The sequence below is a fragment of the Miscanthus floridulus genome, chromosome 10, assembly GCF_019320115.1.
Source record: "Miscanthus floridulus cultivar M001 chromosome 10, ASM1932011v1, whole genome shotgun sequence".
NCBI classification, from domain to species: domain Eukaryota; kingdom Viridiplantae; phylum Streptophyta; class Magnoliopsida; order Poales; family Poaceae; genus Miscanthus; species Miscanthus floridulus.
This window is the reverse complement of record NC_089589.1, coordinates 4,637,780-4,698,727: the sequence shown is the minus strand read 5'-3', so window position 1 is coordinate 4,698,727 and position 60,948 is coordinate 4,637,780. Positions and strand designations below refer to the sequence as shown.

General features: G+C 45.0%; 1 protein-coding gene and 2 long non-coding RNA genes across 7 annotated transcripts; 2 read left to right on the top strand and 1 right to left on the bottom strand.

Moving 5' to 3' along the window:
• Positions 1-15,282: 15,282 nt before the first annotated feature.
• LOC136484989 (26S proteasome non-ATPase regulatory subunit 2 homolog A-like) lies at positions 15,283-17,564 on the bottom strand. 5 transcript variants are annotated; one of them, XR_010766288.1, is made up of 5 exons: positions 17,368-17,564; positions 17,030-17,154; positions 16,699-16,944; positions 16,335-16,424; positions 15,283-15,592 (listed from the first exon to the last, which is right to left on the bottom strand). XR_010766288.1 is itself a non-coding variant. In XM_066481941.1 (5 exons), exons 1-5 carry the CDS (start codon positions 17,424-17,426, stop codon positions 15,671-15,673), a joined length of 405 nt encoding a protein of 134 aa, XP_066338038.1. In that variant the 5' UTR covers positions 17,427-17,564; the 3' UTR covers positions 15,283-15,670. The 5 variants fall into 5 exon arrangements, 2 of the variants coding, with proteins under 2 accessions (XP_066338038.1, XP_066338037.1); XM_066481941.1 differs by having other exon boundaries at positions 15,283-15,704; positions 16,699-16,766; positions 17,001-17,154; XM_066481940.1 differs by having other exon boundaries at positions 16,699-16,766; positions 17,001-17,154.
• Positions 17,565-19,591: 2,027 nt separating this feature from the next.
• LOC136485949 (uncharacterized) lies at positions 19,592-20,427 on the top strand. The gene is made up of 2 exons (XR_010766616.1): positions 19,592-19,728; positions 20,156-20,427. It is a non-coding gene; the product is annotated as an uncharacterized lncRNA (long non-coding RNA).
• Positions 20,428-20,867: 440 nt separating this feature from the next.
• Positions 20,868-21,349, top strand: LOC136487551 (uncharacterized). Its single transcript, XR_010767296.1, has 3 exons — positions 20,868-20,936; positions 21,099-21,167; positions 21,295-21,349. It is a non-coding gene; the product is annotated as an uncharacterized lncRNA (long non-coding RNA).
• Positions 21,350-60,948: the final 39,599 nt, after the last annotated feature.

The following is a 60,948-nucleotide window of genomic DNA, read 5'->3' as shown; positions in this document are numbered from 1 at the left end:
TGGTATGATGTCCATCATCGTGCTGGTTTACGAAACAATGAGTTTGGATTGCCACTTGTGAATTTTTTCAAAGAAAATACACACTGGGGAAAAACTGGAGCATGATCCCTGTGTCTTTTCTTCACAAGTGGAGCAAGTCTTTTATGTTGAACACCCAAAAGCTAAAGGATGGAATTCTGTGGTAAGATTTAAGCCACGAGATACTTTTGACATGGGTGATGATGAACTGCCACCGGATGAAGCAAATTAGACTAACTGGCTTTCAGGTATTATCAGGCTTTTTTTTAGAGTATGTGGACAATTGAGTGCCACTAATTTTGACATACATAAATATAATAATAATTATTCAGGTTGCACTTATTACAAGGCATATTTGTTTTAGGTTACTCTTGTCTATGCAGGAGGGTGTGTGTTGCTCTGTTTCTCCCAGGTGATGGATGTGTTCCTGCATGATGGATCGAAGAGCATCTTAGTTTCTGTAGGCTGCTAGCATGTGTATTCTTTGTAATATGTTTTTTAAGAAGTTTCATTTACAATTGGTGGTCTAAGTGAGAAATCAATGCCACTCACATGTAATGCTTGAATTATTGAGAAATTGAGTCCAGTAATTTATAGATTGGTCGTATGATTGAGAAATTGAGGTTAGTCATATGATTGAAAAAGCAGCATGTGTTTTCTTTTGCTTGAATCTTTGAGTGAAAATTATGAAATTGTTGAGCGTGTGAAAATTTTGGAAAAATATGGGGAAAAACATGTATTTTATTTGGCTTGAATTGTTGCGAGAAAATTATGGAATGTTGAGTGTGAGAACATTTTTTTATGAATAATATGGAAAAAATACAGGCAAGGAAGTTTTGACCTCTTGACCACGGGTAGAGAATTAGGGAAAGGTTACCACAACACTACATGTTCAAAAAAAGCATTTTTAGATAGTTATTGACGGTAAGCTGATACACTTTATCACGTATCTACAAGCATGTAACGGTCAAATAGAGTCTCTAATTTTGTGTTAGCTTGATATGTTTTTATTATCGTATCAAAAGGTGTCTTTACGTGCCTATAAACAATTGTTTGATACGTTCTGTGACGTGTCTAGATGGTACAAACGATATGAAGCATCTCTATATCTGTAACGTTTTGTGGCGTTTTTAGTATCGTGTCAATTAGTGTGTTTAGATATATATGGACGGTGTTATGACACACTTTATAACGTGTCTAGACGCTATTGACGATTAAAAGCATGTCTAACACCGTGTCATTTTGATACATTTCCAAAATCATCTCGAGAAGTGTCTTTACATGTCTTGTAACAGTGAAAGCGTGTCAAATGTCGTATCCAGTTGACATGTTTCCAAAGTCGTGCTTAGAAGCGTCGTTACGTGCCCATGTACATACGCTTTCAACCAGCGTCATAAAGAAAACGTGACCATTGCTGGAACTTCCGACCGTCGGAACTCCCGACATACGTCGGAACTCCCGACGAACCAACCCGAGAACAATAATTTTATAGTTGCTGGGCAAATACCGGACACATCCAGTATTGCCAGACCAGCAAGAAATCAGTTAGCTCTTTTGTATCTCAAACACTCAAAACTCACATGGGTTGGCTTGAGCACTTATGAAACATTATCTATCAACATGATGCATCCCTCTCAATAGTACGGCATTCCTATTAACTCAAATTTAAAAGTATAACGGATTTAAACCTTTTGAGTTGATCTTTTTGAACCGAAGCCGTGTATTCCAATCTTCATCAAGTGAGGGTGCCAACATGTTGATATTGATCTTTTCACTTGAGCATAGCCATCTTGAGCACGTGACTTGATTCCATTCATCAAATTTGAATAATCCCAAATGTATCAAGTCACTTCCATCAAATACTTCATTATAGATTTGATCCTCCACATCAATATGACCAACTTAGCTTGATTAGTACTTCAACTAAATGCAAGTACTTTCTTCTTCACCCTAGCTAGGTTCTTCGGCCGCCAAGCCATCGCTTGCCCTTCACCCTTGCTTAGTACCTCGAAGCCTTTCCTTGCTATCTTCACCATCTCAAGCCATCAAGTCACATCTTGTGTTGAATCAACCATTCATTTGAATTGTTATCTTTTTTATTTCAATTTAGCAAGCTTCAAATATGAGACCATTCCATATGCAATCCCTCATGTATCATTAATTAATTTTTACTAGATTGCTTTCACATAATACATGGAAATCCCACAATAAATAAGCCTTTGCATGAATTTCATTTGCATTGTTGTCTTATGCTTGAACTAGATTGTTTATACAACAACACATCATTTTGACTTTTCATTAAGTACCTGTGAGATAACCTATTACCTGTTCACACTTAGCAAACGGGTTAGACCTTTAATCACGTTGTCATTCAATCATCCAAAACCCACTAAAGGGCTAGATGCACTTTCATGGACCCGTAGAGGCAGCCACACTTGGCGGATATTGGAATCCAACCTCTGCACGTTGGTCTCCTCCAGCCTGAGCCCCTACCATCCCTGCAGCTGCTACATTGCACCCTGCCCTTCGCCTCTTGGAGCTTGCGGCTCGCCTGCTTTGCTTGTCGCCGCACACAGCAGTCAGCACTCATCACCGGCGCAGCACCTCCCCCCAACCCACAACCTGCTCCTTCGCCGGGTGCCGATTCAACCCTGCTAGTTGCCCCTGCCCCAGCCAGTTGCCCCTACCCCTGCCCCTGCCGATTCGCCGCTGCCCCTACCGTCTGCCGGGCTGCCGCTGCCCTTGCCCTATTGTAGACTTTGCAGGTTTCGCGAAACCCGTCGGATTTCGAGGATCTAGCGGGTTCGGGGGCGGGGGCTGATCTTCCCCACAGATGCTCCACCCGCCTCGTTGCCATCTCTACTTCCATCCGCTTTTTTACTTCCCAAACTGCACTCCCTCAATTGCTCGTATAAGACTTGGACTAGTGACCTTACGTATCTCTCGTATGTAACTTGGATTCATGACCCACGCTCATATGGGTTAGGACAACTCGCGTCTACCAACATCATATCTGTTCTTCGTCCATCATTAACGTTGATCAAAAGCTCGGATTAGATGCCCATATCCAGATTCACAAGGTACAAAAAATTTGTTTTTCTCGGTTGGTGGGCCGTGTTTACTAGGGGGTTGTTGTATCGATCGCGACAAAATGCAGTTCACGATCAATCAGGACAAGTGCATTTACAGAGTGAGTCGCAGCCCCCATGTCGCCCTCCCGCACGGGCAAGCCGGGCGGCAACCCTAGCCTCCACCGCGGTCGATCACCCCTCCCATCCCTCTCCCTCGCCGCTGCCAGAGGAAGCTGCCGAGAGTCCCGCATGGTTCCCAAGGACGGCGACGGCGGGGACCTCGCCCTACATTCGTGAGCCCTTCTGTGCGGGATCAGCTCCAGGCAGCGGGGGCTGCGTGGCGCTGGTGCTCCGGGGCGTTGTCTCACCGGCGACTGGATCCACATGGTGTGGCCGTGCGGCGGCGGCCGGCGCCCCCAACCCTGTCTTCATCTTCTCCGACGGATCCGGTGAACGCCCCTACTCCTCATCCCCTGCTACTTCAGATAGCCGGTGGGGCAGATGGAAGGCGCTGTACTAGTCCTTCCGCGGTCGAATCTAGTGGCCTTGTGCTCGGATCTGACGCTTCTACTGCTGGCTCCCTCCCTCCTGCTCATGCCCCGACGTGGGGCGTCGTCGGGACGTCGGGGCTCCGGTCCAGGCTCTGCGCCAGCAAGTTGGTGCTAGCTGAACATGCTACGGCTGCTCGGCTGGCGTCGGCGAGGCAGCGGGTAGGGGCGCCGCCTTCGGCGCGTTGCCGGCTGTTGCCGAGGCGGACGTGCTACGGTGATATCGTCTTGGGACTGTTTGGGGTGGCTCTGCATCGACGTGGGGCGTGCAGTTTGGCCACGAGCGTGATGGCGGTGGGGCAGCATGCCTGTGTTCTTCGTGTGCAGGGGCCTCACAGCGACGCAGTGCGCAAGGTTTGGCAGCGGGCTTGCCGACGGCGGGGCTGCATGACCGTGGACGTCCTCCCTTTTGTGCTGCTCTCTGGCCGACTTCCGGCCGTTGAGGGCCTTCTCTGCCAATCATTGGGAGGGCAGAGTGCTGTTTGGGTGAAGCGATGGCGTCAGCCATTACGGTGTCTAAGGTGGCTGCGGGTCTCCCACTGTTGCGTGCGAGTCCGAATGGTTCTGTGCAGTGTGGAGGCGGCTGGCACCCCCCTTCGTCTAGGCAATGATGATTGCCGGTGCATGCCTCCCACCATCGCGGGCAAGTCTGAGAACGGCTCCACCTGCTGTGGCGGCGGCGGCTGCGCCACCCCCCCCCCCCCCCCCGACGCTTGCCTTCTTCCAGGTGTGGAATCTTGCCGGTGCACGCCTCCCACTTTCGCGGGCGAGTCCGGGAACGGCTCAGCGTAGTGTGGCGGCAGTCGGCACCCGGGAGGGTCTACGGGAGCACCGTCAAAGGTTCTGGGCGAAAGCTTAGCTCAGATCAGTCTGAGCCAGTGACGAGGATTTTCTTCTTGAAGGCGTCGCTGAAGAATCTATTGCTGCTGCTTCTTCATGCTTCTCCTGGATTGGCCCGATCAATGCAGTTACCCTCGGCACAGGACTTGGGCAAAGCCTTGTCAAGCTCTTGCTTGGCCGACGATGATTACGTTTTGGCGTCATTCACCTCCTCGTCGAACAGCTCCTGTGAGTTGGTGTGGTAGTCTTTGCATTCGCTGTGTCTTACTGTTGCTGTTTTTCCCTCTAAACATTTGTAAAACATACATCATGCCCATTTGGGCTATATCAATATGTATTCACGTGGAGAGTAATCCCCCGGTGACATTAAAAAAATGCAGTTCACAATATTCGAATTGCAATTTTGATTGCGGAAGGCGGAGACATTGTTACTTGATAGCACTAGATTAGGCATGGTAGTCACCACAACCGTGTTGTGCATCTCCGGCGAGTAGCTGAAGTACTGAAGTGCCGCGCAGGTAAAAGGATGCATGAATCAGTCAACGTGCAATGGTCGATGGACATGCATGCTGTGCCGTGTGCATTCGTGCCCCCAAAGCCGTTTTTCCAGTAACGGACATAATGCAGGTCTTGGTCTTTGTAGTTCGCCTCCATGTCCCACATAGCCTATCCAGCGTGCTACTGTATGTCGCTGTCGCGCCCACCTCCATGGTAGTGGCCACCATAAGTGTCGACGTCTGCCCTCAAAGCCATGCGGACAAGAATTCTATGATAACACAGAAAGAAGAAATAACCTTAGATTCTAAAAATCTGAATCTGCAAGTTTCAGAATGGGAAGACCAATCAGTCTTTAGATATGTGAAAAAGCCATAAAAGAAAATCCCCTACCTTTTCATTAGATATATCAGACAAACATATTTTTAAATTGTTTTAGTAGACTATATACTTTCACAACCAGAATTTTAAATTTCTCCTAGTGTTTTAGCATTCAGAATTTAGTATAATTTTTTCCTACCAAATGCCTCCTAATGCGATTCCCATGTGCTATGACTAGGGGTGAAAACAGTACAGATATTTTCCGACCGTATTCGAGACCGAATTCGTTTAGAGGGGTTCAAATCTGTCCGTATCCGAATCTAGATATTCAACATCCGATACCGTATCCGTATCCGAATACTCAAATCGTATATTTATGATGTCGATACCCAATCGTATCCTATCCGGCATGGCTGACACTATCCGTATTCGGATCCGAATCCGAACAGAAATATGAAAACAAATGTAATATCAGTGATATCCGTCTGTATCCGATCCGTTTTCATCCCTAGCTATGACTAGTGGCAGTGTTTTATTACTATTTTAAAACACTAGGGGAATTCCACCATTTTGGTAGTGTTTCATTTAGGATACCAAACGGGAGGATGCCCACATCGAGATTCATCAAGATGTCCCGAGACAATGCCCTGGCCGCCCTTATATATAGTTAGGGTCCAGGGCACATACAGAGAGGTTCCTAGCTAACCTGGCTTGCAAGTAACGCCATCCTGTGGTGCTCATCTCGGCGTGGCTGTCATCATGGTCTTACGCCCATGTTGCATTATGGTGTGGTGTGGCCTACAGTGAAGATCATGGCAACACTGTTGGCACGATGGTAGTCTGCCAGCAGTCCTTCGCAGCGTGGTCTTCGTCATCGTCTTCAGGTCCTCCGGGGGTATCGTACAAGAGTTGGTAGCCGCCCCCAATCTTGCCGATCGCCTTGCATCTTGTGGAGACTATGGCTACGATCTCTTGCACTGGGGTCGTGGCCTCTATTGGTTCAGGAGGCCTCAAGGCCTCCATCGTGGTTCCCATCCCATAGTGGGTGGAAACATACAGGTGTCTTGTCGAACCGTATGTGGACGGTGGGCCATCGTACCGACCGTTACCGCTTGGGCGGTGTCGTCTTTTCCCTGCGACATGGCGGGGATGGCGTCTGACCAGACCGAGGTGACCGCTCTTCCCTCGGTCCTTATGAGGTCAGTGCGACGTACCTATCCCTGTCAGAGCGGGCACGCTTGGCGGGACTTGGTCCCTTTACCATCATTCCTAGAGGTCGTGGTGGAGAGGTCGTGAGCCGCTGCCTCGGTGCATGACTAAGGCAAGGGGAGAGGTCGGGGCAGGCTGTTTACACCAAAATTTTGGAAGGAGAGCGCGGGGACTCGAAGCTTCCGAGATTGTATCATCAAGGAATCGGTTGCGTAACGATCGACATTAGCTGATTCAGATACGGTACTAGAATCGGATCTTTTTGGATAACGTCAACAGACGACGTTGATGGACTACAGGGAAAGATATGACAGACTCTATAGAAAGGGAAATATTAGGGTCCATTTTATTTTAAGTTAGGAATGTTTTCTTTTACTCCAAGAATTGTAATAAGTCGTATTTGAGTAGGATTCATGTTTATGTTCCGGGTATAAATATTGGACCCCAGTTATTGTACAAGGACACGAACAATCAATTAACACAATCTTTCCAGCTTTCGCCATCGCATTAGGAGTAGGAGTACCGTAGAAATTCGGCGAGTTCTTCAACAAGCAGGGTTGCATCGACTGATCGACCTCCGGCTTGTCTGTGAGCACCATCACGACTTATATTATGCTTGTAAAGCTGCATCAGCTGATTGACCTTTTATGAGTTATAATATAAGTTAGTTATCGATTCATATTGTTGTTTCTAAGGTTGCATCTGCTGATTGATCTCTTATGAACCATTATATAGATCAAAGTTGTCGATCTTGTGTTAAATAACTTGTTGTTTAACATAATATCACTAGTTATCGAATCTACTAAGATTAGTAAGATTTTTCTGGCTGTTTTTGGTTGATTCACCAGTTATCAATTTTGTTATAATTAATGTTTTATTAATTATAATAAATCACCTGATTGAGATAGAGATAGAATCGACATCAAATCAACTTAATTGGTCGTCTTCTAGTATGGTTACACTTTGAATCTTATAATTGATGGCTTAATTCTGCTAGATCGACTATTTTATCTCTATTCCAATCAAACATAGTATGCATTCAATGACATGTTCTAATCTTGAGTAAGTTCACTAGTTAATAAGATCTAATCTAATAACACAACTATAGCTGCATCGACCCGGTCGAACCTCACCGGTAAGACTTTGGATTAGAGATTATTGAATAGTAGTTTTGTTCATGATCAAGATATGTACTCGGTTTATTTGCTATGCATGCATAGGCTATTTTAGCCAATTCGCTTGTGCTTTCACGCATATAGCATGTTTTTTATGAACCTGTCGATATATAGATGGTTCTATACATTATTTAGCTTCAGTTTGTTATTATTATCATAGTTGTATCGATCCGATCGAACCTCACTATTGAGGGTAACAGATTAGATACAGAGCGTTTGTAGATTCATTTATACTAGACAGTCGATTTGTTCACGTATTATATCCTTTCTCATTAAACTTATCGGCTCAATGCTTTATGTCTGGATTAATCAATCATAATAAAATCGCTGTAACCCATGGGTATCGGTTATTTTGAATCCGTACCATCATCATTGATAATAGCCGGTAATCTTCAATTCAACTATCCTTACTTTACTGATATGTTGAATATCGACTATTTAGTCGATAGCCCCATCGAATCGGTTGTTTAGCTGCATATTTGAAACTGTCTGGAGCAGCACCGACATGTTCCGCCTTAAACTACTGATAAGATTTTCCCTCCTTGTTAATTACAGGTCAAATTGACTGTCACGCCGCTGGGTTTTCAAAATCGACAGGTCAAATTTTTATTATTCTCCCAATATATTTTTGCCAATGTTGTTAAATGTGGTGCTTTATTCTATATACGCATAATCACTACCGCAAAAAAAAAAAGGCATCCCAAAATTAGTATCGGAGGGGGTCGCTAAAAATACTAAAACACACGATGGGTCGTCTAAGATTTACAGTCGGTCACAATAAAAAATGTTTGCATGAGTTGTTGGGGTGTTTGGCACGGCCTGAGGCGTTCCTCCGGAGGAGCCAGAGCCGTTTTGGAGGTGCCACAATTTGTGGCTCCTCCAAAATGGCTCCGGCTCCTCTGCTTTTTACCGAAAAAAGACTCCTTCATGAAAACGTTTGGCAGGGCTCCTTTGAAGGAGCCAGAGTAGGAGCCGGGGAGGAGCTTACCAAACAGGCCCAATAAAATAATAAATAAAGAAACATTGAGTGGTTTTTTTTATCTTGTCTGAGTTGTTTGATTCTAAACTCAATAGGTTTGTGATGTGAGGAGGACATGTAGAGAAGGGAAGTCGAATGACGAAAATTAAAAGATTTAAACATTGACATGTATATTAAAAAATGAAGAAAATAAAATAAATAGAAAACAAATAAAAAACACCACACGCCACCCAAAAATAACGTCTAGCCAAAAATAAAAAATATATATATACGAAGCTAGTAAAATAAATATTATTTTTAGTATGCATCTAAACATAGTAATCTCAGTACATTGCAAAATAATAGAGCTAGAAAATCCAAAATATCCTTTAATTTATAATGGAGGAAGTACTTCTTAAATGTGCCCTCCCATACAACTCTCGGTCCGTCCATGATATTTCCTCACAACACATGATTAAATGAGTAACAACACACACGTCTAGCCTAGGTATCGAGTCTATTCAGAATGTACTCATGTTGATGACCTGGAACAGATCGAGTCCAATTGCAAGACATTAGAACATGTGACATAAAAAATACCAGTGACTTAAGTCATCATCCAAGTGGTCGCACAATAAGTTATATGTTCCGTTGCAACATACGGGCATGTCACAAGTATAAAATCAATTTTCGCTGATGGTTGCTATTCTTTTAACTGGCGGTTCATAATGTATGGGCATCACTAGAAATGAAACTGTGGGCCTAGGCTATAAACCACCGGTGTAATTTTACCTTTTCTGGTTGTTTTCTTAAGTCTATCGCCGGTAGAAATACATGATTTCTACTGGCGGTAGTCTTAAGAATATAGCCAGTAAAAATGAATTTGTATTGGTGGTTTGCTTAACCTAGCGCCACAGTAACTAATTTGACATTAAGTTTTGGAGCTTTTCAAATGATCTTGGATGGAGAAATATTCTGAACAAAAGTTGTAGTACTCAAAGAGATACATAACTTTGTAGTTGACAACTTTTTTTATTTAAAATCATTTATGATGTAGAAATTATGTTTTATGATTAATGATTTCAAAATTCATATTTTTTAAATTTCTCAAAGGTCATTGGATGGGAAAACGATCAAAAGCAAAGTTGTAGATTTTGACAAGATCTAAAGCTTTGCAGTTGAAACTTTTTCATTTGAATCTGTTTATAGCTTTAAATCTCCATATCATATTTTTCTGTTAGCAGTAGCTTTATCTTTCCTTGTGATAGAAAATCTTTGTAATCACTTGAGCTTTAACTGACTATGTAATCAAGATAACTGTGTGTACTGTGAACCACATTTGTTGTTATGCATTTTGATGGTGATAAGTCTTATATAAAGTCTTATGTATTTTGATGGTGGTCTTATATAAGGTCCATTTTTCTAGACGTTTTTACTGCCTTTGTAACTCCATTGCAGAAATGTACTTTTTTGCGAAGCATAAGCTTCACAAATGTACACCTTGGGGGAAAGATTTTTCTTTTTTTTGTTTTTCTAAATCATTATCACATACGCGTGTTGGCTATGCGCGTCCGTGCTAAGGGGTTATCACATACACGTGTACCCTTATCGTAGATGCGGTTTGGTAACCCACGTCTATAGTAAAGCTTATTACAGACGCGTTTTTGCTCCCACAAGTCTGTCTTAAACTTAATCATAGACGCGTGTTTGCATACCACAGACGTGTGTTTGCAACACACGTCTATAGTATGAGCTTATTACAGACGCGCTTTTGGCGCTTCTAAATAAAACCTTATTACCGACACGTTATGGCAGACGTGCGGAAACGCGTCTGTGATGTCTCTAAAGGCGCGTCTATAATGTCGTTTTTTTACATAGTGTGTGTGTCGCTGCCTCGTGCAAGACTCCCCGAATAAGACCACCCCTCTATATAAACGAGAGAGAACATATGGCCAAATGAGGATCCCAACTCACAATCGTCGAAATTCAACACGTACAAACCCTCTCTTTGCCCTATCTCTTTCCAACCCCATGCTGTTCATCGCTTGATTTGACGGCCAAGGATGGTGTCCCTAGGCTTGCCGGCCAACCTAGGGCAACACGGCGACATCCTTGCCTCCCGAGCGAGAGCTTCGGACGGTTCCTTTGCAAGTTTGCCTGGAACTAGCCGTTCTTCGTCACGCAAGCACAGGGGATTTGGTTAACCTTTTGTGGTTTGCTCATAAACCTCTATCTCCGTTCTTCACCGTACCATGTATGTAAGTGTGATCTTTGCTGCGTTCTTCGGTCTGTGGTGACCCGGGCGATCTTTCCCTAGCTGGTGTGCATGTGAGAATTTTAATTCGGCGTCGACAGAGTATGCATGGTAGCCATGGCAAATACGAAAAGCGGGCGGGGCAAAGTACGTACACGGAAATAAAACGGAACGGGCCGGGATGGGAATTAATATTGTTGCATCTGTTTTCATGCCAAAATAAAAACCGTGGTAGCTGGATGCATGCAATGCATGGTTTGCCCGGCCTGCCCCGCGCGCCTAATGTGATAGATTCCAATAAAACTGATCAGCCATATATATGATTGCAAGAATTGAATTAACCGAACCATTGTCGGGCACCCTGCATCGTCTCGATCGTGCCAAGGTATGTAAGGCAGTGGCTTAATTAAATTAGCATGGCAATAGGAGTTGTAGGCCGGCTGGCATGCATGGCAATACCCACCAATATAGGAGCTGAGCGTGCCTACTAGCTTTACTTTGTTCATTGGTTGGCAAGTTACTTTTGTGTGTGTAGTCCGGAGCAAGCACGCAGAGATGTATATATTGCATGCATTGCATTGGTTCAGCGAACGAATTGAATGTGGGGGAGGCGACTGGGCCGGCTACGTACGTGTAGATTATTATTGATTGATTGAATGAATGAATCTCTAAGATAGGGTGGATAGAAGATAGATGTCATCCGCCACTACTGCAGAATTGGACATCACTGCCAGCCTCATCACTGCCGAATTTTAAAAAACCGACAGCGATAGCCCATCACTGTCGGTTTTTGACTAAAACCGGCAATGATAGGACCAACCGACACTGATATTCGTGTATTCACTGTCGGTTTTAGGCAAGAACCGACAGTGATATTGGGTCATCACTACCGGTTTTAGCCAAGAACGGACACTGATACTATCACTGTCGGTTCGTGGCTTGAACCGACAGTCATATGGTGCAAGAAAACATCATAAGTTTCTCATATGATGGCCGATGAAGACGAACTTTATATCAAAGTTGTAGTACTCGACGAGATCTACATCTTTATGGTACAAATATTTTTAATTTGAGATCGTTTAGATGTCCAAATATTTTGATATGAAATAATCTATCTAACGAAAATTACGTTTGATTTCTAAAATTTAAAATTGAAAATTTTCAAACGGCCTCAGATGGAGAAACGTCTAAAACAAAAATTGTAGATCTCGAAAAGCTATGCAACTTTGTAGTTGAAAACTTTTTCATTTGAGATAATTTACTACTTGAAATGCTGTTTGAAATTAAAATTTGAAATTGTTAAAAAACTCTGATTTCTCTTTTTAATCTCTGGATAAAACTTGCAACTAGTCATTCTCGCTCATACTAACTTCAAATTTGATGATTTTTTTTTTCTAAAAAATTCTAAAATCATGCTGTATCAATTTATTGTGTTCTTACCGGTATTATTTTATCCATCTTTTCATGTGACTGTGTTTTATCTATTTGAATTTTGAATTTCAAAAAATGACAACTTCAAACGTCATTTTGGAACACTAAATGATTTCAGCTGAAAAAATCATGAACATAGAAGTTGTAGAACTTATCAAGATTCACAACTTTTATTTTGGTCATTTCTTCATCCGATAAAGTGGTAAAAAAAGTATTCACAAATTTTACATATCTCTCTTATAGTTTCATAAACAATAAGAGGGATATGTAACATTTGTGAACAATGTTACTACCACTTTGTCGGATGAATAAATGATCAAATGACCAATATAGAAGTTGTAGATCTCAAAAAAGTTATGAAACTCTGTTGTTGATAACTTTTTGATTTAAAATCATCTTGTTAAGGAAAATTACGTTTGCAATTTCTAAAATTTGAAATTTAAATTTTGTAAACGACCTCGGATGGAGAAACTACCAAAATAAAAGTTGTAGATCCCAAAAAGTTATGAAACTTTGTAGTTGACAACTTTTTGATTTGAAACCATCTTCTCAAGGAAAACTATGTTTGAATTTCAAAAAAATTGAAATTTGAATTTTTAAACGATCTCGGATGGACAAACAGCAAAAACAAAATTTGTAGATCTCAAAAAGTTATGAAACTTTGTAGTTGATAATTTTTTGATTTGAAATCATTTTGTCATGGAAAACTACGTTTGAATTTCTCAAATTTGAAATTTAAATTTTGTAAACGACATCGGATGAAGAAACTATCAAAATGAAAGTTGTAGATCTCGAAAAGTTATAGAACTTTGTAGTTGACAACCTTTTCATTTGAATTCGTTTAGGGTCCCAAATACTTATTTCAAAATTAGATAAACATAAAATGGCTAGGACCAAAATTTCATTTGGACACAAACAACTTGCGGGTGGAGTGGTTAGCGGCTGAAGACGCGAAGCAAGACGACAGGGGTTCGAGCGCCGGTGGCTGCGAAGCATGTGTTTTCCGGGTGAAAAATCGCTTGACATGTGACTTGCAACGCGCGACCGTGTGGCTGTCTAGTGGGGCCTCTCCTGGTATTAAAAAAAATTCCCTCTTTTTTCAATGAATTTTTTTTGGCTTTCCCAGAAACCACATCACTGCCGATTCACATCACTGTCGGTTCATAAGAACTGGCAATGATGTCAATCCCACATCACTGCCGGTATACCACTACGGGTTCAAAATCCGGCAGTGAAGGGGGTTTTTGAACCGGCAGTGATGTCAAGATTTGGGGTAGTGCGTGTTAAGGGTTTTAATATATGTTTAGTCAATTAAGCTAGTGACAGGAATTGAAGTGGCCCAATGCACGATCAAAAGAGGAGGGGCCATGCATGTTAGCTGGCTGCTGGCACATGCACTGGGATTGTGCATTTGGAAGACCCGACCTTGCGTTGTGATAGTCACATGCAACAACATACATGGCGCGATCGACTCGGTTGTGTATTGTATATATAGAGAGTCTGCCCCTGCACCTGCATGCCACACACACAGAATATAATTAACACATCGACCACCGATTGATCGAGCATGGCGTCTACCACTGACGTGACGACGTCGTTCCTCGTCGGGGTCGTACTGATCCTGGTGGTTTCTCGCCCGGTCCCGGGATCAGCAGCAGGAAGCAGCGCCACCAGCAGCCACAGCGAGCCGCAGGGGATGACGACTTTCCGCCTGCCCCCGCCTGCTGCTACGTCGGCGTTATTGCTAGAGGACGATCTGTCCCTGCTGGACCTTGGGAGCTGCAAGACCAACTGCCGTGAGTGCCTCGTCGAGGGCTTTACCTCCTGCTTGGGTTCTTGGTGGACTCCTTCCAGCTTCGCTACCTGCTTCGTGAAGAGGGTCATCGGCAAGGGCTGCTTCAGCAAGATAAACTAAGTTGTGCTGGTTAATTGGTTCACTTGCAATAATGCATGCTGCATGCACCCATACATCATATCCTACATCATCTTTAATTTCCTACCGCATGCTTGCCGGCCGCAGTGTGTATATATATATATATATATACACACACACACACACGGTAAGACTATTCTACAGCTGGCCACAGAATAACTTATTCTATGGCCACCTTGATTTACGATAATATTTGTACCAATTTACGATAATGACAATACATATTTACGATACATGTGTTACTATAATTTAAGATGATACTTACCATAATACTATAGTAAATCACTTATGAGGGATTTACTATAACCTCGTAAATTAGTATAGTAATTATCGTAACTCAAAGTGGCCACAGAATAACTTATTCTGCGGCCAGCATATATATATATATATAATTATTATTGTATTGTAACGTACGAGTAACTACCCCATGCATGGGATGGATATGCATATGCTGCCTGATAATGCTTAGCTTGATGTATGTATGTATGTATGTATTGTATTTGTATTGTATTTGTACGGCCGATGGATCCATCGTATGTATGGCCGGGCAAGCGCACTACTGGTTCGTTTGACCTTGGTTGACTTGTTGCATATATAAAAATAATAATTACATATATATATTTTCTACCGTGTCCTCTAGTGCTACATGCAATGTGATCCGATCCTTCTGTAAGACCACTCTCCTTCACCGTACATCCATCTGGCGACCAATAAACTGAGCTAGCATGCATGGGTGCTAAACATGCATTATCCATGTGCTATCCACCGCCACCACCCCTCCTCCTCCTCCTCATCCTCCTCCTCCTCTAATATAAATATATTTAAATACCATATACTATTTTAATCTGTATCCCCTTTATTAATTACGACGTTACATAACACTAGTATATTGCCCGTGCTAACGCTACGGCGACATCTAGGGTAAGTGGATAACACACATTATAGAGGCATTCATCAAACTTGGTAAATCTAAAGCAATCTATTATACTTGATCAATGGTTATTACAGATGTGTCAGCATGTCGCTACAGCTTCGGTAATCCCCAAACTGTTTTAAGATAAGAAGGGCCGCCTCCGCCTGGCCATCCTGCTGCTTCCTCCTCCTCCCCTCCCAGGCCCCATCCCGGACCTCAAGCGAGCGCTCCCGAACCTCAAGCTGCCCTACCTGGCGGACAATCGCCTAGACGGCCGCGTCCCGCCTAGCCTGGGCCTGCTACATCGTGCCACCGTCCTCGTCCTCTCCAGCAACCACCTAACGGGCAGATCCCCGGGTCCCTGCTGCCCCACCTCACATCGCTACCACCTTGACAACAATTCTACGTACAAGCCAGTGGCTGCATCTACAAGGGATTAGCAATGAATGAGGTGTAAGTTGGCCCAAAAGTTGAGTACACCTTGCCCTTCTGTTTGTAGAACTTCTAGTTCCTCAAGAAGCAATGGGAAACAATGTACCTGACATAATTCACCATCCCACAATAACTTGCGCTTATCATGTAGAACAGTCTTTGAGTGGATCAGGCATTGAAGCTTCATGTTGAACATTGGTTTAGCTAAGGATATATCAAAGTCTACTTGTGCTATGTGATCTTGCATGTCTAAACGATGTCAGAAGTCAAAGATCAATATTTGGTTTAGGTAAAGGATATGTCAAAGTTTGTATGTGTAAAATAAAAATAATCCTATGTTCCAGAAATCCCAAATTGACAAGACAACACAGAGAATCATAAACCATTTCAAAAACACATCCAAATCCAAAGATTCAAAATAAGCAAAAAAAATGAGCCTCTTTATCATTCGCAGGTTCACCAAAAGCATTGGTTAGTACTACTTCCAAAATGAAGTTTCTCCAGCAAGATGCCTGCTCAATAAATTTCCATAATTAGGGTAGCCCTTGGTTATTTTGATTTAATCCATGATATGATACAAGTTATTATTTGCTACTAATTATTTTCTCCAACTCAAGTGCAATTTCTCAGGTTGCTTTTTACATGCCATATTTTACTGAAATTATCCTCTAAAAAAAACTGAAACACAGAATTCTACCATTACGTATGAGTTATGACATGACGACATCTTGTTTACCTTCCCACCAACGATGCTCCAAATGCCGTCATCACCCTCTTCGGTTCCATCAGAGCATGAATAGTAAATAGACAACTAAAATGGTGGGTTCTGCAATTCAATGAGAATATCACAAAGTCTGCACTTACACAGGCACAAAATCCGCCATGCCATTAGCTTAGATGAATCACCTTTGCGTATTGTTCTTTTATAGTTCCTACTTCCTAGTCTACTTGAACATTACCAGCGCATTTGTATTCCTTAGATACTGAAAAATTTATTCCTAGTCTACTTGAATATTACCAGCGCATTTTTATTCCTTAGAAAAATTTAGACTTCGCTGATTGAAGGAGCCAGTAAACATATCATTCCAGTTCAGCCATACCTTACATATTCATGTTCCCATGAACCCATATCACCTTCAGAGCCCAACAAACGGTATTTCAGGCTCTCCTGAAACAAGAAGATGTCTCAGTTCCAGATTCACAGGAACAGCTGAAGATGTCATTTTTTGTCAAACAAAAAATCTTGTAAATGACAGTAGGAAGAGAACTATTGCGAAAACACATTCGCTTTCTCCTTCAATGGACATTGTCAAAGCTAACACTGACAGTATGTCAGCCATGTACTTCTGCAAAACAATAAAATGGTGTCATCAGCACTGCACCAAACCTATCTACAACATACCGAAGCTGGGTGATCCAAAGTGTTCACACATTTCTTGAGGTCGTACTCTGGTATTGTTTCAAAATAGGACTGGAGAGTTCCAAAGTGCGAGAAGAGGAATTTCAGCGGCTTTAGGACTGAAGTCATTGAGCTCGTGGCAGAGCGAATCTCCTGCCTGAAACAGATCAGTTTTAGTGGCAGCGAAAGGGTTAAGAAACAAGCTGTTGGTTGCACAAAACTACAGGACTGCAGCTGGAGCACTCAATTATCCTTGTCAGACACAAGAAAAATCATCTTAATTTTACACATTATATAGGCAATAAGAAGCATACAGCACCACGACGTAGACCTGAACCGGGCTCGGGCAGATTTGCGAAGCGAGCAGTACCTCATGCGAAGCGAGCACAGACAGGTACACTTCAGGAATTTCCATCTCGGCAAGCACATCGCTGTTAATCGCTATGGCCAACTTCAGTATCTAGTCTGCACAATCCTTGCTTTGCTACAGCTTCCTCCTCGCATCCACGGATAGACCCTTGGGCGGCATCCGTGGGCAGGGCAATGACCACTTCGTCGGAGGACGAAGGCCCGATGCGCGGCATCGACAGAGGGGTCGGGGTTGGCGGCGGTGTCGAACTCCCTCCCAGACCTGGCGGCTGGCGTGGGCGTTCTTCATGCTGAGGCAGGGGTCTACGCCCTCCTCCGCGATCCGCAGGCGCCACATCCTCCGATCTTGAAATGCACACAGTGGGCTCCGGGGCGGGCAAGGGAGATCCTTATCCGCGGCGGACGACCCTCCCTCCCTCCATCGCCTCTCCTCTCTTACCTCTCGCTCCCGCTGCCCACGGAGTGGGGTGGGGTGCACGACGGGGTGGGCTACGCGCGGTGCAGGCTGGGGCGCACGACAGGGTGGGCTACGCACGGTGCGGGCTAGGGTTGCGCCGGCTCGAGCAGATCCCACGGAGAAGGCCCTTACGTGGAGGGAGCTCGCGCCGGCCATGGAGGAGAGGAGGTCGCACGAGCGCAATGGCGCGGCCCCTGGCCCCTTGTGGGCTCACATGCTAGGACTGGCGGTGCGTGCGGCCCTGGCAGGCGCTCGCAGAGGCGGCGGTGTGTGCGGGAGGAGAGAGGAGAGGACGATGTTTCAATTTTTTTTGGGGAAAAAAATGCCAACCGCGGAATCGAACTGTGGCCGATAGGCGTGGGCGTGGGGGCTGGATGCAGAGGGAGGAAACGCAGGAGGTTGACACACGCGATTGAGGGCAGACACACTAAACATTAGTCGTCGAATTTGGATGAGTAATGAGAGAGAATGGCTAAGAGATAATCTGGTGCATCCGTTTTGATGGTGTTATATTTTCTGGGTGCATTCATGGGTGTGGATGTAGCATAGGTCATGACTATGGAGCATGCATTTGTTGTATGACTGTAGATTTATTCTAACTGGTGTATTACAGGGTAGGGTAGATCCATCGATCACCCCTATTATGACAAATTAAAATATAAATAGTAGTTCAGGAAATTAAAAGGAAAAAGTGGGTAGTTTAGATTGTTGATCTGTTCACCCGGCTGCAGCACATGCCCAACTTTACTTTGCGTGCCGATTTCCGTTGCTCGCTAATAACGCAGCAGTGACAAAACGTCTGTCCATGTGCGATTTAGTGGTCCCTTTCATTCTTTCCAAGATGCATGCGGCTAGCACAGTTCAGTTTCGTAGCTTGGGATTAACAGTGGCATAACATATACAATATACAGAATGAATCTAGCTAGCTAGCTTATATATTATGTATCCATTCATGTGATCGATGATTGTGCATCCATGCATATAGCCGGCCGGCCGGCAGCAAGCACAAGCTTAAAGTTGCTAGTTACACATACACTACACCATGACACACAATTGCCTACAGTTATGTGTTGGCAAAAGGTGGTTTCAACTACACATTATCTGTTGGTAATTGTACAACCTTTTAATGTCATATAATCTGTCGGCAATGATGTTGTATGGCTACAAATCAACTGTCGGCATTGCTCTGGGGACACTAAAACTGTCGGCAAACATTTGTAGACACAATAAGTGTCGGCGTAGCCTAACCGAGCCAACAACTCAAGTGTCGACGAAAGTGTGTAATCCAAAGCGCGGACTGGCCGGTGAAACGAAAAAAACCCTCAGAATATACTCCCCCTCTCCCCCTCTCGCCTACGGCACGAAAAGGAAAAAGCCCCGCGGCCCATACACGCGCGACCCGCGAGTGCGCCCGCCGCCGCTGCCTCCCACGGACGCCAAGCCTCGCCGCCTCCCACACCGAGCCTCGCCGCCGCAGCCTACCATGCCAGCACCCGCCGCCGCCCTCCTGCACAGCGCCACCGCCCGCCGGAACCCTAACCACGGATGCCCCATCGCCTGCAATTCCGCGCCGACGCAAGATGTGGCCCATCCTCGCTCCCATCGGTTGCAGCTCTGGATCTGCGTGTACGATTCGTTAGGGTTTGGAGTTCCAGCGGCTGGCACCAAATCCTCCCGCCGCTGCTCGTGCGCTGGGCTCCACTCCGGGTTCTCTCCTTTGTTCCAGGTAAGAGCCCCCTTGCTCCTAGAGGCTGCACTCTCCTCGATTCGGCCCCTTTCACCCGATTCTAGGATTTACAATATCCCTGGATCTGAATAGTTAGGGTGGCTGTTTGGTGCATCGGTGAATATGGAGAAATGCTGGTCAACAATCTTAGTATGTTGGACATGGAGGAACCGATCACGGTGAGTTAAAAATTCTTGGCAGCCATCCCCTCTTGGTTATACACTTTCTACTGAGAAGACTCTGCACCGATGATTCCATCATATATTGTTATGTAGTCTTGTTACTTTCTTCATGCAAATAATTTGTAGGCTATGTTCAAACTGCTCCAAATCAGTGTATATACAATTTTGACAGCCTCCCATGTGATCACCTTGCGAATTGTGGTTACCTATGTTATCTGTAATGGCTGTCATTGGGAGAAATTATGTGACCATTCGTTTACTCATATGGCTGCATTTATGATTGATTGCAGAATTTCTGCCTGTATATAGTTTATAACTCTTGCATCTTCCCTCATTGGCCTTCTCTTTATGTATTTCATTTAGGAGTATTGCTCCTAAAATTTATTAGTGTCAAACGGCTTGGTCAATTCCTGATCTTGTTCAGGTAACAGAATCTGATGCTGTGGATGCCGTAGAGGCTGCTCTTCAGCGCTACTCTGCAGATGTTACTACTAGGGCTATGTGTCTTGTCTCTCTTTTGAAGCTTTCCTCCCGGTTTCCACCAACATCAGAGTAAGTTATTGTTGAACTGGAGCTTGTGTCATAGTTAAATACTTTGTACCATAGTGGGACAACCTAACAAATGTTTCAAATACAGTGTCTTTTTGTGTGAAGTAGCAGAGTTTATGTATGTTGACTCACATGGAGTTTGTTTTATACTGGCTATGGCTTTTTTTAAAAAAATGTTCTATTTTTCTTCTGTATATTTGTCCATGAACCGTATGCGCTTGCCAATCATTAAACAAGTATACACTAGGTTCACAATTGTCGCAATAACAGAACAACAGTCCACAGTTTCCAACTTGGTTTGGTAATTGTGGTCTGTGGATCACATAATTTCTTGTGAACTATATCATTTTGATCTTAGTCAGCAATAAGAATTGTATATCGTTGACTTTATAGTGTAACAATCTTTGTTTCTCTTCATGTCTTTAGCTTTGTTTACATGCAGTGTCAGCTTAGTTTCAAGTCTTGTAATGCATGCCTTGAAACAAGTTCATTAGATTCATGTGATCTATCGTAAAGTGGCTGCACTCTTTTTTTCATGCAGCGTTTATTACAGTTTATATTAATCTAATTGATACTGTCACCATCAGGAGTTTGAGGAACTGCAGCTTGGAAGGATCTGTTCCTAAAGTCAGTGGAATACCCCAACTTGGCTACTTGTATGTGTAAAGTTCTATACTGCATAATCACCTTTTAGGAAAAGAAATTACCCTTTTTTGTTATTAGGAGAAAAGGTATTAGTTTTTTGGCTTTTTGCACATGGTGTTTATGAGAATTTGGCAAGTTATCTTTTGTTCTCATCTTTGTCCAATGTGTTTCAGGGATCTTAGCTGGAATCAGTTGAGAGGTGCAATACCAGCCAGCCAATTTGCGAGCAACATAACTACAATGTATAAAACAGAACCCTTGCAGCCAAATCATAGTATTTTATTTATTATACTAAACATTTGACAATCTATCATTTATTGATCATTCTAATTGCATAGACAGTGATTCTCACATATTCATATTGTGCAGTGATCTTTCCCACAATTATCTTAATGGTTCCATTCCAGGAATTTTCTCTGGCCTTACTGATCTCCAAAGATTGTAAGTATGACCTAACCCTTTTTGCACTATTTATGTGTTAGTGTGTGCAACAACTGTTAAGATATTTGTATCATTTGTAAAATACTTTGCATAGAGGATAGGTTTCTAGATATCGAGGGTAATAACATTTGTGGTGGAAGCCTTTACACAATTCTTTCTTAATAGTAACAGTTACAATATGCTTCCTTATAGAGGGCTCTCCTTTTATATAAATTTAATCTAATAGATATAGAGTGTTAACCACAAGATAAAATCAATGTGTTCTCAGTACCTTCTGCTGGCCCGTCCCATGCTTTCAAAAAATAATATTCTTTCACTGAGGATAGTTTGTTTATCTCAAACAGTCAGATGGTAGCTATACTCTAAAATGATTAGTCATATTAGGTTGAACTGAAACTAAATTGTCTTTGCTCAGGTCACTTGACTACAACAACCTGGCTGGTTCTGTTCCATCTAATATCTGGCAAAATATTGATCTAAGTGGAAATAGAAGTCTTATACTGTAAGACCTTCAAATCTTCAATCCTTGTATAAAATTTCCGGTTCTGTTATTTAACTTTAGAGTTTTGGTTAATGCTGTAAGACAGTACGTGTTGTATACCATACCATCTTGCCTCCGAGATCGGCAGGATTCTGATTATTTCAAATGCCCGAATATGACCATGAAGTTGATAGGTTAGCTATAAATAAATGCAGTACTAATGACAATTGTTTTATGTATCCAAAATCATGTATGTTATGTAGTGTTTAAGATTACTAATGGTGTTCTTTTATGTCATTATGAGATATGCAACCTGATTTGATTTGTCCCAGTTAATAATACTTTGCTTATGCAGGACTTACAAGTTACAAGTGCTTCACTACAAGGGTGCCGGAGCCTCTCACTTCCATAACAGCATGCTAAGACAAGGACACCTATTTCTGAACATATTCACTTTTTTTTCTTGAATTTATTCCAGTTGCATCTATGTTGCTGGGATGTAGAATTAGAGTGGGCTGCTCATGCATTGATGACATAAAGGGTTGGCTCTTAACGTGTGTAAGATCATGCTTTGTTGACTCAAAAGTTCATGTCTTTATGTATTTGTTTTGTTTGTTCAGATATATTAGTGCTGAGAGATGTACATGGATTTGCAGTGATTTGCAGTTAAGACATTGATGCATGTATGGAAGATCTAATATATCATTTATACAAAAATCAAGTGAATTTGTTCAATGTGATGCCTTCTATATGAGCAAAAGTGGATTTGTCAAATTATTTTAATTGTAATTATATCTATGCAGTTTTGCCGACAGTTTTTTTGGGCAGGGTATGGTTTGTAAAATACCTTGGAAATGGTTTGACCAACATACAAACTGTCGGGAAAGGTCTTAACTGTCGGCGTAGGTCTTAACTGTCGGCAAAGGGTTCACTATCGGCAAAGGTTTCAACTGTCGGCGTAGGTGGACCGTTTGCCTACACATGAAGTGTCGGGGATTCAGTTACCTGTCGGCAAAAGTTTCGCCGACGGCTTCTAGCGCGACTGTTTCTAAACTGTTGGCAAAACTTTTCGCAGGAGGTTATCTGTCGGCAAAGGTGCCCTTTGCCTATGATAGAAAGTGTCGGCAAAAGTATGTTGTGTTATAGTGATACTTCTTCCAAACACAAGGAGCGAGTGACTCTACATCCTTTAGTGCGAATTGAAGAGGCAATCAAGTTCCTTTATTTCAACCTCAAGTTGGACAATAAACTTCACTAACAATATAATTTCCAGCATCATATGTATATATATACACATTTTGAATCCTCAGTCAGACAACATCGATCTTGCTGCTTGTCAACATAATAACAATAGATTCTAGTTCAACATATATACTTTGGGGACTTGTAATAAATCCACCAATCGATGATAGAGTCTCACTACTACCGGATTAATGATTTTCAAAGGCGGTCATGCATTTTGTATTTACGGAGGCGGCCAACCAACACTGCTAATTGGTCATTTCCGAAGCCGTGTCTTTGAGGAATCGAACCCACAACCTAGCCCTCGGCCATAACGCCTCACGACACACTCATTTGTGACTATATATAAGATGCTATCTTTTTATATCAATATTCAGTAATCTTATATTGAATATTTTTGCTACTAAATGAACTCAAAAGAAAAAAGTTTCAACTACATACAAAGTTTTAAATCTTGTCATGCACTACAACAACTTTGGTACAGGATGTGCCTCCGTCTAAGATTGTTTGAAAAATTCAAAATTTTGAATCCCAAAATATGTGAATTTAAAACAAATAATTGAGACACTGAATAACTTCAAATAAAAATCTCATCAACAGAAAAAATGAAGATCACACCAGCTACTACAACTTTGGTATTAACTATGTGATCCTTCAAGGTATGGTCATCCACGAATACTGAATTTCGAATTTCAAAATCTATGAATTTACGACACATATTTGAACTCTAAATTTTTTTGAATAAAAAACTTTTGAGTACAGACCATTTGAACATCTGAGGCTGTTTGAACATTTTAAATTCCAAATTTCAAACTGTGAACTTAAAACAATATTCTGGGATTCTATATAGTTTCAAATCATTAACTTTTCTACCATAGAGTTGTAGATCGCGTTGAGACCCATAATTTTGATATGAAGTTTGTCTTTATCCGAGTCCATAAGTAAAAATTATGGATTATTTTTGGATGGATCTTGTTGGGGACCTCATACCGGGGTACCCAATGAGGTGGAATTAATAAACCATCGAACGTTGACGCTTCCGGTCAAACAAGAACGCTACTACACTTCTTGCCCGAACGACGGAAGATTGGTTCCACCTCGCCCGACCTCCAAGGGATAAGACTCCGCCTCGCCCGACGGCTGAGGGCTAGCCCCGCCTGGCCCGACGTCCGAGGGCAGGCTCCGCCTCGCCCGACGGCTGAGGGCAGGCCCCGCCTCGCCCGACGTCCGAGGGTTGTCTCCGCCTCGCCCGACGACTGCACCCTGCTCCTTCATGAAGACGAGCGCAGGGTTGTAGGCGCCGACTTTTGTCCCACAGTGTTGTAGGCGCTGCCATCAGCCCTCGGACGCGGATACTAACACAAGCATACGACAACCACTACGATCCAAGACAGAGCTCACATCATCTACAGCAACAGACGTATGGTCACTTCCCCGTCTACTCCCCGCAGGGTCACAGCTCGACTCTCTGGGACGCCGCACCGTCCGCCGGTGTAGTATGGGACGCACCCACATGCTGAAAGATGTCAGGGCATGGCCCTATAAGGATCAGCTAACACACCATCTCTGACACGGTCTGCCATGTTAGCAGGGCAGGTACAGGGGAAAAGGAACACCCGGCTCCTTCGAAGGACCTTCTCTACCTTTGGTTTTTTCCTCTTTCTCCCATCTATAACCCCTGCTCCCCCCTTGGTCTATAAAAGGGAGGGTAGGGCGCCCCACTAAGGGGACCGATCGTTTTGATAGGCAAGACGACGAATCAATTCCACACGCAAGACACAGCCAAGCGGCAACCGATCTCTTGGCGTCCTTTCGACCTTTCCATCAGAGACTTGGGACCTGTCCCTCTCTCGACCGTTTGTACCCCCTACTACAAACCCTTTCCAGTACTAATAACACGAGCAGCAACAAACTGGACATAGGGATATTCTGCCCGAACCAGTATAAACCTTGTGTCCTTTAGTACACCATCCGAGCCTAACGTGCAACAATTATAAATTTACTAGTTGGTGTTTGTTCGAAACACCGACAGATCTATTTATAGAGAAGAGCATCTTAAGATGCCCGTCTCTGAATTTTAATATGCCCGCCTCTGTTAATAGCGATTTTCAGAGACATGCAACTTAAGATGCCCGCCTTTGAAAATCGATTTACGGCGTCCTAAGGTGTCCGCCTCTGTTAATCGATGATTTTCAGAGGTGCTCGCCTTAGGACACCCGCTTCCGTAAATGATTTTCATAGATAGCCATTTTAATAGAAGCGTCCGGAACATTTACAGAGGCAGACAACAGGTGTGTCCTTCTGAATTAACAAGAGGGCATGTCTCCTAAAATTATTTCTCTAGTATAGTATCTCCCTTCTAGCTAGAGTAGATATTTAATTTGATCGGATCCGGTAGCCATAGCACTACCAATTATTTTCTCTTTGAACACAAGGTGGCTTATCTCTATGGTTGTCAAATTTAAGGAGGATAACCCATAGAAATGATTGTCCAAAAAATATAAAACGCCCAGGAAAAAATATCAAAAGTTTTTTTATCCTGAGAGAAGCTTATTCGCAAACACCGTACCATGGTAACGTATGTTCCAAGTCATAAGTCATGCAATTTTTTGCACGCATGCATTCTAAGAGCAACTTGTACATTTGATTACTAAGCTCCCTGATATTTTTTTCTATGGCACGTGCGATTCACATGTCAGTCTGCCTTAGCTTTTTTTTCCCTAAACCTCAAACCAACTCCAAGAACCTCTGTAAATTTATATATCTCTATTTGGAGAGTCATTTAGTGAGTTTTCTATTTTTATATCTCTCATGATGTCTCCAAAAATCTCTCTAATTTTTATTCTTTAAATTCCAGTAGCGGATCATAATTTTGCTTGTACCAAAAAATCATGAGAGGACTATCATATTTTAGAGAGCAATCTAGCCCTTTTAAAATTGGAGAGCAACACTATGCCAGAAACTTTAGTCAGAGATGGGGCTCAGTTTGATCACAGATGTGGAATTTCCACGTCTTTAAGTATGGATTTGTGATGTGACCACATTACAAATAGGCAAAAAGATTAATTGTATGTGAGGATAGTCATCATAGAAGGAGATTTCCATGTCTATGATGAAAGCCGTAATTACAGATGGATCAAGTCAACGTGTGTCTTTGATGAGAGTCATTATAGATGGGTCTAGTCAACGTGCATATCTCAAATAAGGTTGTGGCCTAAGCAGCCAAGGGCGGCGTGCAAAGGTCGCGGCCCCCTCGACCAAGGGTCACACGGCCTAATGAGCAGGCGGCGTTCGTTTATCTTGCAAAGTGGTGGTGGCCCAAAGATGACGGCGAAGAGCTGACAGGACACTAGCTTCTTGGGATCGAACTCGGGGCTCCCTCTCTGTCTTGCGAGTTGTTGGCGATGTTGGATAAAGGTCTCCAATTTGGCCTGCGTGAATTATATTGTAGCCTTTGTAATGTTGGGATGGAACGAGATGGTCTTTTGTTGCCTAGGTTACTGCTGCTTTGCATTCTGAGCTAGAACATAAGTTAAGTGTACGATAGTATTGGTAGCGTTCTGGGGTGGAATTTGGTCATGAATTTGAGCTCCGAGGACAATTAGAGCTTTCAGTTGGCTCCAAAATGGTCAATTTTGCTTACCTGAGTGTATGATGGAGATTTCGAAAATAGGTGTACCTGAATGGGCGTGTTGGTCGTTTGCTGATATAGAACGTGCACCATGTAGCTTCTAGCTTTGTAAATTTACTGTAGAAAAGTATGCATACCTTGGCTGACTAGCTAGGCATACACACAACCGATTGGCTTGTTTTTTCTGGTCCAACAGACCTCATTATATTTACAGTAATGCTATAGGACATTCGGTTGTTATGACAGGTTCCAGAACCCGATTTTTCCCAGGCCGCGGCTCTTCGTCTTCGCTCAACGTCCTTCGGCGTTTTACCCATGACCGCAAGTGCTCCTCCGCCCGTTGTGTTCTCCTGGGCGGTCCCCGCGCCGATGCTCCCTCCCTCGGCCCGGGCGCTCGCCCCTGCGCCGCCGCCGCCGTCCCGTCCGGCCCCGACGCCCGTCCTTCTCCCCTCTGGCGTGGCCGCCCAGGTTGCCCTCACGCTTCCGTCGACATCCCCTTCGGCCCCGACGCCCTGGTGACCAACCGGAGAGCCCCACCCGCGCACGAGCTCGCCGGCCATGGAGGATCTGTCCCTGGCCATGCTGAATCCGCGTGAGGTAGGTCTTCTTCTCCTCCTCCTCGTCCTGCTCTTCCTCCTCCTCTTCCAGGATCTGTGCCGATCGAAGATAAAGACGACGGCAGCGGTGGCTAGGGTTTTGGTGAGCCACCCCCCTAATTTTGTCGTTGTCCTTTGATAGAAAAAAAATTATTTCTTGTGATTTGTGATTTGTGCCGACACAGCCGCGGATCTTTGTTAGTTGTGATTTGTGCCGGGGTGAGTTCTGCAGTGCGTCTGGAGGTAGAAGAAGGCTGGAGGTCAGAGGTAGAAGAAGGCTGGAGTCTGTTTGATCTTCATCCTATGGTTCAAAAAACATGTGTTGAAACTGCATAAAACACATGGTTGTGGAGTAGACAGACTCATTTATTTTACCTCAGCGTCGGTGTCTTTGGTGCTAATTCTGACTAACTAGTGAACACTATTGCATTTTGGATTTATGGAGGCGGGCAAAGCAACCGCCTCTGTCGAAAGGTCTCGGTTAATGCGGATTAACCCAGATGGCCAAATGCTCGCCTGCGAAATAAATTAAAAAATAATAAAAAATAAAAACTCGTCGACCGAGCCTAGATCTGGATCTGGGCTTGCTGGGCCCTGACACGCCGGTGGCGCTGCCGCTGTTCCTGCATGGGCCCACCGCTAGATCTGGTGGTAGAGGCCGCATTGCGGGAGGAGGTAGCGTGCCGTGCCAGAACCATCCTGTCCCGCCATGCCCCCACCGGATATGGTGGTGGTGGCCGCTGCCGGGGGAGGAGGCCGAGCGCCGCCACGGATCCACCCTCTCCCCCATGGCCTACTAGATTTGGTGGTGGAGGTCGCCGCCGAGGGATGAGGTCGCGTGACGTCGCTGGATTCACCGCCGCACCATTGATCTAGACGCTCCACTAGTAGATCCAACCACAGCACCAATGGATCCACCACCGGGAGGAGCGGCGTGCCCAGCGCCTCCGCGCGAGCGCTACCAACAGCGCTTGGGGAGGCTGAGGGTAGGAGCGGGCCACCGCCGCCACGAGCGCAACCAACAGCACTGAGGGAGTGGGCCACTGTCGCTGGGAGGGTCCACCGATAGAGAGAGGTAAGAGAGAAGAGAGAGGCCACCACATAGTGAGGAGAGAGTCGGGCGCAGAGAGTGAGTGGCTCCGAAACCCTAAATCATGCTTTTTTAGCAGAAAACCCAATATCACGCTTATATATGTGGACATAAGCAACGGGCCTACTAGGCCATGGTCCTTTTTACAAAGGGGGGCCTCTTAAGAGGCCCGCCTTCAGAAATGGCCTGATTTTAGAGGCCCACCTCCATAAATTGATTTTAGGTACTGCCTCCATAAATGCATTTTGCGAGATGGTTAATTGTGACCGCCTCCATAAATGAAAACATCTGCCTTCAAAAATCCTTAGGCAGTTTACGAGGCGCTCCGAGGCCCCTCGTCTTAGCCTCCTCGTCATTGGAAGGCTCCTCGTGTGGTTTGCCGGACATGAACGGATGGGGTTGGGGTTTGGGCGATGATGGTTTGACGGACCCTTGTGGGACTGCCCCATTCTGCCCCGTTGGGTCGCCCGCGGGTGGACCAATAGGCTACATGTCGACGTGGTCACTGGTTCCGCCGGCGAAGGTCATGGTCCCTGATGCAGGCGAAGGTGGCTCTCGGAGGTTGCCCCTCCTCGTGGCTGCCATTGTTGGTAATTCTTGGTTCGATCCCCATGGATGGCGCTAGCTGTGGGCTTCACACCTGGCCTCCCGCCCTCGCATGGAGCTTAGAGCGGGAGGACAAGGGTTTACCATAGGAATTGGGTTGGCGGAGCGAGTGCTAAAAATGAACGTGGAGTAAATTCCCATTTATTATCCACAAAAAAGTCCCCCTATGGGGGTGGCGCCTCTCGGTATTTATAGACCATACCGAGAGGCATGGCCAAATTACATTAGGGCTCACCCTCGTATGACGCTGCCTACGGGGTCACCCGGGGGCAATACTGTACATTGCATCTCAAACCCTAACTTCTCTGGGCGGAGTGTCCCTTCGTCACCGCTAGCACGACGAGGCGCCAGTCTTTAGCTTCGAAGGTCACACGAGGGTTCCAAGAAGCCTCGAAGCCCGGCGAAGGTCACCAGGTGTGGCGATTTCGGCTTCCCCATCATCCTGTAGACACAGTGAGATGGAAAACGCTGACGCGGGGTGAGATCATAACTTTCCACGTTTCGGGGCGGGAATGGAGAGCGGAATCTGCACAAAGGCCATGGAGCTAATAGGGGGTTCATGGCGAGGGTGTCTCCCCCCAACAGAAAACAACTACCTCCAAAAATCCTTAGGCATTTTATGAGGTGCACAGTTGGATTTTGTGACCGCCTCCCTTAATGTTTGTGCAGTGTCTCGCAAAATCTTTTTTGTAGTAGTGGAACAAACATTTTGTGAATCACTACGACAGAAACAATTCTCAACAAAAGCTACATGTTATATGTAGTTGCCCTCTTTCCTCTTCCTTGGGAATTTTACTGTAACCCGAGGAGGAAGGAAGGGGACTTTGGGCTACCCCCAAAAAAATCCAAATCTAAGGGGGGAGGTTTTGATTTTTATTCCTTTGGCGATGGAGGCTTTAGGAGGTAAGTATCAGATGATTTAGCTCCAGCAATGCCTAGCAACTACTTCGCGTAACAGGATTCATATAGTAACACATGAGACACAAGATTTACACTGATTCGGGTGATGTGAGGTGCCCTAGTACAGATGGGGGGGGGTGATGATGCTCTTCTCGTATTTGTATGGACGGCTATAGGGGTTGTTGCTCCTAGCTACATAGTAGATGGGATGAAAGGAATGAGATGGATCCCGATTGCGAGGTCCGTACCCTCCCTTATATAGACTGAGGGGGTAGGGTTATAGTGAGGGCGATTGAAAGGTCCTAATATGGCTAGAGGGGGGGGTGAATAGCCTATTTAAAAATCTACAAATCAACTAGAGCAATTTGATTAGTATGACAAATAGCGAAATGCAAACTTGCTCTAGCTCTACAAGGGTTGCAAGCCACCTATTCAACAATTCTAGTTGCAATGATTGCTAGACACACAACTTGCTATGTTACTACTCACTAAGAGCTCTCAATCTTGCTACTCTAAAGAGCTCCACTAAAAGAACTTAAATAACAAGGCAAGCTCTCAATTCTAATTACACTAAAGAGCTTGTCACAACTAGTTTGCAAGAATATAAATAAGTGAGTAGGGTGATTATACCGCCGTGTAGAGGAGTGAACCAATCACAATATGAATATGAAATCAATCACCGGGAGAATACCGAATGGCAAGAGACAACCAATTTTCTCCTGAGGTTCATGTGCTTGCCAACACGCTACGTCCCCGTTGTGTCGACCAACACTTGGTGGTTCGGCGGCTAAGAGGTGTTGCACGAACCTCGTCCACACGATTGGACACCGCAAGAACCTACCCACAAGTGAGGTAACTCAATGACACTAGCAATTTACTAGAGTTACCTTTTGGCGCTCCATCGGGGAAGGTACAAATCCCCTCACAATCACCGGAGATGGCCACGAACAATCTCCAACTCGTGCCAATCCTCCTCCGCTACTCTAAGCCGTCTAGGTGGTGGCAACTACCAAGAGCAACAAGCAAATCCCATAGCAAAACACGAATACCAAGTGCCTCTAGATGCAATCACTCAAGCAATGCACTTAGATTCTCTCCCAATCTCATAATGATGATGAATCAATGATGGAGATGAGTGGGAGGGCTTTGGCTAAGCTCACAAGGTTGCTATGTCAATGCAAATGGCCAAGAGGGTGAGCTTGAACCGGCCATGGGGCTTAAATAGAAGCCCCCACGAAATAGAGCCATTGTACCCCTTCACTGGGCACAACACGGGCTGACCGGATGCTCCAGTCACGTTGACCGGACGCTGGACTCAGCATCCGGTCGCCCGATGACAGCCACGTGTCACACTGCGTTTAACCGGAACCACCGGATCTCAACGGTCGAGACTTGACCGGACGCTCCGGCAAAAGTGACCAAACGCTGAACCCCCAGCGTCCGATCGTTTCCAGTAAGCTCCCAGAGATGGCAAATCTTGACCGGACGCAGCCAGCGTCCGATCAGTCTCCTTGATCTCGGTACTGCCACGTCAGCTCTGACCGGACGCTGCCTTCTAGCATCAGGTCAGTCCGAGACCCAGCGTCCGGTCGAATGACCGACGCCAGGTCTTCGCTGCCATGCCTGACCGGACACGCCTATCCCTCTGAGACCAGCATCCGGTCACTTTGTGAATAGTGAGACTGACCCTCTTTCACCTCTATCTTCTTCACCCTTACACAAATGTGCCAACCACCAAGTATATCACCTTGTGCACATGTGTTAGCATATTTTCACAAATATTTTCAAGGGTGTTAGCACTCCACTAGATCCTAAATGCATATGCAAAGAGTTAGAGCATCTAGTGGCACTTTGACAACCGCATTTCGATATGAACTTTACTCCTCTTAATAGTACCGCTTTCAATCCTAAATGTGATCACACTCACTAAGTGTCTTGATCACTTAAAACAAAATGGCTCCTACCATTTATACCTTTGCCTTGAGTCTTTTGTTTTTCTCGTTCTTCTTTTCCAAGTTCAAGCATTTGATCATCACCAAGCCATCACCATTGTCATGATCTTCACCATTGCTTCATCACTTGGAGTAGTGCTACCTATCTCATAATCACTTTTGATAAACTAGGTTAGCACTTAGGGTTTCATCAATTAACCAGAACCAAACTAGAGCTTTCAGCGATCGGCTAACATATTGGTGTTTACACCAAAATTTGGAAGGAGAGTCGTAGGGACTCGAAAGCTCCCAAGATAATGTCATCAAGGAATCAATTGCGTGCAGATCAAAACTAGCTGATTCGAATGCAAGAACTGGAATCGGCTTTCTTCAGATAGCGCTAGCGGATAATGACAAAGGCTATGATCGGCTCCAGGACGAGACATGTTGGACTCTACAAAAAGGGAAAGATTAGAGTCCAAGTTATCTTAAATTATGAATGTTTTCTCTAGGGTCAAAAATTGTGATAAGTCGGGCTTAGACAGGAGTCATATGCAGGTCCCGGGTATAAATATCAAACCCCGGCTATTGTAACACACACAATCAATCCAATATACAAGTCATTTACTTTTTTTTGGCTCTGGCCACCCCTTAGGAGTAGGAGTAGAGTAGATCTCGGTGAGTTCTTCAGCAAGTATGGCTGCATCGATCCGGTCGACCTCCACTGCTTGTTGTAAGTACCGTCATGGCTTATACCTCTATTCGTACGACTGCATTGATCCGGTCGACCTCCACTGTGACTCTGGTATAGGTTAGTTATCGATTTTTGTCTAGTTCAAGTATGGCTGCATCAATTCGGTCGACCCCCACTGCATGAACTAGATTAAGGTCAAGTTATCGGCTCTACCTTAGAATGGCAGTCTTTGGTAGATTCATTAAGTTACCGATGTTGCTTATTGCTTTCATTATCTATCTGATTACAACAATATCACTCTGCCCGATTGGGATTGATCTAGATTGGCATTATATCTTGTTTAGCTCATCATTTGTTAATCTGAAACCGATCCAACCTACACTTTAAATGATGAGTTATGTTTTATCGGCTATTTTATGTCAATCTTGATCGTGCATAGCGTGCGGTTAAGGCATGTTGCATCTTAAGTAGATCTATTGGCTAGCGAAAACTGTTCCATGGCTTGCTATCACGGCCTATGTGATTCTGCCTCCCACCCCACTGTTAGCACTGTGGAGTGGGGATCATTATCTGGTGGATCTATTCCTGATAAGGCATGACTTTAACTATGCGCTATGCCTGAATCGGCTGTTTTAGCTGATATCGAGTGCTTTCATGAACAGTTCATATCACGAGACCATTGAAGTAAAGATATGTTGAAAGATATGTTAGCCCCATGATCTTATTATTGTATTACGGCCTGCATGATTCTGCCTCATGCCCCACTGATATTAGTAATAAGTTAGGGTCGTCGAGTCTAATGTTGTTTCTACGGCCTCCATGATTCTGCCTCATGCTCCACTGGTCATAGCGATAGATGAGATCTAATATGTTCATTAGATTTATCTTTATTAAATGGTTAAATGGTGTTGAATTGTTTCCTTTATAAAGAAGTTTGGTTACTTGCGGTCATTGGCTTAGCATGAACTAATTACTATTGATATCTTTTTGCCAGTGACCAGTATTTGTATAAAACAATGATATTCATCCAGAATGATAACCGATTCTTCTTATACAACCCCATGAGCTTTAACCGATTCATCCTTACTAATATGCTGGAATTGACTATTTAGTCGATCTCCTTTCATATTGGCTCTCAGAGCCGCACATTCAGGACTGTCTGGCAACACCGGCATGTTCCGCCCCTAATTACTGATGAACTTTCTCTCCTTGTCAATTATAGGGTCAAATTGATTAGCACGTCTTGGGAGGAGTGCGCAGGATCGACCACCCCTGCGCTGAAGCTAGGAGGATCTCCAGCTCCTTCGAGCGGACCCTTCTGGCTTGCTGTGTGTGTCCTCGGCAAGAGACGAAATTCTGTGTCGACACACGTTTCTGGCACGCCCGGTGGGATACCACAATCATCATGGCGGTTCACAACAACAACGGCATCCTTATGCTGCATTATGAAGATCTACCTGATGGGGATAAGGGTATCATCAGCAAAGCTACAGAAGAGTTTCAGAACAAATGTTTGTTGTCCTACACCAAAACACGTGACAACACAATTGTTCAGAAATTTCCACTACCAAGAGTTCTACTACACGGATAGACAGATACAACTGAAGATGAAGACATGCGTTTCTTTAAGGAAGTTGTAGACAAATCTGTCCATGATGCCATATCAAGCCATAATGAAGCCTTCGTGAGCATATTCCACAATGCCATGAGAGAGGTGATTCATGGGTTTCCAGTTGGTCAAGGTGGGCCGACTTATTACAACATTCCAGATCCGTCAACCTAAGGGACTAATCAAGTTGGTACCAGCCATCAAGAAGCAGCACCAACTGGTAGTGGTGATGTCCAGATAGTTCAGGGTTCATCTGAACCGGCTCAAGGAACTACTACGAATCAGATATAGTATAATCCTAGACCGTCGATACAGCATGCGCAACAGTCGACGGGGCAAAGTCAGAACTAGGTGATCAATTTTGGCACATCAGGCCACGTACGGTCGTCGGCTAAAAAATAGCGCCATCAATTCAAAGGATTCATTGAGATATAGATCCTTATGTCTACAATCAAAGACTTCAAGCAGCAAGCCAGCAAAGGACCCAACAGATCGAGATTCCACAAGGGTACCACTTTGGCATAGATTATAACACCCTTCACATGATGCCAAATCTAGGATATCAAGGCACATGGGATTTCAATCCACAAATGGGTCAGTAGGGGCAAAGAAATCCAAATATGAAAGCTGATGAATTACTGCTGAGGATAACCGAGATGATGAAGAATCAGTTCGGTCTAAAGCCAAAAGGGCTGACCTTTTCGTACAAACGTCCATATCCAGAATGGTATGATTTGGTTGCTCCTCCCACAAATTACAGGCTCCCAGAATTTGCTAAGTTCACTGGCCAAGACAGTACAAGCACGATAGAACATATCAGTCGGTATCTTACACAATTGGGCGAAGCATCAGTCGAGGATACCCATCGAGTTCGTTTCTTCTCCTTGTCCTTATCGGGGCCAGCCTTCACTTGGTTTTTGTCACTACTAGTCAATTCCATTGCCAATTGGGCTGACCTAGAGAAGAAGTTTCATACATATTTTTACACTGGGTCTGGAGAAAAGAAGATTACCGATCTGACATCTATAAGACAGAAGACTAATGAATCAGGCACTGAATTTCTTCAGAGGTTCCGAGAAACCAGGAACTTGTGCTTCTCCTTAAGTTTGGCTGATGATCAACTAGCTGCGTTAGTTGTTCAAGGAACGCTGCCAATATGGAAAGAAAAGCTACTGGGACAAGAATTTGACAACTTGGGTCAATTGGCTCAACGAGTGGCAGCGCTCAATAGCCAATTCCAGAGTATGCATAGAGATACCCAGTTCTAGAAGAGTACCACAGTAGCTGAAGCTTATGATCCATACTCAATCAATGACGGCTATGAAGATGAAGAAGAAGAAGAAGAGATTGCTATGGCTGAATGGAATTGGGGCAAGAAGACAGTGATGGTGCCAAATCCTTGGGGAAGAGGAGTCGAGGAGAGCTATGACTTTGATGTCACCAAATCAGATAAGCTCTTTGATTTATTGCTTGAGAAAGGGCAGATCAAGTTGCCCGATGGTCATGTCATGTTGTCCCCTCATCAGTTGAAGAATAAGAAGTTCTACAAGTTCCATAATGCCACTTCTCATTACACTAATGAATGTAGAATCTTCAGGCAGCATATACAGAGAGCTATTCAGCAGGGGAGGCTCAAATTTGATACGCCTCGGAAAATGAGAGTTGATGATAATCCTTTCCTAGGAGATCAAAACATTGTTGATGTTGGGTTACTAAAAGAAAAGACTAAGGTCCTAACATCAACCAAATCAAAAAAAGCTGGAACAATCGATCCCAAGATGCAAATATCGGCTAACGAGTACAGAGAGATTAGGAGACGTCGTGCCGAGCAAAAGAGTTGATACGAGTGGGGCGAGACATCAAAAGCAGGGATGACAAAGTCACGAGTTACATCTCAGATTCTATTGAATAAATGGCAGTGGCAGAAGGAAAAGGATTATCAGCATTGGTTAAAGGATCAAGCATACCAGCATCAACTGAAAGAAGAGAGGTATGAAAGGAAGCAAGCTGAATTACATTGGAATTGTCCTTTCTTCAGACATTGCTGGAATGAAGGTTTGAAGTTGCCTACCAGGCACGACTGTCTAGAATATAGCAATCAATATCGGGAGTATAGACAGTCTCGAACCAACCGCCGGTCTATCCATGCTCAAGATGCATATCATCATAATAACATGGATCGGCGCTTAAAAAATAAAAGTGTTCATGATCAGTTTGGAAAAAGAGTCGTTGACTAGGACTGAGCTGATTATGGAGAAGAAGACAGCGAAAAAGAATATGTTTGGCAGGAAGGCTAGTGGTGCCTAGGAGGTTTAACAAGAAGCCAGAAGAGAAGGGTGCAACGCCTCAGGAATAAAGAGATGGAACAGGCTCAGGCATCCAGTAAACCTCAAGTATGGTGTACCAAGCAAACAGTCGATAGAAAGCAACCATCGCCTAATATCCAAATGGCTTTTCTATTGCCATCAGAATTTAGAGCTCTAGCAGATCAAGAAGTTTATTCGGATTTCGATGAATCGGAGTATGAGGAGATAGTTGCCAAGTTAGCAGTTGTACAACAAGCAATATTTGACAAACCAGTCAAACATCGGCACTTGAAAGCTTTATATATGAAAGGTCTTGTTGATGGGAAACCGATGAACAAGATGTTGGTGGACGGAGGTGCTTCTGTCAATCTCAAACCTTACACCACTTTACGTAAGCTTGGCAAAGTTCTAGGAGATCTAATGGAGACTGACATGATGATTAAGGACTTCGGGGGTAATACATTTAAGACCCGAGGGGCAATAAACATCGAACTAACATTCAGAAGCAAGTCTCTGCTCACCACATTCTTCGTCATCGATGGAAAAGGGTCGTACAGTTTGCTCCTTGGTCATGATTGGATTCATGCGAATTGCTGTGTACCATCGACCATGCATCAGTGTTTGATTCAATGGCATGGAGATGATGTTGAACTGGTTCGCGCTGATGAGTCCGTGAGCATCGCAACAGCCGATCTAGTCTTTTGGGAACTAGGAGACTCCGAATGTTTTTCTGGCAAGTCATGGGAAGGAGGCTTCATTAAGATCAGCATTGAAAGCCAACAGTCGATGCAAGCGATCGACTCTGAGAGTTTGATTTAGTAGAGAAGTCACGGCTTCACGTCGGCCATTGGAATAAAGGAAAACAAGCATTAGTTCTGAGGTTTCGGCCAACGTATGAATGCTAAATGGAATTGTAAGTGCGATTCAGAGTTAATGGACTTGAAGAAGTTCTGTTTCGCTTAATAGGATGCTTGACCTGGGTTGATTAATCGTTTTACCTTTGATATGAGAAGTTCTGCGGAATGTTATCCTAACATCTGGTCAACATTTGATAGCCGATTCGTTCTTGGCTCTAACAGCCAGTACCAGGAGGGTATCACCTCTTGTTCAAAAATGAAAATCTTCAAAGGCAATAAAAGCCGATATGATATGTATCGCCTATAGAGCAAAAACAAAAAAAAGCAAAAACAGTCATACACAAGGATTAGATGCCCATATCTCTCATATGTAACTTGGATTCATGACCCACGCTCATACGAGTTAGAACAACTCGCGTCTACCAACATCATATGTGTTCTTCGTCCATCATTAACGTTGAACAAAATCTCAGATTAGATGCCCATATCCGGACTCACAAGGTACAAAAAATTTGTTTTTCTCGGTTGGTGGGCCGTGTTTACTAGGGGGTTGTTGTATCGATCGTGACAAAATGCAGTTCATGATCAATCAGGACAAGTGCATTTACCGAGTGAGTCGCAGCCCCCGCGTCACCCTCCCGCATGGGCAAGTCGGGCAGCAACCCTAGCCGCCACCGCGGTCGATCACCCCTCCTATCCCTCTCCCTTGCCGCTGCTAGAGGAAGCTGCCGGGAGTCCCGCGCGGTTCCCAAGGACGGCGATGATGGGGAGCTCGCCCTGTATTCGTGAGCCCTTCTGTACTAGTCCTTTCGCGGGCGGATCTAGTGGCCTTGTGCCCAGATCTAGCGCTTCTGCTGCTGGCTCCCTCCCTCCTACTCATGCCCCGGCGTGGGGAGTCGTCGGGGCATCAGGGCTCCGGTCCAGGCTCTGCGCCGGCAAGTTGGTGCTAGCTGAACGTGCTACGGCTACTCGGTGGGCTTCGGCGAGGCAGCGGGCAAGGGCGCCGCCTTCGGCGCATTGCTGGCTGTTGCCGAGGCAGACGTGCTACGGCGATATCATGTACGGCTGTTGAAAATATTGACTTACCCCATGTACGGCTCCACTTCTTCGAGGTTGGTCAGTACATATAGCATGATAGTGTGCCACTCTTCATGACTCATGGTCTTGAGGGTCTTACCACTTGCACTTCCGAGTTGCCCTCGGAAAAGGCTAAGGTTCGATTCATTTTCCCCAGCATTGTAACGAGGGGGTGGATTATGCACGCTAGGAAGGTTGTCACCATAGTATGTTGTTGTGAACTTTGACACCTCCTCCAGAATCGATGCCTCTGCGATGGAAGCTTCAATCTTGCATTTATTTCTACATTTCTTTCGAACAACCTTTAGGGTTCTTTCAATTGAATAGCACCAACGGCCGTGCACAGGCCCCCCATTCATGCCTCATACGGGAGGTGCAAAATCAAATGCTGCATCGGATTGAAGAAGCCTTGTGGAAAGATCTTCTCCAGCTTACAGAGCAACACAGGTGCCATTTTTTCCATGTCTGCAACCATGGCCCGAGATAACTCCTTAGCACAAAGCTGACGGAAGAAATAGCTCAACTCTGCCAGCACTTGCCAGACATGATCTGGGACATAGCCTCGAACCATCACCGGAAGAAGCCGCTCAAGCTATATGTGGTAGTCATGACTCTTGAGCCCATTGATTCGCATAGTAGATAAGTTCACTCCCCTCCTCAGATTCGCTGCATACCCATCAGGGAACATTAACGTTTGGAACCATTCTAGTACTTCCCTCCTTTGGGGCCTGCTTAACGCGAATTCAGCCTTAGGCCTAGTCCATTTCTTGCCATTTCTAGGAGGCTACATCTCTTGCTTTTTTCTGTCGCATAACGTTGCCAGATCCACTCTAGCCTTAACGTTGTCCATTGACTTATCAGTGTCCATAATTGTTTCCCAAAGTGCCTCAGCGATATTCTTTTCAGTGTGCATTACATCAATGTTATGTGGAAGAAGAAGGTCATCAAAATAGGGGAGCCTCTCCAAGCCCGACTTGTGAGTCCATGCATGTTGCTCGCCATATCCCACAAAACCACCTTCTACTTCATTGACCTCGAGAGCATCTATCTGAGCACGGACTGCGGCACCTGTCATCATCACCGGTGGAGGGTCTGTAACTTCGAGGCCTTTCGTAAAGTTCTTGGTGTCTTGTCTGAATGCATGGTCAAGAGGGAGGAATTGTCGATGTTTGTCAAAGGAGCAATACTTGCCACCCTTCTTCAACCAAATAAACTTCAGAGCTGTCTTGCATACTGGGCATGGGAACTTGCCGTGAACACACTTGCCATAGAATATTCCATATGCCAGGAAGTCATGCAGGGAGTAGTGGTACCAAACATGCATCTTGAAGCTTCTCTTTGTAGCTCGGTCGTATGTCCATACCCCTTCGTCCCAAGCATTGAGCAATTCACCAATCACAGGCTCCATGAACACACCCATACTATTCCCCGGGTGTTCAGGAATTATCAACGACAAGAATATGTTCTGCCGTTGAAAGATGACGCCGGGGACGAGATTGAGTGGGATAACGAACACGGGCCAACAAGTGTATGGGGTAGCCATCATTCCATAAGGATTGAACCCATCTGTTGCTAGCGCAACACGGACATTACGGGCCTCTAGAGCTTTCTCACGATGAATGTCATCAAAATGTTTCCATGATTCACCATCGGAAGGATGTACCATCTTATCTGGATTGTATCGACGTCCATTTTTGTGCCATGTCATCTGTTTCACGGACTCCTCGGTCATGTATAGCCGTTGGATCCTCGGTACGAACGGAAGGTACCGTAGGATTTTCACGGGGATGTCAAGCTGCCTCTTGAGACCATCACCATAGTCTACCTCAAGGAACCTAGAGGATTTACACTTTGGACAGTGCTTAGCTTCCACGTGTTCGTTCCTAAATAAGATGCACCCCTTTGGACAAGCATGTATCTGCTCATATGGCATCTTAAGTACACGGAGGAGTCTCCGCAACTCATACTTGTTCCTTGGCAGAATGTGACCTTCCGGAAGCAAAGTGCCAAAAACTGTCAGCATAGCATCTAAGGTGTCTCGACTCAGGTGGCACTTTGACTTGAAAGCCATAAGGCGTCCAATGGCATCTAGTTGAGAGACCTTTGTCTGGCCGTGAAGTGGTTTCTATGCCGCAGACAACATGTCGTAATACGCCTTTGCGGTTGCCTCTGGCTCCTCATCCCTACGTCCTTCACCAAAGTGTGCTTCATGATAGTCACCTAACATGTCTCCTACCCCGCCATCAGCATCAAGATCCTCGATGCGTTGTCTCACGACCTTGTCTCTCCTACGTCCTTCACCATGGAGGGTCCATCGGGTATAGTCTGCCATAAATCCATACTTGCCAAGATGTTTACCCATGTCCACCTTTGTTTGTTTACGCCTGTTCTCACACTCGCTGCAGGGACACCAAACTTTATCCATTTCTTTAGCCTCCCGAAATGCTGCTTCCAAGAAAGCATTGGTCTTCTTCATCCATTCATCAGTCCAGTCTCCATAACCCCTTCGGCCAGTGTACATCCACTCACGGTCATCCATCCTTTACCATATGCGCGAGTAATATAAGAATCCATTGCATCTACACGAGGATCCTACTATCTAATAGGTGAAGATAGGTCCTAATCCCACCCGAGGATGCGTAGGTGAGGTTAGTTTCCATGCTCTACTCCTATCCGAGACAGAATTTCAGCAGCACCTCCCCGCTCTTCTCCAAATACACGTCCCGGCAGGGAGATTGTGTATCCGGAGAAAAACAGGGAGATGATGCCGAAACTCTGTCTCCGATCGGAGTAGACCATGAAAACTAACCCCATCTACGCATCATCGGGCTGTCCAAAAAATGTGGACAATTCGAAACACATACGGTTATAGATATGCAAAGATTTGCATACATCCAACCGTATCCCTTTCGAACGGGAGACACCTAACTTGGTTATGTGATCTAAAACATGACACGGAAAGAGGGGTTATACCTTGGGTGGCGGTGGAGTCAGGCTAGCGGGTCCGTGGCGGGTCGGTGCAGTGGCGAGGCAACGCGGCGCAGGCAGACCCGCATTGGCGAGGAATACGATCGGGGTCGCCGAGGTACTCCAGCTCGGCTCCAACGGGCTCTTCTCTGCAAAAAAAGAACATACGGGCTTAATTGAAAATTTTGACAGAACCTCCCCTACACGGTGTGGTTTCTAAAACCTGCAAAAAAACGTACGGCACGATGGCCGATAACCACATATGCATATGCATTGGATTTTACTACTACTACCACCACCACCGGTCCTACTGCTCCTCCTCCTCCTCCTCCTCCTACTACTACATATATAATCACACAGTTTCATATGAATTACGTTAAGGCTTGGGCGCACGATTTTTTTACCTATGAATTACGTTAAGGTTTGGGCGCACTGGGAATTGAAATAGCTTAGGAGTGATTCCTAAGTACTACCTCTCAGTGCCATTAGCTAGGATGGTCAAACAGCACTACTGAACTGGCAAGGGTAATAAGTAGCTCGCATTGAAACGATATGATACAGCAGGAAAGGCATCAAGTGCAGTTTAATAAGTCCATCCAACCATGAATCATGTAATAATATATATACTCCATCATCAGTGTGCACCAAGTGAATGGCTGGGTCAAGCCAACCGACACAGTGCTGCTGGTTTTGACCAAATGGTCGCAAGCAAGGGTTCAAGCCACCCACCAGCACTTGGGTAGTTCCTTGCTACTGTATCCCACATCGCAGAGTATACGTGAAGCTTCATCTGTTTCAGAAAGTTGAACCAGCTGCCTAGCTAGGATTATTCAGTTCCACCGTGTGTGTTTTATTTGTGGCTGTTTCTTGTTTGAAATCAATCCCAATTCCTTGACAAAAATATTGTGACTACTGCAGCAAAAGGGAAAGGAAAAAGAAAAGAAAATACTGTAGTTTGCAAACAAAGCAGGGATCTGCTTCCTGCGGCATTGCAGCCTTGCAGGTCGGCCATGGTGTTCTTCGCCGGCGTCACCGCGGTGCAGTCCACCCTGATCGCCGACTGCTACATTTCCCACGACCCGGAGCGAGGCGTCGTCAGGAACCGCTCCTACGTCGACGCCGTGCGCCTCTACCTAGGTACGAGGACCTCAGCCACGAGATCCTCCTCCGCGCCGCCAACCAAACCGGTCAGTGACTAGTGAGTGTTCAGGAATAAAGGGGTTTATTTGAAACTAGTAACAGTGAACTGAATGAAAAAACTAGTGCAGTATATGTATATCTGATAGAGCTATGTATGTAAATCGCTCCATGACGACCGGAGGCGGTACCATGACGACGTCTCCATCATCATCATCTCGTTGGAGGGGAAGATTTGGAGCTCATCATTGGTTTCTTAAGAATTATTATTGTCATACTGATCATGGCATTGTAACCGTGGTAGCATGAATTATACTGATTCGCAATGTACACTGTAAAAAAACGAACAGACTAATTCTTTGAGCAGTTTTGGCGGCAGTTTCTTTTTCTTTGTATTTCTTGTAGTTGTAGGTAATAAAGGAGCTCTCTTGTTTCATTTGAAATTGAGTTGGCACAGTACACATCTTTAGTTAAAGCTTATGTCATATATATAAAGATCTTTAAAGATGAGCTATAATGATACTGTATGTTATATAATCTTCTTTTGTTTGAATCTTTGCTGATGGGGAACGATGAAGAACAGACAAGACAGTTGGACCAAAAGGCCAGAAGAACAGTCAAAACCATGCTTTGCATAGCAAAGGTCATGTCTACAAATTACAAATTAGATCAACTGCTTTAATGACAAAGCATATTCAGTGCTTGCAAACTAAACAAATCTGAAAATAATTCTTCACATTCAAGCATCGTTTCTAAAAGCATTCGATTCACATTTAAGCTACTACGATTTTTTTACCTATGAATTACCGGGGCTGCAGAGGGCGGACGCCGTGCCGGAGATGGTCGCGAGGACGCTGGGCCCCAGGTGGTGCTCGACCGAGCGCAGTCTCCTCTCCGGGTTGCGGCGCGGCGAGCGGATGGAGGAGATCGGCCGCGGGCGAGACGAGTCCAGGCGGGGAGCGGCCGGCGTGGGCGGGCGGGCGCGCGCGGGGCGGCGCGCAGGCGCGGCGTTGCGGGCGGGGTGGCGTGCGGGGCGGTGACGGGGGCGGTCGGCGGGCCAAACTTTGCCGGTGGAGGCGGCTTCGGGGCCGCGGCCAGCGGGCGAGCGCGCCGGGCGCGAGCACGGCGGGCGGGCACGAGCGGGGCAGCGCGGGAGAAGGCGTGGCGGCGCGAGGATGACGGGCAGGGCGGGTGGCGGCGTTGGCAGGGGCGGTGAGGGAGCGAGGGGAGGGGAGGTTGCAGAGGACACGGTGAGGGAGCGAGGGGACGGGAGTGTGCGTGCGTGCGTGAGTGAGTCTCGGCCGTGCCAGTTAAGTCTTGGGTCAGGCCTTTGCCGAGTGTCCGTGATCTGACACTCGGCAAAGCCGGGATTTAAAAAAAAACATTAAAAATCTTTGCCGAGAGTCAAGCCAATAAGGCACTCGGCAAAGACTATTATTTGCCGAGTGCGAACCCTAGGGCACTCGGCAAAGGTATTTAAAAAAAACTTTCTATTTCCTTTCCCTTTTCCTTACCCGTTTTTTTCCAAATTTGTTCCAATACACTTTGAAAATACCTTGTCAAATTCACTCAACAATGCAAATTTGATGCTTCAGCGAAAAATAGACCATGATTTCATGTAGTTATAGCTCAAATTCCATTTATATAATTGCAATTACAAATTAATAATTATCAAATGCATCCAAAAAATCGCTAAAATTTAACATGACACGATCTTTGATGTCTATTGGCTATACAAAAAGTTTTGGAGTCAAACCACAACTCGACCGTCACTTTCACTCCAAATCTTACCAGATCATTCTCAACAATCATGAAACTTCTTCGGAGATGTTTCGGTTTGTAAGCAATGTACATGACAACTTATGCGACACATTCTCAATTTTTTTCTATAGCCTCCACATATGATATTATGACATCTTATCAAATTTCATGATTTTCGGACTTCCTTTGCTTTTTATAGAATTTAAAAACCATTCAACCACACGCTCGGGGTCGTGTTTCCGAAATAAGATGTTCGAAAACCCTTATAATCTTATAGGTAAGGCCTCAAACTGGGTTGAATAACATGAATATCAATTTTATACTCATTTTTTCCAAATATTTGAATCACTTGCAGTTCAAATTTAACTTAATTCCAAAAATTGCTTGAAATGCAATTAATTAGTTAAATATAGCAAATAAATTCAAAAATACACCATACTTAAGCATGGAGTACCACATGTGGTATGTGGAGAGGTGAAAAATTTTGAAGTGCAGGAGTCAAAAAAAATTATACTTTGCCGAGTGTCTGCTTTTGACACTCGGCAAAGAGCCTCTTTGCTGAGTGTTGCATTTGTACACTCGGCAAAGAGCTGACGGCGGCAGATTGGTTTAACGGCGGGCCAAAATTTGCCGAGTGTGAGACGTTGACACTTGGCATGGCTGATGAATTACTGCTGAGGATAACCGAGATGATGAAGAATCAGTTCGGTCTAAAGCCAAAAGGGCTGACCTTTTCGTACAAACGTCCATATCCAGAATGGTATGATTTGGTTGCTCCTCCCACAAATTACAGGCTCCCAGAATTTGCTAAGTTCACTGGCCAAGACAGTACAAGCACGATAGAACATATCAGTCGGTATCTTACACAATTGGGCGAAGCATCAGTCGAGGATACCCATCGAGTTCGTTTCTTCTCCTTGTCCTTATCGGGGCCAGCCTTCACTTGGTTTTTGTCACTACTAGTCAATTCCATTGCCAATTGGGCTGACCTAGAGAAGAAGTTTCATACATATTTTTACACTGGGTCTGGAGAAAAGAAGATTACCGATCTGACATCTATAAGACAGAAGACTAATGAATCAGGCACTGAATTTCTTCAGAGGTTCCGAGAAACCAGGAACTTGTGCTTCTCCTTAAGTTTGGCTGATGATCAACTAGCTGCGTTAGTTGTTCAAGGAACGCTGCCAATATGGAAAGAAAAGCTACTGGGACAAGAATTTGACAACTTGGGTCAATTGGCTCAACGAGTGGCAGCGCTCAATAGCCAATTCCAGAGTATGCGTAGAGATACCCAGTTCTAGAAGAGTACCACAGTAGCCGAAGCTTATGATCCATACTCAATCAATGACGGCTATGAAGATGAAGAAGAAGAAGAAGAGATTGCTACGGCTGAATGGAATTGGGGCAAGAAGACAGTGATGGTGCCAAATCCTTGGGGAAGAGGAGTCGAGGAGAGCTATGACTTTGATGTCACCAAATCAGATAAGCTCTTTGATTTATTGCTTGAGAAAGGGCAGATCAAGTTGCCCGATGGTCATGTCATGTTGTCCCCTCATCAGTTGAAGAATAAGAAGTTCTACAAGTTCCATAATGCCACTTCTCATTACACTAATGAATGTAGAATCTTCAGGCAGCATATACAGAGAGCTATTCAGCAGGGGAGGCTCAAATTTGATACGCCTCGGAAAATGAGAGTTGATGATAATCCTTTCCTAGGAGATCAAAACATTGTTGATGTTGGGTTACTAAAAGAAAAGACTAAGGTCCTAACATCAACCAAATCAAAAAAAGCTGGAACAATCGATCCCAAGATGCAAATATCGGCTAACGAGTACAGAGAGATTAGGAGACGTCGTGCCGAGCAAAAGAGTTGATACGAGTGGGGCGAGACATCAAAAGCAGGGATGACAAAGTCACGAGTTACATCTCAGATTCTATTGAATAAATGGCAGTGGCAGAAGGAAAAGGATTATCAGCGTTGGTTAAAGGATCAAGCATACCAGCATCAACTGAAAGAAGAGAGGTATGAAAGGAAGCAAGCTGAATTACATTGGAATTGTCCTTTCTTCAGACATTGCTGGAATGAAGGTTTGAAGTTGCCTACCAGGCACGACTGTCTAGAATATAGCAATCAATATCGGGAGTATAGACAGTCTCGAACCAACCGCCGGTCTATCCATGCTCAAGATGCATATCATCATAATAACATGGATCGGCGCTTAAAAAATAAAAGTGTTCATGATCAGTTTGGAAAAAGAGTCGTTGACTAGGACTGAGCTGATTATGGAGAAGAAGACAGCGAAAAAGAATATGTTTGGCAGGAAGGCTAGTGGTGCCTAGGAGGTTTAACAAGAAGCCAGAAGAGAAGGGTGCAACGCCTCAGGAATAAAGAGATGGAACAGGCTCAGGCATCCGGTAAACCTCAAGTATGGCGTACCAAGCAAACAGTCGATAGAAAGCAACCATCGCCTAATATCCAAATGGCTTTTCTATTGCCATCAGAATTTAGAGCTCTAGCAGATCAAGAAGTTTATTCGGATTTCGATGAATCGGAGTATGAGGAGATAGTTGCCAAGTTAGCAGTTGTACAACAAGCAATATTTGACAAACCAGTCAAACATCGGCACTTGAAAGCTTTATATATGAAAGGTCTTGTTGATGGGAAACCGATGAACAAGATGTTGGTGGACGGAGGTGCTTCTGTCAATCTCAAACCTTACACCACTTTACGTAAGCTTGGCAAAGTTCTAGGAGATCTAATGGAGACTGACATGATGATTAAGGACTTCGGGGGTAATACATTTAAGACCCGAGGGGCAATAAACATCGAACTAACATTCAGAAGCAAGTCTCTGCTCACCACATTCTTCGTCATCGATGGAAAAGGGTCGTACAGTTTGCTCCTTGGTCATGATTGGATTCATGCGAATTGCTGTGTACCATCGACCATGCATCAGTGTTTGATTCAATGGCATGGAGATGATGTTGAACTGGTTCGCGCTGATGAGTCCGTGAGCATCGCAACAGCCGATCTAGTCTTTTGGGAACTAGGAGACTCCGAATGTTTTTCTGGCAAGTCATGGGAAGGAGGCTTCATTAAGATCAGCATTGAAAGCCAACAGTCGATGCAAGCGATCGACTCTGAGAGTTTGATTTAGTAGAGAAGTCACGGCTTCACGTCGGCCATTGGAATAAAGGAAAACAAGCATTAGTTCTGAGGTTTCGGCCAACGTATGAATGCTAAATGGAATTGTAAGTGCGATTCAGAGTTAATGGACTTGAAGAAGTTCTGTTTCGCTTAATAGGATGCTTGACCTGGGTTGATTAATCGTTTTACCTTTGATATGAGAAGTTCTGCGGAATGTTATCCTAACATCTGGTCAACATTTGATAGCCGATTCGTTCTTGGCTCTAACAGCCAGTACCAGGAGGGTATCACCTCTTGTTCAAAAATGAAAATCTTCAAAGGCAATAAAAGCCGATATGATATGTATCGCCTATAGAGCAAAAACAAAAAAAAGCAAAAACAGTCATACACAAGGATTAGATGCCCATATCTCTCATATGTAACTTGGATTCATGACCCACGCTCATACGAGTTAGAACAACTCGCGTCTACCAACATCATATGTGTTCTTCGTCCATCATTAACGTTGAACAAAATCTCAGATTAGATGCCCATATCCGGACTCACAAGGTACAAAAAATTTGTTTTTCTCGGTTGGTGGGCCGTGTTTACTAGGGGGTTGTTGTATCGATCGTGACAAAATGCAGTTCATGATCAATCAGGACAAGTGCATTTACCGAGTGAGTCGCAGCCCCCGCGTCACCCTCCTGCATGGGCAAGTCGGGCAGCAACCCTAGCCGCCACCGCGGTCGATCACCCCTCCTATCCCTCTCCCTTGCCGCTGCTAGAGGAAGCTGCCGGGAGTCCCGCGCGGTTCCCAAGGACGGCGACGATGGGGAGCTCGCCCTGTATTCGTGAGCCCTTCTGTACTAGTCCTTCCGCGGGCGGATCTAGTGGCCTTGTGCCCAGATCTAGCGCTTCTGCTGCTGGCTCCCTCCCTCCTACTCATGCCCCGGCGTGGGGAGTCGTCGGGGCATCAGGGCTCCGGTCCAGGCTCTGCGCCGGCAAGTTGGTGCTAGCTGAACGTGCTACGGCTACTCGGCGGGCTTCGGCGAGGCAGCGGGCAAGGGCGCCGCCTTCGGCGCGTTGCTGGCTGTTGCCGAGGCAGACGTGCTACGGCGATATCATGTACGGCTGTTGAAAATATTGACTTACCCCATGTACGGCTCCACTTCTTCGAGGTTGGTCAGTACATATAGCATGATAGTGTGCCACTCTTCATGACTCATGGTCTTGAGGGTCTTACCACTTGCACTTCTGAGTTGCCCTCGGAAAAGGCTAAGGTTCGATTCATTTTCCGCAGCATTGTAACGAGGGGGTGGATTATGCATGCTAGGAAGGTTGTCACCATAGTATGTTGTTGTGAAGTTTGACACCTCCTCCAGAATCGATGCCTCCACGATGGAAGCTTCAATCTTGCATTTATTTCTACATTTCTTTCGAACAACCTTTAGGGTTCTCTCAATTGAATAGCACCAACAGCCCTGCATAGGCCGCCCCATTCGTGCCTCATACGGGAGGTGCAAAATCAAATGCTGCATCGGATTGAAGAAGCCTGGTGGAAAGATCTTCTCCAGCTTATAGAGCAACACAGGTGCCATTTTTTTCATGTCTGCAACCACGGCCCGAGATAACTCCTTAGCACAAAGCTGGCGGAAGAAATAGCTCAACTCTACCAGCACTTGCCAGCCATGATCTGGGACATAGCCTCGAACCATCACCGGAAGAAGCCGCTCAAGCCATATGTGGTAGTCATGACTCTTGAGCCCATTGATTCGCATAGTAGATAAGTTCACTCCCCTCCTCAGATTCGCTGCATACCCACCAAGGAACATTAACGTTTGAAACCATTCTAGCACTTCCCTCCTTTGTGGCCTGCTTAACGCGAATTCAGCCTTAGGCCTAGTCCATTTCTTGCCATTTCTAGGAGGCTGCATCTCTTGCTTTGGTCTGTCGCATAACGTTGCCAGATCCACTCTAGCCTTAACATTGTCCATTGACTTATCAGTGTCCATAATTGTTTCCCAAAGTGCCTCAGCAATATTCTTTTCAGTGTGCATTACATCAATGTTATGTGGAAGAAGAAGGTCATCAAAATAGGGGAGCCTCTCCATGCCCGACTTGTGAGTCCATGCATGTTGCTCGCCATATCCCACAAAACCACCTTCTACTTCATTGACCTCGAGATCATCTACCTGAGCACGGACCGCGGCACCTGTCATCATCACCAGTGGAGGGTCTGTAACTTCGAGGCCTTTCGTAAAGTTCTTGGTGTCTTGTCTGAATGCATGGTCAAGAGGGAGGAATTGTCGATGTTTGTCAAATGGGGAATACTTGCCACCCTTCTTCAACCAAATAAACTTCAGAGCTGTCTTGCATACTGGGCATGGGAACTTGCCATGAACACACTAGCCATAGAATATTCCATATGCCAGGAAGTCATGCAGGGAGTAGTGGTACCAAACATGCATCTTGAAGCTTCTCTTTGTAGCTCGGTCGTATGTCCATACCCCTTCGTCCCAAGCATTGAGCAATTCACCAATCACAGGCTCCATGAACATAGCCATACTATTCCCGGGTGTTCAGGAATTATCAACGACAAGAATATATTCTGCCGTTGAAAGATGACGCCGAGCGGGGGGGGGGGGGGAGATTGAGCGGGATAACGAACATGGGCCAACAAGTGTATGGGGCAGCCATCATTCCATAAGGATTGAACCTATCTGTTGCTAGCGCAACACGGACATTACGGGTCTCTAGAGCTTTCTCACGATGAATGTCATCAAAATGTTTCCATGATTCACCATCGGAAGGATGTACCATCTTACCTGGATTGTATCGACGTCCATTTTTGTGCCATGTCATCTGTTTCGCGGACTCCTCGGTCATGTATAGTCGTTGGATCCTCGGTACGAACGGAAGGTACCGTAGGATTTTCACGGGGATGTCAAGCTGCCTCTTGAGACCATCACCATAGTCTACCTCAAGGAACCTAGAGGATTTACACTTTGGACAGTGCTTAGCTTCCGTGCTTCATGATAGTCACCTAACATGTCTCCTACCCCGCCATCATCATCGAGATCCTTGATGCGTTGTCTCACGACCTTGTCTCTCCTACGTCCTTCACCATGGATGGTCCACCGGGTATAGTCTGCCATAAATCCATACTTGCCAAGATGTTTACCCATGTCCACCTTTGTTTGTTTACGCCTGTTCTCACACTCGCTGCAGGGACACCAAACTTTATCCATTTCTTTAGCCTCCCGAAATGCTGCTTCCAAGAAAGCATTGGTCTTCTTCATCCATTCATCAGTCCAGTCTCCATAACCCCTTCGGCTAGTGTACATCCACTCACGGTCATCCATCCTTTACCATATACGCGAGTAATATAAGAATCCATTGCATCTACACGAGGATCCTACTATCTAATAGGTGAAGATAGGTCCTAATCCCATCCGAGGATGCGTAGATGAGGTTAGTTTCCATGCTCTACTCCTATCCGAGACAGAATTTCAGCAGCACCTCCCCGCTCTTCTCCAAATACACGTCCCGGCAGGGAGATTGTGTATCCGGAGAAAAACAGGGAGATGATGCCGAAACTCTGTCTTGGATCGGAGTAGACCATGAAAACTAACCCCATCTACGCATCCTCGGGCTGTCCGAAAAATGTGGACAATTCGAAACACATACGGTTATAGATATGCAAAGATCTGCATACTTCCAACCGTATCCCTTTCGAATGGGAGACACCTAACTTGGTTATGTGATCTACGAACGTGATACGGAAAGAGGGGTTATACCTTGGGTGGCGGTGGAGTCAGGCTAGTGGGGCCGTGGCGAGGCAACGCGGCGCAGGTAGACCCACAGTGGCGAGGAATACGATGGGGATCGCCGAGGTACTCCGGCTCGGCTCCAACGGGCTCTTCTCTGCAAAAAAAGAACATACGGGCTTAATTGAAAATTTTGACAGAACCTCCCCTATACGGTGAGGTTTCTAAAACCTACAAAAAAACGTACGGCACGATGGCCGATAACCACATATGCATATGCATTGGATTCTACTACTACTACCACCACCACCGGTCCTACTGCTCCTCCTCCTCCTCCTCCTCCTACTACTACTACTACATATATAATCACACAGTTTCATATGAATTACATTAAGGTTTGGGCGCACGATTTTTTTACCTATGAATTACGTTGAGGTTTGGGCGCACTGGGAATTGAAATAGCTTAGGAGTGATTCCTAAGTACTACCTCTCAGTGCCATTAGCTAGGATGGTCAAACAGCACTACTGAACTGGCAAGGGTAATAAGTAGCTCGCATTGAAACGATATGATACAGCAGGAAAGGCATCAAGTGCAGTTTAATAAGTCCATCCAACCATGAATCATGTAATAATATATATACTCCATCATCAGTGTGCACCAAGTGAATGGCTGGGTCAAGCCAACCGACACAGTGCTGCTGGTTTTGACCAAATGGTCGCAAGCAAGGGTTCAAGCCACCCACCAGCACTTGGGTAGTTCCTTGCTACTGTATCCCACATCGCAGAGTATACGTGAAGCTTCATCTGTTTCAGAAAGTTGAACCAGCTGCCTAGCTAGGATTATTCAGTTCCACCGTGTGTGTTTTATTTGTGGCTGTTTCTTGTTTCAAATCAATCCCAATTCCTTGACAAAAAGATTGTGACTACTGCAGCAAAAGGGAAAGGAAAAAGAAAAGAAAATACTGTAGTTTGCAAACAAAGCAGGGATCTGCTTCCTGCGGCATTGCAGCCTTGCGTCGCCGACTGCTACATTTCCCACGACCCGGAGCGAGGCGTCGTCAGGAACCGCTCCTACGTCGACGCCGTGCGCCTCTACCTAGGTACGAGGACCTCAGCCACGAGATCCTCCTCCGCGCCGCCAACCAAACCGGTCAGTGACTAGTGAGTGTTCAGGAATAAAGGGGTTTATTTGAAACTAGTAACAGTGAACTGAATGAAAAAACTAGTGCAGTATATGTATATCTGATAGAGCTATGTATGTAAATCGCTCCATGACGACCGGAGGCGGTACCATGACGACGTCTCCATCATCATCATCTCGTTGGAGGGGAAGATTTGGAGCTCATCATTGGTTTCTTAAGAATTATTATTGTCATACTGATCATGGCATTGTAACCGTGGTAGCATGAATTATACTGATTCGCAATGTACACTGTAAAAAAACGAACAGACTAATTCTTTGAGCAGTTTTGGCGGCAGTTTCTTTTTCTTTGTATTTCTTGTAGTTGTAGGTAATAAAGGAGCTCTCTTGTTTCATTTGAAATTGAGTTGGCACAGTACACATCTTTAGTTAAAGCTTATGTCATATATATAAAGATCTTTAAAGATGAGCTATAATGATACTGTATGTTATATAATCTTCTTTTGTTTGAATCTTTGCTGATGGGGAACGATGAAGAACAGACAAGACAGTTGGACCAAAAGGCCAGAAGAACAGTCAAAACCAAGCTTTGCATAGCAAAGGTCATGTCTACAAATTACAAATTAGATCAACTGCTTTAATGACAAAGCATATTCAGTGCTTGCAAACTAAACAAATCTGAAAATAATTCTTCGCATCCAAGCATCGTTTCTAAAAGCATTCGATTCACATTTAAGCTACTACGATTTTTTTTACCTATGAATTACCGGGGCTGCAGAGGGCGGACACCGTGCCGGAGATGGTCGCGAGGACGCTGGGCCCCAGGTGGTGCTCGACCGAGCGCAGTCTCCTCTCTGGGTTGCGGCGCGGCGAGCGGATGGAGGAGATCGGCCGAGGGCGAGACGAGTCCAGGCGGCGGGCCGCTGGCGGGAGCGCGCGGCGGCGCGCAGGCGCGGCGTTGCGGGCGGGGTGGCGTGCGGGGCGGTGATGGGGGTGGCCGGCGGGCCAAACTTTGCCGGTGGAGGCGGCTTTGGGGCCGCGGGCGGCGGGCGAGCGCGCCGGGCGCGAGCACGGCGGGCGGGCACGAGCGGGGCAGCGCGGGAGAAGGCGCGGCGGCGCGAGGATGACGGGCAGGGCGGGGGGGGGGGGGGGGGGGGGGGGGGGGGGGCGGCGCTGGTAGGGGAGGTGAGGGAGCGAGGGGAGGGGAGGTTGCAGAGGACGTGGTGAGGGAGCGAGGGGACGGGAGTGTGCGTGCGTGCGTGAGTGAGTCTCGGCCGTGCCAGTTAAGTCTTGGGTCAGGCCTTTGCCGAGTGTCCGCGATCTGGCACTCGGCAAACCCAGGATTTTTTTAAAAAAACATTAAAAATCTTTGCCGAGAGTCAAGCCGATAAGGCACTCGGCAAAGACTATACTTTGCCGAGTGCGAACCCTAGGGCACTCGGCAAAGGTATTTTAAAAAAAAAACTTTTCTATTTCCTTTCCCTTTTCCTTACCCGTTTTTTCCAAATTTGTTTCAATACACTTTGAAAATACCTTGTCAAATTCACTCAACAATGCAAATTTGATGCTTCAGCAAAAAATAGACCATGATTTCATGTAGTTATAGCTCAAATTCCATTTATATAATTGCAATTACAAATTAATAATTATCAAATGGATCCAAAAAATCGCTAAAATTTAACATGACACGATCTTTGATGTCTATTGGCTATACAAAAAGTTTCGGAGTCAAACCACAACTCGACCGTCACTTTCACTCCAAATCTTACCGGATCATTCTCAACAATCATGAAACTTCTTCGGAGATGTTTCGGTTTGTAAGCAATGTATGTGACAACTTATGCGACACCTTCTCAATTTTTTTCCACAGCCTCCACATATGATATTATGACATCTTATCAAATTTCATGATTTTCGGACTTCCTTTGCTTTTTATAGAATTTAAAAACCATTCAACCACACGCTCGGGGTCGTGTTTCCGAAATAAGATGTTCGAAAACCCTTATAATCTTATAGGTAAGGCCTCAAACTGGGTTGAATAACATGAATATCAATTTATACTCATTTTTTCCAAATATTTGAATCACTTGCAGTTCAAATTTAACTTAATTCCAAAAATTGCTTGAAATGCAATTAATTAGTTAAATATAGCAAATAAATTAAAAAATACACCAAACTTAAGCATGGAGTACCACATGTGGTATGTGGAGAGGTGAAAAATTTTGAAGTGCAGGAGTCAAAAAAAAATTATACTTTGGCGAGTGTCTGCTTTTGACACTCGGCAAAGAGCCTCTTTGCCGAGTGTTGCATTTGTACACTCGGCAAAGAGCTGACGGCGGCAGATTGGTTTAACGGCGGGCCAAAATTTGCCGAGTGTGAGACGTTGACACTTGGCATGGCTGAACACTTGGCAAAGACCAGCTTTGCCGAGGGTCGTGTCGTTGTCGAGTGTTCGAGTTTGGGCACTCGGCAAATACAGCCTTTACCGAGTGCCCGAGATAAAAAAAAACTCGGCAAAGTACTTGGCACTCGGCAAAGCTTGCGATTCTGGTAGTGCATGGTTTATTCCTAGCATTTCTTCTGTAGTGGGAGTGGGTGGCAAGCAGTGGCACTTATATATATATATATATATATATATATATATATATATATATATATATATATATACTGTAGATGCCTTGTCGATGCATGTCTGAACGAACTCATGCTGCATCTGTTACCGCGGTGAATTCTTTCTTCATCACTTTGAGCTTATCAGTTGGTGGCGCCGCAACGACCTGGTCGGCAGCTTTCTCGTACGAACCGGTCAAGCTTACAACTTTCTCCTTACCTCCTGTTTTCTCTGCCAGAGCGACAGCAGCTAGAATTTGAAGTTGCTGCTCCATCACGGCGGCTTCGGCGGCTTCGGAATCTTTCCCTGGTGGAGCAGCAGCCATGACACCATCGAAGGCCCTCTTGAGCTTCGCCGAGTTTGGAGCTGCTTCTGCGGTGAGTGTAATAGCAACAATGATCAGTAGGAGGATCTTGGCCATTAGTGCCATAATATATCTGCACTAGGACTTGATTGGGAGAGAAGAAGATGATGTTTTGCTGGGCTACGTTGATGAGTTGCTCAATCGCCAGCCGTTTTAACCATCGATGGCATTTCTATATATAGTGGTTGCTGATATATATAGCGTAACTAAGGCCAATGGAGATTCGTGGGTGAGCTTATGTTACGTTTGGGGTCCAAAATTAGCTACCTCCATGCATTGCGTAACTGGGAATCTTTGAGCACTAATGAACTGTCCATACTAGAAAAATTTGACCATCCAGCTGTTTACAATGGTGCTTATGTATTCACTGAAAATAATAAAAGCTAATTTTATCTTATAAAATTCATACCTAGCTCATTTTTAATCAGAAAAATAAGAAACCCGCACCGGATTTTTTCCCTAACAATATAAGGTGCCTATTGGTGCTAGATTTTGAGTTATTTGGATCTTCTTTGTAGTTGTTCCTAGTGTTTTATTTACTGCTCATAGTCGTGCCCTTATCCATATCTAATATTAAAAAAGCCAAAATTTTATCCAATTTTTTTCGTCCACGTCTCCGTAACTACCTAGGCAGTGGAGAGCTTCTTCCATTTAAGGATGGCAACGGGGCGGGTCTAGACCCGAAACCCACGCGTTTAATTCACAACCGGCGGGGGCTGGGGCGGGTCTACTTCTCGCCCCTCGGGTCTGCGGGTTCGGGGCCCCAGCTGCAGGTCAGGCCCCGAATCGGGTCGGGGCGGGTGCCTGGTAATATTTGCATCTTGGAGACACCGAGAGTAGAAGAGGAATTCGGTAGATCAATCAAATGGGGAATATTTAAAGCCAAATTACCCTAACGTTTGGATTAACACTTGACAGCCAAGTTGTTCGGCTGTCAGCTCTAATAGCCGGTACAAGAAGGGTATCGCTTCTAGTACGTAGATAAACCTAGAAGGATAAAAGCCGGTACAATGTGTATTGCCTGCAGGAGCAAGGCAAACACGAGCAAGGTGATGCATGAAGTAAAAATCATTGGAGACGAAGGAGTTGTTTACTGATATCACTTATTACAAGCTACAGATCAGAAAACACTTTGTTTACTATATCATCAGCCTGGGAGGTCAGGGCTATAGAATTGGTGGCGTCGAAGAAATCCTCGATCAGTCGCTCGTAATCCCCGGGGTATCCGGTGACTGAAGCTCCGCGAGGAAGATGCCGAAGATCGTGGTCGGAGTGAACTTGCGCAGCAGCCAATGCCATGGCAGCACCATGACGAACGCTGTGAAGAGCAACTTCCCTAACGCGGTTCGGGATGTCATGCAAGTGAACCACCGGAACGGCGCCCCTAGCATTGACAAATCCTGCCGCATGGTCCACAGCCAAACGAAGGCATTCCAAATGAGCCGATAGATCTAAAGGATTTAAAGAAGAGGTGAGCAGGATCTTGGAGAATGAAAGTTAAGAAGAAACAGAAAATTATGGTAAATGTCTCACCGATAATTCTGGCTTCAGCCTTGGCCAGCCTCTCCCACACCGGGTTGGCCTCAGGAGGTGATCGGCCCTAAACTATGGCTAGAGCCGACTCCGCAATAGAGAGGCAGTCGGCAAGTTTCTCACCGGTCCGGTCAATGGAAGCGATCAGGTCATCGTTATCTCTCGGCCTCCTCGGATAGCAAGGGAGCTGGCAACAAATTGGTGCTGAGGATGACCCCAAAGGCTGAGCAGAGTCGGTCCTCTGCTCTAGAATGATAGGAGCATCGCAAGTTGCGCCCCCTTGACGATGGATGCGCTGGCGCGATGATGTAGATCCATCGAGGGCCTCCTTAGCAGACCTCTTGCTATTCTCCATGATCTCAAACCTACGGAAAAGCAGGAGCTATACTAAGGATGCAGAAGGTTTGAGACGAAGCGGGTTGTTGTTAGATCCACAGCCATGGCCCGTATATATAGCCTAGAAAGGCGAGAAGATAGCTTTCGTCGGGGGTGTGAAATTGGAATCAGAAACGGAAGCGAAACGACACTTCGGGAATTCAGGGGACGGATAACGAAGAGATAACAGATTCGAACTTATTGCTTCCCCAAAATTACAAAATATCATGAGATGGATTCAAAGATTTTGCATTGACCAGAGATCAACCTATCAAGGCTTCTTTGGATTGAAGGGAGTCCGGGCCCCACAAGGTCGAAGGTCGTCGTGAACCGAATCAACATTGGCCCGTTGATAAAATTGTGCCAGAGAAGAGGAAAAATCGCCCGCCTAACATATGCTCAGCTGATTTCTCGGTAAATTAAGGAACTATGGGAAAGAAGCTTGTGGCTTTCCCGGTGGGTGTTTGGAGGAACAAACAAGGGGAAGGTGTCCACACATTTTAGCCCTTGCAAACACTAGAACAACTTTGCGAACATGGAGAGAAGACTCAGGTGATATCACAAGAATTCTTCTAACCGCAATAGCTGATCCTCTTGCTCGACAATGCGCTAGAATGAGCGACACAATCGTCCCATGCACAAGAATTCTTCTAACCGCTCAAGATCTTCATAGCAAGAGAATAGACCATGGAGGGTCCAGCGGAGTTGGGGCCACTCGAGAAGACAGATAGAAGAAAGACATGGCTGAATTGTTGAGTTGCTCTCACCAGGGTTGGAAAGACATTTTATAGCCGGCCTGGAAGCATGAACCCAAGTGCCCGTGAAGCAATGATGCTATCGTAAAAGTTTGAAGCATGAGCTCATGAGCTGGTATAGACAGCGACAAACAGTAGACCCCGGATCAAGATTCTCTACCCGTGACTACGGACCTATCGGGGATACATACGTGATAATTTTGGAATAAAATTACTTTTATCCCAGAATTGGGGGCATGTGTTTACACCAAAATTTGGAAGGAGAGTCGCAGGGACTCGAAAGCTCCCAAGATCATGTCATCAAGGAATCAATTGCGTGCAGATCGAAACCAGCTGATTTGAATGCAAGAACTAGAATCGGCTTTCTTCAGATAGCGCCAGCGGATAACAACAAAGGCTATGATCGGAGCCAGGACAAGACATGCTGGACTCTATAAAAAGGAAAAGATTAAAGTCCAAGTTATCTTAAATTAGGAATGTTTTCTCTAGGGTCAAAAATTGTGATGAGTTGTGCTTAGACAGGAGTCATATGCAGGTCCCGGGTATAAATATCAAACTCCGGCTATTGTAAAACACACAATCAATCCAATATACAAGTCATTTACTTTTTTTGGCTCCGGCCACCCCTTAGTAGTAGGAGTAGAGTAGATCTCGGCGAGTTCTTCAGCAAGTATGACATCATCGATCCGGTCGACCTCCACTGCTTGTTGTAAGTATCATCATGGCTTATACCTCTGTTTGTACGGCTGCATTGATCCGATCGACCTTCACTGCGACTCTGGTATAGGTTAGTTATCGATTCTTGTCTAGTTCAAGTATGGCTGCATCGATCCGGTTGACCCCCACTGCATGAACTAGATTAAGGTCAAGTTATCGGCTCTACCTTAGAATGGTAGTCTTTGGTAGATTCATTAAGTTACCGATGTTGCTTATTGCTTTCATTATTTATCTGATTACAGCAATATCACTCTGCCCGATTGGGATTGATCTAGATCGGCCTTATATCTTGTTTAGCTCATCGTTTGTTAATCTAAAACCGATCCAACCTACACTTTAAATGATGAGTTACGTTTTATCGGCTGTTTTATGTCAACCTTGATCGCGCATAGCGTGCGGTTAAGGCATGTTGCGTCTTGAGTAGATCTATTGCCTAGCGAAAACCATTACATGTCCCGTTATCATGGCCTGTGTGATTCTGCCTCACACCCCACTGTTAGCACTGTGGAGTGGGGATCATTATCTGGTGGATCTATTCCAGATAAGGCATGACTTTAACTATGTGCTATGCCTGTATCGGCTGTTTTAGCCGATATCGAGTGCTTTCACGAACAGTTCATATCACGAGACCGTTGAAGTAAAGATAGGTTGAAAGATATGTTAGCCCCATGATCTTATTATTGTATTATGGCCTGCATGATTTGCCTCATGCCCCACTGATATTAGTAATAAGTTAGGGTCATCAAGTCTATTGTTGTTTCTACGACCTGCATGATTCTACCTCATGCCCCACTGGTCATAGCGATAGATGAGATCTAATATGTTCATTAGATTTATCTTTATGAAATAGTTAAATGGTGTTGAATTGTTTCCTTTATAAAGAAGTTCGGTTACTTGCAGTCATTGGCTTAGCATGAACTAATTACTGTTGATATCTTTTTGCCAGTGACCAGTATTTGTATAAAACAATGATATTCATCCAGAATGATAACCAATTCTTCTTATACAACCCCATGAGCTTTAACCGATTCATCCTTACTAATATGATGGAATCGACTATTTAGTCGATCTCCTTTCATATCGACTCTCAGATCCGCACATTCGGGACTGTCTGGCAACACTGGCATGTTCCGCCCTTAATTACTGATGAACTTTCTCTCCTTGTCAATTATAGGGTCAAATTGACTGGCACGTCTCGGGAGGAGTGCGCAGGATCGACCATCCCTACACTGAAGCTAGGCAGATCTCCAGCTCCGTCGAGGGGACCTGTCCGGCTTGCTGCGTGTGTCCTCGGCACGGGATGAAATTCTGTGTCGACAATTGGTTTCTTAGTTTGTTACGCGGAACGCGTATGGATTGATCCTATGCTATCCTCCAGATACGCCGGCTCCGAATATTCTCGGCGTGCCTTGATCTTCAAGTCAGTTGCTTCATTCAGCCCTCATGGGCCTCGTTTGCCATGGCTTCTAGCCCGATAACTGGTCATGGCCAGATATACAGGCGGTGCGGGTACCCCTGGCCCAAACATCCGACACTAAGTAAATGCTAATCCAAGCCTGTTTTTGAAGTTTTAGCGGTAGATCAGTGTGTAGTTAGGGTTTTCATTTTGTCTCTCTTCCATGGTGATTGAGGAACTTATAGATCGAATTAGTGGCCATGTCTTGGTTTTAGCTCTCTATTTATTTGTTTTTAGGTCGGGATTGGTTTGATCTGGAACTAGCGTTTTGGATTAGTTTTTTTATTGTCAACATTCATATTATTGTTTAATAAATGAGATTGAGTTTACATGAACAATAATCGGTAAGATATTAATTGGTGCTAATTGTTTTCTTTAATCCTGTTTATTTGAATTAAGAAACTAAAAATACTTGTTTAGTAGTACATTAGTTGGTTAATTATGTTGTTTATTCTCTCTTGCACGAAGAATATGTAGTGCGTATATGTTTTTTTAAGGATAAGAGCATGATTGAAAAGGTTGAACAAATCTATAACTTCAAATAAGAATGACCTTCCAGAATTATACTGGTATATACTAATTATATTCTTCTAGGTTATTAATGATTCTTACATCTCACTTAGTCTTTTGTTTTTGCTTTGTTGATCATTGTCGGAAAAGATGGAGTACAAGGAACTCACAGCTATGAGCTCGGTTGTCTTGAAGGTGCAAGAGCATGCCAGTGGGGGCGTCGGAGCCATGCTATGTCTACGAGCTGTGATGAGCCAACCGGGGTGCATTATGACTGCTAGCCATGATGAACCCATGCCTCGGGCTTGCTGCAAAATTAACAACCAACCAGATCACGC

Coding starts and splice junctions, on each gene's coding strand:
- LOC136484989 (XM_066481940.1), bottom strand. CDS start 17,426: ATGTGCTTGCCGAGATGGAAATTCCTGAAGTGTACCTGTCTGTGCTCG. Junction 17,155..17,367: donor CTGTGCTCGCTTCGCATGAG/GTACTGCTCGCT, acceptor GATCTGTTTCAG/GCAGGAGATTCGCTCTGCCA. Junction 15,593..16,334: donor GGAGCATCGTTGGTGGGAAG/GTAAACAAGATG, acceptor AATCCCTTGTAG/ATGCAGCCACTGGCTTGTAC.